Source organism: Humulus lupulus, chromosome 4 (genome assembly GCF_963169125.1).
Source record: "Humulus lupulus chromosome 4, drHumLupu1.1, whole genome shotgun sequence".
NCBI lineage: Eukaryota > Viridiplantae > Streptophyta > Magnoliopsida > Rosales > Cannabaceae > Humulus > Humulus lupulus.
The window spans coordinates 164,200,865-164,272,953 of record NC_084796.1 but is presented as its reverse complement, the minus strand read 5'-3'; the positions used below and the strand labels follow the sequence as shown (position 1 = coordinate 164,272,953).

The 72,089-nt window shown below is 42.9% G+C and overlaps 2 non-coding genes across 2 annotated transcripts; both read right to left on the bottom strand.

Annotated features, from left to right (window-relative positions):
• Window positions 1–37,149: 37,149 nt before the first annotated feature.
• LOC133833363 (small nucleolar RNA R71) lies at window positions 37,150–37,256 on the bottom strand. The gene has a single exon (XR_009892744.1). It is a non-coding gene; the product is annotated as a small nucleolar RNA R71 (small nucleolar RNA).
• Window positions 37,257–56,878: 19,622 nt separating this feature from the next.
• On the bottom strand, window positions 56,879–56,987 carry LOC133833217 (small nucleolar RNA R71). Its single transcript, XR_009892611.1, has one exon. It is a non-coding gene; the product is annotated as a small nucleolar RNA R71 (small nucleolar RNA).
• Between the last annotated feature and the right edge of the window lie 15,102 nt (window positions 56,988–72,089).

Here is a 72,089-nt window from a genome sequence, read left to right as displayed (position 1 = left end):
AAGAAAGAAAATAGAGAAAACAGGGGGGTTTCCTCAAGGAACGGTTTGTGCATTCTTGCACCATTCCTCTCCATTTTTCTTGGAGCAAAGCGAGGTGGAGATCTAGGATAGGCTGGGCATCAAGAATCTTAAGGTTATACTTGAAGATTTGGCAAGGATTAGCAAGAACACATCAACTTTTGAGGTAAGTTTTAGAGATTTCAATTTTAAGGGTTTTGATGGTTTGAGCTGTGTTTTGAGCTGAGTTGATGGGAATTTTAGGGAATTTCTGGGCAAACTTTGATGATGAACAAGCTAAGGAAGTCTAGGGTTGAATCAAGGTCAAAATTTGCATCATTGGTAAGAATTCTAAGCCTTTAACTTTGTTGTTGACTGAATTTCTGAGTTTAGGGTTGTTCATGGTAGATTTTGAGATTTGGGTTGAATGTGCTTGGGTTTTGAGTTCTTGGGATGCTTGGGATGAGTGTGAGGTGTTTATAAGCTTGATTTTGGGTTTGGAAAAGGTTTGGACAAGTTTGGGGTTGAATTGGTTGAAGGAAATCGCAAGAAGCGATTTTTTGGTTCTGCTGGGCTGCAACTAGCGCTACAGCGCTAGTCAGTGGGCGCTGTAGCGCTAGCCCCTGTTCTGGGGGGGGGGGGGGAGTGTTCTGCTTGTAGCGCTACAGCGCCCTCTTTAGAGTGCTGTAGTGCTGCACTGTTCACAGAGGTGAATTTTTGGGTTTTTATGAGGGATTTTGACCTAGGGTTCGGGGATCGTTTCCGCCACTTTGTTTTGGGGATTTAGGACTTCCCGGGGGCTCGGGAATGGTCCCGAGGATAGGTTTTCGGACTTGGAGTTCGGTGTTAACTTTGACCTATGTTTGTGCCTAGGTGTGCGCTAAGGCTCGTGTGGGATCGTGCTCAAGGAGTCAGGTGATCTAAGCTTTCAAATCGACAGGTAAGAAAACTGCAACACCCAAGATTAGGGCATGGCCCCACCGTGTGATTGCAGGGCATGGCCCCAGATTGTATTATGTGTAATGTTTAACCTTAAATGAATCATGATGTGTGTGAATGATTATTTCGAATGTACTATATGTGTGAATATGATGAACTGAACGGCAAGGGCCGAGTGCGGCGTAGGCCGGGTACGGCCGTGGGGCCGAAAGTAACACACAGCACATGGGATGCTTATATTCAGGGTGGGACCCAAGGGATACATGATTTATCCTCACGGTGAGAACCGAAATCCCAGGCTTTGGTAATGCTCTGGGGCGGTATGGCCGTGTTTGCTTAGTCTAATGGTTGACTTGTTTATCTGTTGGCTATCTCATATGATTAACTATATATATTTGCATATGTTATGTTCTGCAGGAGTTTTCTTGCTGGGCTTCGGCTCACGGGTGCTCCGTGTTGCAGGTAGGGCAAAGACTGAGTCAACCAACCATGAGTACGGAGAGCGTGAAGCGACGCGTACATGTTTGGCCTGCCCGACTGCTTTGGTTGGGGTTTTATTCGAAAATGGCTGTAATAATCTATGATTTTTAGTACTGATCGACTGTAAACTTATTTCAAGATGTAAATAGTTTTCAAACCCTGTTTTGGGATCCCAATTGTTTAATACTAGAAGTTTTATAGAGTCAACGCATTTTCAAAGATTACAGCCTTAACTTTTTTATTTGTCACGCTTTTGTTTTAAAACCTCGATTAGCGAGTTCATTGCACTGTTTTGTCTTAAAACTCACTTAGTAACGGCTCTAAGGAAGTAGGGCGTTACAAGAGATAACTTCAGTTGGGAAGAATAAGCTAAGGTCGGTTTCTTAAGTTTCCAAACTATTCCTCTATTTTGTTTTATTCAGCTTAAGTCTACATGGTTACCTCAAGGCTCAGGGTACCAAAACGTCCCCGAGGGCAAAATGGTAAATTTTCCCAATATTCCCGCCTAGACATTCTATCCTCAAATATATCTCCAAATATTTATTTTCATGTCCCGTTATTCCCATAACACCTAGTACCGAAATTGCCCGTCGACTTGCCCCGAGTCGGAATCTCAACCCTGTTGTGACTCTCTGGCTAACCGCTCCCCAGGACTGTCTCGGATCGTGCTGCACAGACATATCACATATATATAACATAAAACACATTCATGCCCCTAATATCCAGACGGGGCCCACATGCACATTTAACTCACTAAACGTGCATCACTATCATATATTCACCCATTAACACATTAAATCATTTATTGCCCTCCAGGCACACTAATCAAGGCCCTAAGCCCGATTAGCAAATTCGGGTCGTTACACAATCCTAGTCAGCGGAATAGTCACAACAGGGTCAAATACCCGACTCAGGGTGAGCCTAGGGGTATTTTTGGTATGCATTGCGTATACGAGATTTACCAGGTAATGGGTAGTCATTTGGTGATTTTTTGGGTATGCTGTGATTAATTGAGAATTTATAGGACTATTTAAGAATTAGCGAGAAATGTGGAAAATGACGAGTTTGACCTTGGGGGATTTGAAGGGAACAATTAGGATGAGGGGCATTTCAGCCATTCTCTAAGCTTTTGTAACGTCCTCCTAATCCAGGACCGTCACACTGTGTACTTTAAAAATTGTGTCAGACTTGCTAACCAAGTCATTTGGTTTAAAATGTGTAACTAAGGTTAATGTCAAGTGTTAGGGTTAAACGTTTTGGTCAAAAGAACCGTTGACTTTTATATAAAAAGTTTCGTACAAACATGGGATCCCAAAAAATTACAACCAACTTTTAAAAAAAATGAATATTCATAAAAAATTACATTCAGCCGGCCTATGTGGAAAAAATAGGGCTATAACCCTAGTTCCTCTGAGATAACCCTAGCCGTGGTGGTCGAGCAATCGCATATGTACATGCCGCCACCGAAGCTCTCCAACACATGGCTGGTCAAGCTTTCCTTTTCCCTTACCTGGACCACAAAGCACCCGTGAACTAAGGCTCAGCAAGAAAACTCAACATGTGCATAAACAGATAATGTAAACTTCCAGATACTTATCTAGCACGTCCAACCATAATAATAACCTACATAAATAGTCATTCAATTACAAACAAGTGGTCATTGGACCAATTTGGGGCCGCTGCCCTAAAAAATTGACCATAGGGTCAATCTCGGGGCCCTATGCCCAAGCTACGTGACCATAGAGTCACATGGGGCCTTTGCCCTTACCTTGAGTAACTAGCCATAGAGCTAGTCCATCGTACCTGGCACTTTAATATTTCATCGACCATAGTGTCGAACAACTTAATAATACGTTGCTGGTTCAGGCCTAAGCCTTTCTACCAGCGCGTAGCGCGCTATCGCCATCCTTGACTAATAAGTCAAGCCCTGATCCAGGAATACAAACCTCAATATAGAAACAGACATGGATAGTCATATCCAACCAGAATAAGCACGTATGCATGTTAATCACATAACACCATCGAATAACCATTCTTGCGATACTGGTCATACTTATTTAATAGGGCCTCATGCCCAAATCATGGATTTCACACAACAGTCATAAAGCACTTAAGCAGATATCATCCAACATGTGAAGCAAAAGCTTAAATATAAACGTCCGGGCTCAAGCCCAAGCCCTAGTTAGATAATTGATAACAATCGGGCCAAGCCCTAATCACGTATAACACGTATTGGGTGCAGTTTTCTTACCTCAGGTCTGAGTAAGCATAAATAAGAATGACCCTCGAGCACGATCCCGATTCCGAGCTCCTAGCGATAACCTAGTCACAACCATAAAATAGGATTCCATCAATAATGAGCGAATAAAGGATTCTGGACTGATTCCTAGCCTTTGGGGCATTGAGTTCCACTAAACTGGGTAATGGAATCGATCGCGAGCCCTAAGAAAAAGGTTCCCTTTTAAAACACACTCCCCAAGGCCAAAATGGCCAGGCAGGCCGCGACCTAGCCCTGTGGGTCGCGACGCACCCCTCCTATCACCAAGCCCCCTCCTCTCTGTTAAGAGGTGCGGGCCACGACTTGCCCTAACAGGTCGCGGCGTGCCCCCCAAGCAGAGGCTTCCCCAAGGCCCTGGGCTGAAGCTAAGTCATGACTTCACAAGAACACAGTCGCGACTTGGCCCCTCGAACCTAGGAATTCATCAATTTTCAGCAGCCAAATCCACTCCAAACTAACCCAAATTCACTCCAAAACCATAATTCAATTAGCACAATAGTTCTAACATGTTCCCAGCAACAAAATCCAATAAAAATTCAGTCCCAAAACCCATTAAATCACCAATTCAATTCATAAGCTATATGGTTCAAGAACACACTAAATCAGCCATGGAAACACAAAATTTAAAGAGAAAACCTGGTCTAGAGCTTACCTCCACTGATGATTAATTCTGCAAACTGCAACATAATTAATCCCCCAAGTTTAAGCTTCAATTCTCTGATTTCTAGCCCAAAAATTCCTTAATTCCTCAATGGTTTGCTTAGGAAAGCTTTGAGAGCACAAAAGTGAAAGAGAAGGAGAGAGAGTCGGTCCAAGCTTCTAAGTGTGTGTTTACTTGTTTTGTTTTTGTCTTTAGTTCCCTAAGTTAAGTGACTTAAGTTAATCCCGAGGCTCGGGGTACCAAAAACGTCCCCGAGGGAAAAATGGTCAAATTCCCCAATATCCCCTCCTAAACACACTAACTTCAAATATATATCCAATTATTCATTTCCATTACCCCGATAACCCCAATTAAATGCCTAATACCTAAAATACCCCTCGACTCGCCTCGAGTCGGGTATTGAGCCCAGTTGTGACTTTCCCGCTAACTTGCTCCCTAGGATTGCCTCGTGTCGAGTAACTCAAATTAACCCACATAATAATTTGGCCTCACACATATATCACATAAATATACAATTATGCCCGTAATGGGCCAAATTACCAAGATTGCCCCTCTAATAAGAAACGGGCCCACATGCATAATTAATATCTCTAAATATGCACAACTATTCATATTTTCTCACAATCCACATAATTACAATTAAATATAACACTTAAGCATACGATTCCATATATTGCCATCTTGGCCCCCTAATCAAGGCCTTAAGCCTTATTAGGTAATTTTGGGACGTTACAACTATCCCCTCCTTATCGAAATTTCATCCTCAAAATTTTACCTGAATAGCTCAGGATATTTAGTCTGCATATTCGCCTCCAGCTCCTAGGTTGCTTCCTTGACCTTGTTGTTCCTCCATAATACCTTAACTAAAGGTATAATCTTGTTCTGCAAGACCTTGTCCTCTCTGTCTAGAATCTGAACTGGTTGCTCTTCATAGGACAAATCTGCCTCCAGTTCCAGATCCTCATAACTTAGTACATGAGTTCCAACAGACACATACTTCCTTAGCATGGAAATATGGAATACATTGTGCACACTAGAAAGTGTAGGGGGTAAGCCCACCCTGGCCACCTGCCCGATCCTCTCCAGGATCTCAAACGGTCCCACAAACCTAGAGCTCAGCTTGCCCTTCTTCCCGAACCTCCTCACCTCTCTCAGAGGTGAAACCCTAAGGAAGACATAGTCTCCCACCTGGAACTCTATGTTCCTCCACCTCGGGTATGAATAACTCTTCTGTCGACTTTGAGATGCGAGCATCCGAGCTCTAATTTTCTCAATAGCCTTGGTGGTCCTCTAAACTGCATCAGGACCTAAATATTTCCTCTCACCCATCTCATCCGAGTGAATGGGCGATCTACACTCCCTATCGTACAACATCTCATAAGGTGCTGCCCCAATGGTAGACTGGTAGCTGTTGTTATAGGAAAATTCTATTAGAGGCAAATATTTACTCCAGGACCCTTCAAAGTCCAACACACATGCTCTCAGCATGTCCTCCAATATCAAGATAGTTCTCTCAGAATGACCATTGGTCTGAGGATGATAAGCTGTGCTGAACTTCAGCTATGTACCCATCGCCCTCTACAAACTCTCCCAAAACTTGGAAGTAAAGATAGGATCTCTATCTAACACGATAGACCTCTGAGTCCCATGAAGCCGAAATAACTCTTTCACATAGAGATTTGTATACTGGTCAACTGTGTAATTCATCCTCACTACTAGAAAATGAGCTGATTTCGTATACCGATCCACGATGACCAAAATAGAATCATGTTGGCCCACTGTCCTGGGCAACCCTACCACGAAGTCCATCGTGATATCCTCCTACTTCCACTCTGGGATATAAAGAGGCTGCAACAACTCTGCTGGCCTCTGATGCTCAGCCTTAACCTGCTGACAAGTTAGACACCTTGCCATATACTCAGTCACATCCCTCTTCATTCCAGGTCACCAATACGAAGCTTTCAGATCCTGGTACATCTTTGTGGTGCCCGGATGAAGAGAATAAGGGGTAGTATGAGATTCATCCAGAATCTCCCGTCTGATCCCGGTGTCCATCGGAACACAAATGTGATCCTTATACCTCAATAAGCCCATACTTGTCACCATATAGTCCTTAGCTACTCCAGATAGAACATCTCCTCTAATCTTCCCCAACTGTGGATCATTTAACTATTTCTCCTTGATTCTCTCCAAGAGAGTAGAATGTAAAGTGATATTGGCTAACCGACTCACTACTAACTCAATCCCTGCTCTAGTCATATCATCAGCTAATCTCCTCGATACCTGTTTGGCACTATATAACTATTCCAGACCCTTCTGGCTTATGGTATCTGCTACTACGTTGGCTTTCCCAGGGTCATAGAGGATCTCATAATCATAATCCTTTACTAGCTCTAACCAATGTCTCTGACTCATATTCAGATCCTTTTGGGTGAAGAAGTATTTTAAACTCTTGTGGTCGGTGTATATATCACACTTCTCACCATACAAATAGTGGCGCCACACCTTCAGTACAAAAGCTACTGCCGCAAACTCTAAGTCATGTATGGAGTATCTCTGCTCATATTCCTTCAATTGACGTGATGCGTGGGCAACAACCTTCCCTGTCTGCATAAGTACACAACCCAGACCCTGCCTCGAAGCATCACAATAAACTACAAACTTATCTTGATCTGTAGGAAGGCTAAAAACTGGAGCGATGATCAAACTCTTCTTGAGCTTCTGGAAGTTGTCTTCGAACTTGTCTGACCAAACAAACTTTTGATTCTTCTGGGTTAACTCTGTCAGTGATGACGCAACCTTGGAGAACTCTTCCACAAAGCGTCTATAATACCCCACCAATCCCAAGAAACTCATAATCTCAGAAGCATTCTTCGGTCTTGGCCAATCCCTGACCGCCTCATTCTTCGCTGGATCTACCTTAATTCCATCCTTACTGACTATGTGACCCAAGAAAGTCACCTGTGGCAACCAAAACTTGGATTTCTTGAACTTTGCATACAACCTGTGTTCTCTCAACCTCTGAAGTACCAATGTGAGATGCCGCTCATGCTTTGTCTCTATCTGAGAGTATATTAATATATCATCAATAAAGACGATCACAAACTGATCTAGGTAGTCCTTGAACACTCTGCTCATCAAATCCATAAATCCTGTTGGGGTATTAGTAAACCCAAATGATATCATCAAAAACTCATAATGCCCGTACCTGGTGCGAAAAGCTATCTTCGGTATATCCTCCTCTTTGATCCCTAGCTGGTGATAACCAGATAGAAGATCTATCTTAGAAAACACCGTTCTACCCTGCAACTGATCAAACAAATCATCAATCCTGGGCAGAGGATGTCTGTTCTTAATAGTCAACTTGTTCAATTCTCTGTAATCGATACACATCCTCAGAGAACTGTCCTTCTTCTTCACAAAGAGGATCGGTGCGCCCCATGGCGAGAAACTGGGCCTGATAAAACCGAAGTCTAGTAACTCCTGTAGTTGAACCTTCAGTTCCTTCAATTTAGCTGGAGCCATCCTGTAGGGTGCCCTAGACACTGGTTCTGTCTTTGGCACCAATTCAATTACAAACTTAATCTCCTTGTGTCGAGGTAACCCTGGAAGATCCTCTGAAAACACGTTTAGAAACTCACAGACTAATCGGGTATGTTCTGGTCCCACTGGCATGACTTGAGTGGTATCCACCACACTAGCTAAGAAACCTATGCATCCATCCTACAATAGGTCTCTTGACTATTTCGCTAATCCGCTCACTAGGATCAACTCGAGCCATATGCTGCAAATATATCCACATAATAATGTGGTCTCAACAATTTATCACAAATAATCACATTTATGCCCTCAACAAGCTAAAATTACATATATGCCCTTATAAGCTAGAAAGGTCCCACATGCATATTTAATACTCATAAACATGTATATCACATATTCATATAATCATATTAATCATGCATTTAACCATTTAATCACACATATACCAATTATACCCTCCCAGCACGCTAATAAAGGCCCTTAAGCCATATTAGTGATTTTGGATCGTTACAACTATCCCTTCTTACTGTGAATTTCGTCCTTGAAATTTACTTGAATAACTCGGGATACTGATCCTGCATCGCTGAATCAAGCTCCCGGGTGGCTTCCTTGACCCTGCTATTCCTCCACAATACTTTGACTAGAGGAATCCTCTTGTTCCATAGAACCTTATCTTTCCGGTCTAAGGCCTGAACTGGTCGCTCCTCATAAGACAAATTTGTCTACAATTCTAAATCTTCATATTTCAACACTTGAACTCCTGACAATGATGGTGGCAATGCGAATCTATAGGCCACCAGTCCGATCCTCTCTAGGATCTCAAAAGGTCCAATGAATCTAGGGCTCAGCTTGTCCTTTTTCCCAAACCGTCTCACCCCTCGCAATGGTGAGACTCGCAGAAACATGTGGTCCCCTCCCTAGAACTCTACGTCCCTACGCTTAGGATCAGCGTAGTTTTTCTATCTACTCTGCGAAGCGACCATTCGAGCTCAATTCTTCTCAATAGCCTCATTAGTATTCTAAACCATCTCCGGCCCCAAATACTTCCTTTCATCCATCTCATCCCAATGAATGGGCGATTTACACCTCCTCCCATAAAACATCTCGTATGGAGCTACTCCAATCATTGATTGGTAACTGTTATTGTATGAAAACTCAATCAATGGGAGATACTTACTCTAAGACCCCTCAAAGTCTATCACACACGCCCTGAGCATGTCCTCTAAAACTTGAATAGTCCTCTCAGACTGTCCATCGGCCTGAGGATGAAAGGCCGTACTCAACTTCAACTGAGTCCCCATAACCTTTTATAAACCACCCAAAACATGGAGGTAAATATAGGATACCGATCTGATACTATAGACATGGGAACCCCATGGAGACGTACAATCTCCCTCACGTACAGCTCCGTGTATTGATCCACAATATAGGTTGTCTTCGCTGGCAGAGATTGACCTGACTTGGTGTATCTATCTACTATCTCCACACTGAGTCATGTAGCCCCACTGTCATGGGTAAACATCCCACAAAATCCATGGTAATATCCTCCCATTTCCACTCGGGAATACCCAAAGGTTGTAGCAACCCCGCTGGTCGCTGATGCTTAGCCTTCACCTGCTGACGGGTCAAACACTTGGCCATGTACTCCACTACATCCTTCTTCATCCTAGGCCACCAATATAATGTCTGTAAATCTTGATACATCTTCGTGGTGCCTGGATGGAGTGAGTACGATGTAGTATGAGACTCATCCAATATCTCTCGTCTAATATCCACATCCGTCGGGACACAAATCCGACCCTTATACCATAGTAACTCTTTCTCTGAAATAGAATAATCCTTAACTATCCCAGCTAGGACATTCCCTCTAGCCTCCTGTAACTGTGCATCATCCATCAGACCCTCTCTTATCCTCTCCAAGAGTGTAGAATGCAAGGTAATATTGGCCAACCGACCCACAACCAATTCTATCTTTGCTCTAGTCATCTCTTCTGCCAACTCTCTCGATATTTATGTAGAGCTAAACAACTGTCCCGGGCCCCTCTGACTCAACGCATCTGCCACTACGTTGGCTTTCCCTGGGTGGAAAAGGATATCACAATCATAGTCCTTCACCAACTCCAGCCAACGTCTCTGCCTCATATTCAAATCCTTTTGGGTGAAGAAGTACTTCAAAATCTTGTGATCGGTGTATATCTCATACTTCTCCCCATACAGATAATGTCGCCACACCTTCAGTGCGAACACCACTGATGCAAATTCCAGATCATGGGTATGATACCGCTGCTCATACTCCTTCAACTGCCATGCTGCGTAAGCAATATCCTTCTCATTCTGCATCCACACGCATCCCAAGCCCAACCTCGATGCACCACAATATACTACAAACTTCCCTCTCTCTGAAGGAAGACTCAATATCGGAGCAGTAATTAGATGTTGCTTCAATTCCTGGAAGCTATTCTCACACTTGTTTGACCAGACGAACTTCAGATTCTTCCGTGTCAATTCTGTCATTGGTGCAGCAATCTTCGAGAACCCTTCCACAAACTGTTTGTAATAACCCGCTAACCCAAGGAAACTTCTAACCTCTAACCTCTAAGGCATTCCTTGGTCTCGGCCAATCTCTCACTACCTCCACCTTAGTTGAATCCACCTTAATTCGATCTTCACCAACAATATGTCCAAGGAATGTCACTTTTGGTAGCCAAAACATACACTTCTTAAACTTGGCATACAATCGATGCTCTCTCAATCTCTGAAATACCTGTTGAAGATGCTGCTCATGTTCTGCCTCTGAACTGGAGTAAACCAAGATGTCGTCGATGAAGACAATCACAAATTGGTCTAGGAAGTCCTTGAATGCCCTGTTCATCATGTCCATGAATGCTGCTGGGGCATTGGTCAAACCAAATGACATGACCAGAAACTCATAATGCCCATACCTCGTTCGAAAGGCCATCTTTGGTATATCTTCGTCCTTGATCCTCAGCTGTTGAGAACCAGATCGAAGATCATTCTTCGAGAACACCATCTTTCCCTACAGCTGATCAAACAAGTCATCGATCCTTGGTAAGGGGTACTTATTCTTGATGGTCAACTTGTTCAATTCCTTGTAGTCTATACACATCCTCAAAGTCCCGTCCTTCTTCACAAACAAAACTGGAGCACCCCATGGAGAGTAGCTAGGCCTGATAAACCCCAAATCAAGAAGCTCTTGCAACTGTATCTTCAATTCTTTCAGTTTCGCTGGAGCCATCCTATATGGTGCCCTCGACACTAGCTTTGTCCCCGGCGGTAATCCTGGTAAATCCTCAGGAAACACATCCAAGAACTCACGTACTAATCTGGTCTCTCCCGGCCCTGCTGGCATAACTCTGATAGTATCCACCACAATAGCTAGGAAACCTATACAACCTCCCTGTAATAGGTCGCTAGCTCTCAATGCTGATATCAAGGGTATGCGGGGTCCATGCACCACACCCACGAAAACAAAGGGATCCTCTTCCTCGGGCTCAAAAGTCACCATCTTCTTCCTGCAGTCTATAGTAGCCCCATACCTAACCAGCCAATCCATCCCCAAGATCATATCGAAATCATCCATACTTAACTCGATCAAGTATACTGATAGTTCCCTACTATCAACCATCACTGGCAGTGCTCTAATCCACCTCCTAGAAACTACCAGTTCCCCTGTAGGCAGTATAGTCCCAAACCCCGTAGTATAATACTCACTAGGTCTACACAATCTATCGATTACCATACTAGAAACAAATGCATGTGTAGCACCAGAGTCAATCAGCACAGTACAAGAAGAGCCAGTGCTAGAAAGCTGACTTTTCACCACTGAGGGATTAGCCTGGGCCTTTGCCTGTGTCAAGGTGAATACTCGAGCTGAAGTCAAGATGTCCACCTTCCCTGGTTCCTCTTTCTTTGTTGTTGGGCAATCTTTCTTGAGGTGTCCCACCTCCCCGCACACATAACAGGCCTTTGGCCGACATTCGCTCGGATGGCGTCTTCTGCATCTCGTGCACTCAGGATAACTTCTCCATGTCTCACCACCTCCCTGGCAGCCTCCCTGAGCACCCTAACCCAATCTATCAGGACCAGTAGTGGTCAAAGTGTCAAGGGTCTTCCTTTTTAGATCACTGGGGCCTCCGCCCCTACCAGACCCTGTATATGGAGGCACCGCCCTGCGAACCTCCTGTCTTGCAAAGTTATCCCTCCAAATCTTATTATCTACCTCCTCAATGGTAAGGGCCTTCTTAACTGCCTGGGCATAATTCGTTCCCCCTGGTACCATTGTAATTCTCACATCTCGGGCTATCATAGCATTAAGCCCTCGAATAAATCTGTCCTGTTTGGCTGCATCTGTAGGCACTAGATCTGGTGCGAACTTCGTAAGTCTATCAAATTTCAGGGCATACTCTAAGACTGTCATGTTACCCTGTATCAACCCCACAAACTCATTCACTTTCCCTACCCAGACGACAACGTTATAGTATTTATGGTTGAACAAATCTCTGAACCCATCCCAAATCAGAGTAGAAACATCCCTGGTTTGTGATGCCACCTCCCACCAAATACGGGCATCCTCTCTAAGCATGTAGGTGGCACAGATCACCCTGTCATTACCTTCCACCCTCATAAAATCATACTCTTCCACTGTTCGACCTTCAATGGATCTGGTATTCCCTCAATGGTTGGAGGATGTTGTCTCCTAAACCGCTGATACAGTGGCTCCCACCTGTTCCTAACCTCAAGTGTCTGTACAACTAGTGTTGTAACAGGTGAAAAAATAGGTGCATCACTCCCTGACGGAGCCTGCTGTCTTAGAAGACAGATCTTCTATTTCTGACTCTGTAACTGGCTTGCATGTCTGCAAGTATCTTTTGCCAATTCTCAGGAACTGGTAGAGGGTTTTGGCCCTGATCATTATCTCTAGCCTCAGATCCTGTTTTGCCTAGTCGTATAGATCGCCTTGGATGCATAGCTATCCAAGTTTATATGCAATCAACGACTCGGTGGTCGAGCAATGTTGACAGGTTAACAATCTTTCCATAATCCACCATTGGAACTCAGCTAACCAAAAGCAATCAAGATGCAAACAATCATTCAAATATTCATTCATATAAAACAACAATGCTAATAATCATGCCTCACAATAATCACACAGCAGTCAAGGGCCAAGCCCTATTAGTATCTCATGCACCCTATTAATCTTGCAGTAAAACATTTATATTTCATTCAAGCACTTAAGCATGTAATCACATATATACAATTACTGAACCCTGAGTCAAGCTTTTCTTTAGTGGCGAGTGTACATGTCCAGCCAGTACTCAGGAACCCTTAAACCTAGACCGCTCTAATACCACATTGTAACGCTTTGGATAACCAAGAGCGTTACACTATGTACTTAAAATAGTGCATGACTTGCTAATCAAGTCATTTGATTAAAAATGTGATCCTAAGGTCAACAATATGATTAGGGTTAAAAGACTTTGATCATAAACGGTTAATTTTTCATTAAAATAGATGTTTGGTACATGCGATCCCAAAAATAGGGTTTAAGAGACAAAGTTATAAAATTATCAAAAGTTATATACAATCCAGTGGCCATTCTAATGGAAAAATACAAATTTTAGGTTATGTCCCTCTACTTTACCTCGGCTATGGCAGACAAGAAACTGACAATGCAAATCTCACCCCCAGAGCTCTCCAACTCATGGTTGATCCATCTTACCCTTGCCTTTACCTGCACCACGTAGCATCCGTTAGCCAAGGCCCAGCAAGAAAACCATAATAGTGAATACATAATAAATATTATCAATCATTCAATAATGAAACAGATATTTCAAAGCTCAACACATCATAAATATCAAATTGATAACAGTCAACATGTATGTTAAACTCATATCTCAGATAATATGCAATTACTCAGGGTCGGTGACCTTAGGCCAAGCCCTCTATTTACTCCACTGACTCTGGATCGCTTAGGCTGAGTCCAGTGTTTATCTAGCTGACCCTAGCTCATAGTGGCCGAGTCGCAACCTGTGCACAAATTATCAACCTCACCTCTCTTAGTTTGTTCATTCTCATATGCCAATCCAATCATTCAGCCATACAGTACACTTGTTCAAGTATTGGGAATCTCACTCCCGTTACAACCACTCAAGGGTGTATTTTTCTTACCTTGAATTACGAGCGAAGATAATAGAACGGTCCCGAGCACGATCCTCAGTCCTGATCCTTGGCGTTACAACCACTCAAGGGTGCATTTTTCTTACCTTGAATTACGAGCGGAGATAATAGACGGTCTCGAGCATGATCCTCAGTCCTGAGTCTTGGCGGTAAACCTAGTCACAGTGGCCAATGCGTAATCTTCAACTTCTAATCCAAATAAATACATAAGAGATAAAAAGTAACCTCTGAAACCTCAATTTGTACTAAATCGAGTAGTAGAAATTATCTCGAGCGCTTAGGTTTGAACCCCCAAGCCTTACCAATTCTAGAAACCATCCCAAGATAAAAATCCCTTGGCAGGCCGGGACTTTTCCCTGAGGGTCGCGACTTGCCCTCAAGTCAGAGACAAAAAACCCAAGCCATAGGGGAGGTGGGCTGCGACTGGCCTCTTAAGGTTGCGGTGCGCCCCCAAATTAGAGAACATACCCAGGCCCTTTCGGGCACACACGCTGCAGCGCCCCAGAGCTGGGTCGTGGCGCGTCCCTTCGAACCCAGAAATTTTGGGTTTTCTTCACACTTCTCCCAGCCAATTTTCTGAAAACTCAAACTCAGTAAAGACTCTCACCTAGAACCGAACCCAGCTATGAGTTTAAGATTTTCATCACATATTTAAACCTAAAAATCTTAGCAATTGCACTAAAATCAATACCCTAATTCAGTAGAAATCATCACCCAAAACTCATCTTAGATTCCACTCTAATATTTAATTCTCAAATAAAATCAGTGACTAGAACTTACCTCAATTGCCTGTTGAATCTCCACAAGCTTCTTCACCCTACCCTTGAGCTTAATTCTCCTAAGTTCTCAGCTGAACTTCCTGAATAAGGGCTTAAATTCCTCAAGACTCTCCCTTCCTTTCATTTTTCCTTCAAAGAATTCCAGCTTAAGGCTTAAGTTTTCAGCCCTTTTCCTTCCTTAGCTTCAAAGCACAATGAGAGATGGTGAGAGAGAGTACGTGAGAGAGAGGGATGAAAGTTCCAGGTGATTTTGGTTAAGTCAGGAATCCTACTAATTATAATCTTTAACCCCTAAAAGACTATTTTTCCTGTCCCAACTTATTAATCCTTAGATTGTTCCTAGGGGTAAAATGGTCATTCCACTATTGGTTCCTGCTAATTCCTCAAGTGTTCCTAATATTTACCCATTAATCCCATCATTCCTAAAAATTACCAAATACTTATTCAATATTTAATAAATCCCAAAATACTTTCTAAATTCCCAAAAATACCTCTAGGCTCCCACTGAGCCGAGTATTAAACCCCGTTGTGAGTATTTCGCTAATCCGCTCACTAGGACCATCTCGAGCCATATGTTGCAAATATATCCACACAATAATGTGATATGAACAATTTATCACAAATAATCACATTTATGCCCTCAACGAGCCAAAATTACATATATGCCATTATAAGCTAAAAATGGCCCACATGCATATCACATATTCATAGAATCATATTATTCATGCATCCAACCATTTAATCACACATATACCAATTATGCCCTCCCAACATGCTAATCAAAGCCCATAAGCCTTATTAGTGATTTTGGGTTATTACAGTGGAAGGAAACGAGAGAGTGGCTTGTGCTAGTTATATGTTAATGGATGATGCCTGTATCTGGTGGGAAGTTGTGTCTCATAGGAGATATGTGGCCACTATGACTTGTGATGACTTCAGGGACATTTCAATGAGAAGTACTACAATGTTGCAGTTAGAGCTGCAAAGGAGAATTAATTCACTAATTTAACGGAAAACAGAATGATCGTAACAGAGTATGATTTGAAGTTCGGCAAGTTAGCTAAATTTGTGCCAGAATTGGGGCCTACTGATATGGCAAGGAAATATCGTTTTATACAGGGATTGAGTGTAATGATAGCCTGGGATGTCAAGATAACACTAGATCAAGGGATTACCACTTATGCTAAAGTAGTGAAAAAACCCCTTATTGCCGAGGGCGCTGATGATCTGAAATGGAAGGAAGGCACCGGAAGGCATGATGCTCGGAGGATGGTGTCTCCCTTCACTTATTCTAGCCAAGGTAGTGGCCCCATTGAGCAGAAGAGAAAGGCCCCATATTCTTTTGTTCCTCTTGGTCTAGATAGGAGGGGACGAGGTGCCTTTGGTGGCCGATAGGGCAAGGGAGAGAACTTGAGAAGCTTCCGAGAGTGTGCACGGTGTAGGCGACGCCATCTGGGAGAGTGTAGAGTTAGAGAATGTTTTGTTTGTGGGAGTGTTAGTCATTTGAGGAAAGACTGTCCACAAGTCAAGAAAGAGGAACCAAAGAGGAGCGACAACCTCACTCCAGTCAGAGTTTATACCTTCACCTAGACTGAAGCTGAGGCTAGTCCCTCGGCTGTGACAGGTCATATTTCTAGTGTTGGTTCTTTGTTAATTGCATTGATTGATTCAGGAGCTACTCATTCATTTGTATCTGTTAGAGTGATAGACCATCTATGTAGACCTTGTAATTTGTATGCAAGGGGATTTAGAACTTTCTTCCATCCTTGGGAACTGGTAGTCTCTAGGAGGTGGGTTATAGCATTACTGGTGGAGAAAGACAGTAGGGAGTTATCTGTGGATCTAATTGAACTGGTAATGTAACGACCCAAATTCACTAATAAGGCTTAAGGGCCTTGATTAGTATGCCGGGAGGGCATGATGGGAATTATGTGTGATTTTTATGATTAAGATGCATGATAATGATTTAGGCATGTTATATGATTATGTGAAGTATATTATGTGATAATTATGATGTGTGAATTGTACCGCGAGGGTTCTGTGATACCAACGTGATGCACGTGCCGAGACGGTCCTAGGAACTAGATAGTGGTAACTGGTGATTTGGTAACCTGCGTAACTGTTAGTAACCATAGAGAGTAACAAGTTTTATGGAAAGTGGTAGAATTGCAAAGCTGGTGAAAAGACAAGTATGGCCTTGAGGTTAAGTTAGGAAGGGGTATTAGTGGAAGGGTAGAGTAGACATTTGGTAGGATGGATGATTATCAGCTGAAGGGGGAAAGTCATATACGTATAATATTTGGGGAGATGGGTTTATGCTGAAATTAGAAACCTAGAGGAAGAGCAAACTTAAGAGGAAGAAGGAAGAGACTGAATTTAACTTTTGGAAGGAGAATCAAGAGTGATTGAAGTTGTCAAGCAGGCTTAGACCAAGAATACTCAGAGGTAAGATTTTGATTATGCTATATCCAAGTTTTAAGTCTGAATTTTAGTTAAGGAAGGTGAATTGAGGCAAGTTGGTGGCTGGTTTTATGTAATTTCAGAATTGGGAATCAAGGGGGAAGGAGGTCAAGAGCTGGAGGTTGAATCCATCACTTATGGTAAGGTCTCTGTATGTTTATTAGGCTTGTTTTTGTTAAGGTATAGGGAGTTTGAAGTGTGGGTTGTGTTTGAGTTCAAGCTGTTCATAATTTTTCTGGTTTGAGTTATTAAGGGTGAAATTCAAGAGTGACTTTTAGGATTGAAGGTGTGAGTGAGCTTGGGTATGATGTCTTTGGGTTGTTGTGAGGTTTGTTAGGGGTTTAGAGTTGGTTTTGGGACTTAGGATGTGGTTTGGGGTGATTTGGAGAGGTTGGAGCTCGGGAAAATGCGAAGGAAAAACCCAGAATTCTGGGTTGCGAAGGCGTGCCGCGGCACGGGTTTTGTGTGCCGCGGCTTGGAGGCTCTGACTGGTGGGTGCCGCGGCACAAGGTTAATTTCAGGGTATCACATTTCGCAATTTTTGGGCCTTTGCTCCGGGGGTTCGGGGGATGTCTTCGGGGTGTCGTTCTAAGGTTTTGGGGGTTCCGAGAGTGTGGGTTAGGTTCCGGGAAGGTAGTCTTGGATTGGTTAATGACAAAGAATATTATTTGTGTTGTGATTAGGACTTTGGAGAGGCTCGGGGTAGAGGACCGTGCCTGCGGCTACGTGGCATCGAAAACCAGTGAATTGAAAGGTAAGAAAGCTGCACCTGAATATATGGTTGTGAATGGGACTAAGTGCTTCCGAGAGTTGTATTGTGTCATCGTTGGTATTATGCCAAGGGACACGTATAAGCGGTCTAAGAGTATCGTTCATGATTTTAGCGCACGGGGCGCGAATTGGCCACTGGGAGCCAGAAACATTAGGATAACAGAGGGAGTAGCCTGTGGGCGCTAGCCCTGGTTATCGTCTGTGCATTATGTTTTATGAGATGAGATCCTTAGTATGTGGTATGCTTGAATGATGATATACTTGAAGTTTATGAGATGCTATATGAGTAAATGACTTGATTGCTAGTTGTTCATGCTCTGTTATTGCTGTGTTTTCTTGCTGGGCCTTGGCTCACGGGTGCTTCGTGGTGCAGGTAAGGGCAAGGGCAAGCTGGACTAGGCCTGAGGTGGAGAGCTCCGAGGTGTAATGTACATAGCCAGCCGTTCGATCACCATGGTCGAGGAGTGTGTCAGGACAGAGACTACCTAACTGCTCATTTTGCCTTAGTACGGCCGCTAATGTATTTAAACCTTGTAAATTTTGTAAATGACCTTTGAAACTGTCATTTTTGGGATCCCATGTAACGAAACAATGTTTAGTAATGAAAATGTAACTTTTGAGACCAAAACACTTTTAACCCTAGATCCTTTACTGTTTCAGTAACACGTTTTTACTTTAATGACTTGGTTAGCAAGTCTGGCACTTTATAAACACACAGTGTAACGGTCTTGGCTATCGAGGGCGTTACAGGTAATGGCTGATTTTGATATGATTTTGGGGATGGATTGGTTAGCAAACTATGGGGTGACGATAGACTGCAAGCGAAGGATGGTGATTTTTTAGCCTGAAGGAGAGGAACCCTTCATGTTTGTGGGGACGGTGAGTGGACCATGACTACCTATGATTTCTGCATTGAGAGATAGAGAATTGTTGAAAGAAGGTTGCAAAGGATTCCTAGAAAATATAATGGATACCTCTAAGGTTGTTTCAGTTGGACTAGGGGAGACTATTGACGGTGAAATCTCGTCAACGAAATTAGATCGGAAAACTCAAAGGTAAATCAGGTGGTGTTTATATAAGAACTAAGAATAAACTTTAAGGAAAAGTAAACATAGATAAATGATGGAGCAAGTCTTAGTATATTTCTCAATAGCCTCTGGTTACAATGAATTTTCCAACCCCTCATTATGAGGGGTCAAGCTCCTTTTATAGTTGGGCTCTAATGGCCCCTTATACATGGTGGTCCCTTGGGACAAAATAGTACATAAGTACACTGTCAGGATAATAGCACAGGTGGTAGTGGTATGGGAAGAGTGGTGGAGCAGAAGATCATAGTGTCAGCCTGGTACATAGTCAGAGGCATGCATATAGTGCCTCCACTCTCTGTACAAATCCGTACCTCCACTACCTGTGTGATACAGGTGTCAGGGACATGCTTCTGTCCTCCTCATGGTTGTACGTCATGCACCCGTACACGTACGGGTACTATGTACCCGATGGTTATTCTCGCCTCTCCAAGGCATGTATCTGCTCAAGGCTATTCCATGTCCTACTAAGTGTAGGGAAGCTAGTGTGTTGACATGAACGATATACTCAGTCATCTATTCCACTATTGGCTCTATACCTAATAGTTATTGGGTCTCTCCTATTGCTCTTCATCTCATGTGACTCATAGGGAGAGTGGTGCCCCGTTGGTGGCACTTACCTCAGGAAGAGAGGTAAGGCCTCTTCAACGGGGCCTGCTGCGTGTGTGATGAAGCATGATGCCTAAAAATGGGATGAGGGTCTCATCTTATGAAACCATCACTTTGTAGCCCCCACACTACGAGGTCCCTGGTATATGGCCGAAGGGTGTTTAGTGGAGGCTATGTCTCTTGAGGCCTTTGACGTGGCCGGTGCGCAAGGCGAGGCACACGAGACCACTAGGTATGCGTGGCCCTTGGGGGCGAGGCTCCTTTGACGCGTGCCCCCATTCGCATGGCCACCTGATGCTGCGGGCGTGGCTGCGCGAGGCCGAGGGCTTGCTGGGGTGCGAGGCCACATGGTGTGCAGGCGTGGCTGCACGAGGCTGAGGGGCTGCTGGGGCGCGAGGACACCTGGTGTGCAGGCGTGGCTGCATGAGGCCGAGGGCCTGCTGGGGCGTGAGGCCGCCTGGTGTGCGGGCATGGCTGCACGAGGCCGAGGGCCTGTAGGGGCGCGAGGCCGACTGGTGTGCGGGTGTGGCTGCGAGAGGCCGAGGGCCTGCTGGGGCGCAAGGCCGCCTAGTGTGCGGTCATGGCTGCACGAGGCCGCCTGGTGTGCGAGCATGACTACGCGAGGCCGTGGTGCGGGGGCACGCGAGGCCGTGTCGTGCATGGGCGCGAGATGGGTCCCTAAAACAGTTGGTGCGATATGCCCGTAGCATATCGGGCGTACCCACGAGGCGTTTATGGGAGCCTATCACGCGCTTTTGGCCTTTTTATAACTGTTGAATTTTGAGCATCCACATTTCTCATGAGACAATCTCCTTTATTCAAAAAGGGCCTACAGGCTCGAGTCCAATTGCACGATTAAGTGGCCTTTATCCCTATGTTCTAATTAGGGACTAGAGATTTCTTATTTGGTGGATTTTTGGCATCCACACTTGCCCCCCAGTCTATAGGGAGGCCTTTAGGCGTTCTTGTAGACTCTTCCGTTCCTTTTTATTATTCTCTTATTCTTCTTCTTTTTTTTTTTTTTTTTTTTTTTATATATTTATCATGTTCGAGGTCCTTTGGAACCCACGCGAAAGGGGGTTCGGTAGGTCTCTCTGTGGTGCGCCTTAGTTGCACCTATAAGGATATATTGACCCCTTGGGTTCTAGTTATCCTTTTATATATTTTCGCGCACGCTTATTATATCTTGCGAGAAGCGTCCTTCTCGTCATTAGGCATAGTACTATTTTTGCAAGCGTCTTCTTTGAGACCCTTTTTGCAAGCGTCTTCTTTGAGACCCTTTTCGGAAGCGTCTACTTTGAGACCCTTTTTGCAAGCGTCTACTTTGGAGACCCTCTTTGGTGGCGTCTACTTTGGAGACCCTTTTTGGAGGCGTCTACTTTGGAGACCCTTTTTGGAGGTGTCTACTTTGGAGACCCTTTTTGGAGGTGTCTACTTTGGAGACCCCTTTTGGTGGCGTCTACTTTGGAGACCCTTTTTGGAGGCGTCTACTTTGGTGACCCTTTTTGGAGGCATCTACTTTGGAGACCCTTTTTGGAGTCGTCTGCTTTTGAGGTGATTTCCCCTTGGGTGGGGACTTTCATGGATAGAGGGTCTTCGTTCGATCTCAAACATGGTCCGCGACTCCTCTAGCACGAGGCCCCCTTCTATATGGAATCTCCAGCGTATTGGTAGTATGGCCACTGGAGGAAGGTTCACTTTCTTCGACATGGAAGTTCTTATGGCCCTCTTCCACACGTATGTACTTCTGTGCTCTCTCTCGAAGTCATCCAAATTCGAAACTTCTCCTTTGAGCATGCTCCCCCATAACTTGCTTCCTAGACGAACTCCGGCTGTAATAGCCATCTTGAGCTCCGCTTTGGTTAAATCTCCCACCTTTGTTGCCTCCATACTGAACCTATGGATGTAGTCCTTCAGACTTTCATTCTCGCCTTGTTTTATGTTAGCAAGGTCGGTAGTTGGCATGACGTAATCACAGGCTGCATGGTGCTGCTGAAGAAATTCATCAGAGAATTGTTGCCATGACTCGATTGTTCCTGGCCCTAACCTCTTGAACCACTTGTACGCCACTCCTTTAAGTGTAACGACAAAGCAATGACACTTTGCCCTGTTGTTGACCCCTCTTAACCTCATCAAGTTATTGAAGGAGTCTATGTGATATTTTGGGTTTGTCGTACCCTCGTACGGAGTCATGCGAGGCTCTCTGAAGCCAGTGGGCACTTTCTCAGCCTGAATCTCCCTTGTGAAGGGTGAGTCACGGTCGAATTCTTCGTCATCCATGTGCCCCCCAAGCGCAGTGGTGATCTTGCCCCGAGGGCTTCGCATTTTGGTGTCTAGTCCCCTCCTTTTTTTTGCATAAGGAGTCTTGTGGGTTCTTGGGCTGATCCCTTGCCTTGGTTGTGTTCCTTGGGGGAACCGCGGGGGGTGGATGTCTTACTTCTGACCTCTTCCCATGGAGCTCTTTTCTTAGGCCAGGGGGTGCCTCTTTTGAGGGGACTTCGGCCTCGTTCTTACGACCATCATCTTCTCTCTGCCTATGCTCCTGGGGACATTTCGTCAGCCTAGGTCCCCCATGGTACTTTGCATGGGGGGTTTTACTGGTGGAAAGTTGGGTTCCCCCATCGTCTATGGGGACAGTGTTTTCCCCTTTTTTATACTCCTTCCCTTTACGCTTTGGGAGGGGTATGCTTGACTTCCCTTGCAGTAGGTCGTTTAAAATCTCCTGCATGTTCTCTATCATGGTTTCCAGCCTTCTAGTCTTTTTATGCAACTCGTGAATCTCATCCTTGTAGAAGCGCGTCCTTGAGCTGGAGCTTACCGAGTGTACCCCGGGACCCTTGCCTGGCCAGTGCGTCGAGGGACCGGGGTCCTGGTGGCCTGAGCGTGGGGTCAACCGGGGCCGGTTAAGTGGATACACTAGTGGCTCTGAATGACCTCCGTCGGGCTGGATAGCTGGGGACGATGCTTCCCTCACCTCCCCTGGGGGAAGAGGTTTTTCTGGCCCACCTCCATGCTCGGGCGGAGGGGGGTCTTTCTTGGAGGCCCTCCGCTCTACTTCGTCTCGGTCAACCTCAACCTCTTGTATTTGTCGTAGGCGTTTTGAACGTCTTAGCATCTTTCTTTGTTGGAAATGATGGAAGAACACTGGCTTGATGCTTGTCCTTCCCACAGACGGCACCAAACTGTTGACGGTGAAATCTCGTCAATGAAATTAGATCGGAAAACTCAAAGGTAAGTCAGGTGATGTTTATATAAGAACTGAGAATAAACTTTAAGGAAAAGTAAACACAGATAAATGATGGAGCAAGTCTTGGTATATTTCTCAATAGCCTCTGCTTACAATGAATTTTCCAACCCCTCATTCTTAGGGGTCAAGCTCCTTTTATAGTTGGGCTCTAATGGCCCTTTATACATGGTGGTCCCTTGGGACAAAATAGTACATAAGTACACTGTCAGGGTAATAGCACAGGTGGTAGTGGTATGGGAAGAGTGGTGGAGCAGAAGATCATAGTGTCAGCCTGGTACATAGTCAGAGGCATGCATATAGTGCCTCCACTCTCTGTACAAATCCGTACCTCCACTACCTGTGTGATACAGGTGTCAGGGTCATGCTTCTGTCGTCCTCATGGTTGTACGTCATGCACCCGTACACGTACGGGTACTATGTACCCGATGGTTATTCTCGCCTCTCCAAGGCATGTATCTGCTCAAGGCTATTCCACGTCCTACTAAGTGTAGGGAAGCTAGTGTGTTGACATGAACGATATACTCAGTCATCTATTCCACTATTGGCTCTATAATTAATAGTTATTGGGTCTCTCCTATTGCTCATCATCTCATGTGACTCATAGGGAGACTGGTGCCCTGTTGGTGGCACTTACCTCAGGAAGAGAGGTAAGGCCTCTTCAATGGGGCTTGCTGCGTGTGTGATGAAGCATGATGCCTAAAAATGGGATGAGGGTCTCATCTTGTGAAACCATCACTTTGCAGCCCCCACACTACGAGGCCCCTGGTATATGGCCGAAGGGTGTTTAGTGGAGGCTATGTCTCTTGAGGCCTTTGACGTGGCCGGTGCGCAAGGCGAGGCACACGAGGCCACAAGGTATGCGTGGCCCTTGGGGGCGAGGCCCTTGGGGGAAAGGCTCCTTTGATGCGTGCCCCCATTCGCATGGCCACCTGATGTTGCGAGCGTGGCTGCGCGAGGCCGAGGGCCTGCTGGGGCGCGAGGCCACCTGGTGTGCAGGCGTGGCTGCGCGAGGCCGAGGGCCTACTGGGGCGCAAGGCCGCCTGGTGTGCGGTCGTGGCTGCGCGAGGCCGAGGGCCTGCTGGGGCGCGAGGCTGCCTGGTGTGCGAGCATGGCTACGCGAGGGCGTGGTGCGGGGCCACACGAGGCCGTGTCGTGTATGGGCGCGAGATGGGTCCCTAAAACAGTTGGTGCGATATGCCCGTAGCATATCGGGCGTACCCACGAGGCGTTTATGGGAGCCTATCACGCGCTTTTGGCCTTTTTATAACTGTTGAATTTCGAGCATCCACATTTCTCATGAGACAATCTCCTGTATTCAAAAAGGGCCTATAGGCTCAAGTCCAATTGCATGATTAAGTGGCCTTTATCCGTCTGTTCTAATTAGGGACTGGAGATTTCTTATTGGTGGATTTTTGGCATCCACAGAGACGAAGTTGGTGTGTGAGTTTCCTGATGTGTTTCTAGATGACCTGCCAGGATTGCCACCACATTGAGAGATCAAATTTATCATAGAATTGGCACCAGAAGAAGAACAAGTATCAAGGGAACCTTATAGAATGGCTCTTGAAGAGTTAAAAGAAATGAAGATTCAATTGCAGAAATTACTAGATCTAGGATTTATTAGACCCAGCTTTGCACCGTGGGCTGCTCCAGTGTTATTTGTGAAGAAGGATGGGTCATTGAGAATGTACATCAATTACTAAGAGCTAAATAAGTTGACTATTAGGAATAATTACCCACTACCCAGGATTGATGATTCATTTGATCAGTTACAAAGAAAGACAACATTTTCTAAGATTGCCCTTCAGTCTGGCTATCATCAGTTGATCATTGAGGAAGAGGATATACCAAAGACCGCGTTCTGTAGGAGGTATGGACATTATGAATTCTTGGTCATGTCTTTTGGGTTAATCAATTCCCCAACAACCTTCATGGGTTTGATATATAGGGTATTCATGGATTATTTGGATAAGTTTGTAAATGTATTCAGTGATAATATACTGATGTACTCCCAATTAGAAGCATAATACAAGAAACATCTTTGTTTGGTATTACAGAGGCTGAGGGAGCATAAGCTGCACACTAAGTTTAACAATTATAAATTTTGATTACCCCAAGTAACACTTATGGGCCATATTGTGAGTAAGGAGGGGATTCTGGTGGACCTAACTAAGATAGGGGCACTGAGAGAGTGGCCGAGACCAAGCAATGTACCAGAGGTTAGAAGCTTCCTGGGATTAACTAGGTACTATCGACGATTCATTGAGGGATTCTCTAGAATAGCAACACCATTGATTGAGTTGACGCGTAAGAAGACAAAGTTTAATTGGACAGATAGATGTGAGGGCAGTTTCAAGGAGTTGAAGCAGTGACTGATTACTGCATTGGTATTGAGTCTTCCATCAGATAAGGAAAAGTTTGTGGTCTACTGCAATGATTTGAAGTAGGGTTTTGGTTATGTATTGATGCAAGCTGGGAAGGTGATAGCCTATGCTTCTAGACAATTGAAGGAGTATGAACAGAGGTATCCCACTCATGATCTAGAGTTAGCAGCGGTGGTATTCACACTAAAGGTATGGAGGCACTACTTGTATGGACAAAAGTATGAAATATACACTCACCATAAAAGTTTGAAGCATTTCTTCACTCAAAAATATTTGACTATGCGCCAAAGGTGTTAGCTAGAATTGGTAAAGGACTACGATTGTGAGGTTTTATACCATCTAGGGAAGGCCAATGTGGTGGCCGGCGCATAGAGTCGGAGGGGTCCAAGGAAGTTGTTCAGTTCAAGACAGATATTAGAAAAGTTAGTTGAAGAAATGATGAGAGCGGGAATTGAACTGGTAGTTGGCTAGCTAGCCAACATTACCCTTCAGTCCACACTTCTTGAGAGAATTAGAGAAGCATAGAAGGAGGATCCTCAGATGAAGAAGCATAGGGAGAATGTATTAGTTGGATTGGATAGAGACTTTTCTATTTCAGAGGAAGATCTGTTGAGGTATAAAAATTGGATTTGCGTTCCAATGGATTCCGGTATTAGGCGAGAGATTATGTATGACTCTCATACCACTCCTTATTCCCTACATCAGGGTATGATGAAGATGTACTAATATCTAAAGACTTTGTATTGGTTTCTAGGAATGAAGAAAGATGTGGTTGGTTATGTGGCCAAGTGTTTAACTTGTCAGCAGATGAAGGCTGAGCACCAAAGGCCAGCAGGGTTGCTACAACCTTTAAGGATTCTAGAGTGGAAGTGGGAAGATATTAAAATGGACTTCGTGGTTCAATTTCCGTGAACAGTGGGCAACATGATTCTATGTGGGTGACTGTGGATAGGTATACAAAATCAGCCCACTTTTTGCCCATTAGAATAAAATTATATGGTGGAGCAGTATGCTAAGTTGTACACGAAGAAGATTGTGCATCTCCATGGGGCTCTGAAATCAATATCGTCAGACAAGGACCCCACATTCACCTCTAAGTTTTGGGAAAGCCTGCAGAAGGCTATCGGCACGCAGTTGAGATTCAGTACAACCTATCATCCTCAGACGGATGGACAGTCTGAGAGGACGATTCAAATACTAGAGTACATGTTGCGGGCATGTGTGTTATATTTTGGGGAATCTTGGAGCAAGTATCTCCCTTTGATTGAGTTTTCTTATAATAACAATTATCAGGCAACTATGAGAGTGACTCCGTATCAATGTTGTATGGGAGGAAATGTAGGATGCCCATTCATTAAGATGAGATGGGTGAGAGAAAGTATTTAGGTCCTGAGGCAGTTCAAAGGACTAATGAGGCAATCGAGAAGATTAGAGCTTGAATGCTTGCTTGCCAGAGTAGACAGAAGAGTTACTTAGACTTGAAACGTAGAGGTGTAGAGTTTCAAGTAGGTGATTATGCGTTTCTTAGAGTTTCTCCTTTGAGAGGAGTGATACGATTTGGAGTGAAAGAAAAATTAAGTCTTAGGTTTGTTGGCCCCTTTTAGATTCTAGAACGAGTTGGAGAGGGGGCTTACATATTAGTTATGCCTCCAACTTTATTAGGGATTCACAATGTGTTTCACGTGTCTATGCTCCAGAGGTACGTATCAGAACCTGCACATGTGTTTATGAAAACCTTGAATCAGATCAGGATTTATCTTATGAGGAGAACCTAGACCAGATTCTAGACAAAAAGTATAAAGTCTTACGGAACAAGACCATTGCTTTAGTGAAAGTACTGTGGAGAAACAACAAAGTAGAAGAGGCAACCTGGGAGCTTGAATCAAACATGCGGGATCGGTATCCCGAGTTATTCAGGTAAAATTTTGAGGATGAAATTTTTGTCAGGAAGGGATAATTGTAACGTCCCAAATTTGCTAATAAGGCTTAGTGCCTTGATTAGTGTTCTGGGAGGGCAATAAATGATTTAATTACATTATTAGGAGAATTAATTATGATATATGTGTATCATTATTTGATTATTTGAGTTATATTATAATATGAATATATGTGCATGTTTATGTGTATTAAATATGCATGTAGGCCCGTTCTTGTTAATAAGGGCATAAACATAATTATGTGTGTATCACCACTGAGACCACATTATTATGTGGGTATATTTGTAATATTGGGCTCGAGGCGCTCCTAGTGAGCGAATTAGCGGAATAGTCACAACGGGGTAAAATACCTAGCTCGGGGTGAGCCTAGGGGTATTTTGGGAACGTAGTGCATATTCGAGATTTACTAGGTAACGGGTAGTCATTTGGAGATTATTTGGGTATGCAAAGATTAATTGAGAATTTATAGGACTATTTAAGGATTAGTGAGAAATCTGGCAAATGACGAGTTTGCCCTTGAGGGCTTTGAAGGGAACCTTTATGATGAGGAGCATTTCAGTCATTCTCTAAGCTTTGGATAAACTTAGTTGCTAGCGGACCCTAGAAACTAAGGAGAAACAGAAGGAAAAAAAGAATACTCTCTCCCACACTTTCTCTCTCTCTCTCTCTTGAGGCTTGGGAGGCTTTGGGATTTTTGAGAAGGAAGCTTCGAAATTTGAGGCTATGAATTGGGGAATCAAAGCTAGGAGCAGGATTAGAGATAGCTGAGGGTCAAAATCATTATTGAGTTAAGGTTTAAAACATGTTTTCTTTGTGAAATTATGTGGTTAACTTAGGTTTTGAGCTGAGTTTAGTTTCAACTTGTGTTGTAGAGTTAGGATAGGATCTATATTTGGTTTTTTGGGGAATTGAGATGCCCATGCTGTGTTAATGTGAGTTCTAGACTCAATTCTAGTGTTAGTACATGTTTAGGATGAATTTTGGTGAATTTGGCTCGGAAAAACGCAAGGGAAAATGCTAAGAAATTCTGGGTTTCAAGCTCGAGCTACAGTGCTGTTCTTCAAGCGCCGCGGTCTGTGTGGGTGAAGGGGCCTTGGTGGTCATCTAAAATTCCCTAACCGCCATAGCGCGGGTTGGGGTGCGCCGCGACACGTGTCTCCCAGGAGAGAGCCCCGAGCTCTCTGACTGGTAGCTCCCCGAGGCCCTATGAGCTGAGTCGCGACTCTAATTAAGAAAATAGCCAAAACAAGTTTTTAAGCTTAGGAACTCAAAGTTAAGGGCACGGAAGGGATTCTACTACCCGGTTTAGTAGAATTCAAGGTCCCGGAGGCTAGTATATTTTTCCAAAACTCTTAATTGGTTTAGGTTTTGATGGTTATTTATTATTATGTTGTGACTAGGTTATACCGCTAAGGCTCGAGATTAGGGATCGTGCTCGGGATCACCTTATATTGTCAGCTCGGGACTCAAGTTGAGAAAACTGCATGTGCACGTAGAGTAGGGCATGGCCCGATTATCTGTGCTTGCATTGTGCTTAGTGTTGTGTGAATGTTTATAAATATTATGTCATATATGTGTTTATGACAGATCGGCAAGGGTCAGGATCGGCAAGGGTTGAAATCAGCAATAAGCATGCTGAATGCAGGCCACCGTGGCATGGCCATCTAAGGGTGTTGTACTCACCAGCTCGGTTAGGACTGTGAACTTGGTGCTTGGTAACGCACCTTGACCAACTTAGGCTGCTGTTGTGAATTGTGATGGATGCATGTGAATTGTTTGTTAAGTTTGTTTAGTTATGCACTTATTGAATTGAATTGTTATATGCTATGTTGGTGAAGTTTTCTTGCTGGGCCTTGCCTCATGGGTGGTCTATGGTGCTGGTAAGGGCAAGGGAAAGGCTGACCAAGCATGAGTTGGAGGGCACAGAGTGGTGCATACATGTTTTGCCTACCTGGCCACCACGACTGGGATTGTTTTGAGGAACGCAGTGTAAATTTATGATTTTGTTGCCTAGGTCGATCGTACAATAGCTTTTGAGTTGTACATATGTCTTAAACAACATTTTGGGATCCCAATGTAACTTTTCTATGATCTTAATGAATGTTTAACCCTTTTATACGAAAATTTTAAATGAGTCTTTACTTTAGTTTAATCACACTTTTGAGTCTAACATCTCGATTAGCGAGTCAAATACACATTTTAAAACCACATCGTAACGACTCTAGGGTAGTATGGATTTATAGTGATGGTAAGAAGGGGTTCAACCTCGACCCACTTTGTGAAGTAGTCAACTACCACAATTGCATATTTCACTCCTCCCTTCCCCGTGAGCAATGATTCAATAAGGTTGATGCCCAAGATTGTGAAGGGCCATGGACTAGTCATCTGAGTGATCTCAGTTGGAAGAGCTCGTGGTATGTTGGCAAAGCATTGGCACTTGTCACACTTCTTGACATAATCCATCGCATCACCATTCATAGTCGGTCAGAAGTACCCTTGTCTCAACACTTTCTTGGCAAGGTTTTACCCCCCGAGCGTGGTCCCCGCAAAAGTCCTCATGTACTTCATGGAGCATAAGACTGGCCTCTTGTTTGGACACACATCAGAGCAAGGGCAATGAATATCCTCACCTGTACAACTTACTGTCCATGATGATGTATCGAGGTGCCTGGTAAAGCAGCTTCCGAGCTATTTTCTTATCTTGCGACAACTCTCCGGACACAAGATACCTCACAATAGGCTCCATCCAACCATCCTGGGGCTGGACCGCTACTACCTCCTCAAGGGCTGAGATGCTCGGAGCAGCCAAGCAGTCAATAGGGACTACATTTATTAACTTGGTATCCTTGGTGGTAGCAAGCTTAGCCAGGGCATCAACAATAGAATTATGTTCCCGTGATACTTGTCGTATATTAAATTTCTTGAAGTTGTGTAGCATTTCTTGAACTTTCGCCAGTAAGCAGCTCTCTTCGTTCCCTGGGCCTACTATTCTCTGAGCACTTGATTGACTACCAACTTTGAGTTGCTGAAGATCTCGAGACTCTTTGCCTTAAGTTCCAAGGCCACTCGGAGTCCAGTGATGGGTGCTTCATATTCCACCTCTTCGTTTGAAGCATAGAACCCAAACATCAGGGCACTGTGGACACTGTGTCCTTCGAGAGAGACCAAGTTCAGACCCACTCTGGCTCCATTCTCATTGGATGATCCTTCCATGTATAGCTTCCACGTAGGCCTGACCACTGGGGCATCCCATGTCTTTCGTGACTTCCCGTTCACTCGGTGATGAAATCTGCCAGTGCTTCCTTGATGGTTGTCCTCAAGTGATAGGCGATGTCGATCTGACTCAATTCAACCGACCATTTAAGGAGTCTCCAAGATAATTCTGGCTTCTGAAGGTCCTGTCGCAAGGGATGGTTGGTGAGGAACTTGATGGGATGCACTTGGAAATAGGTCCGTAATTTTCGAGAGGCCACCATAAGACAAAAATTTAACTTCTCCATATATAAGTGGGTATCTGGACTTCTCCCCTAGGAGTCTCTTACGTGTATAGTACACGGGGTGATAGACCCAGCCTTCTTCGCGCACCAATGCAACATTGACGGCACTATCCAACACAACCACCCCCCTCAAAGCCGCTATAATCTGGGTGAGGCTCTGCACATATTTATGCTTACAGAGGGATGATAAATTGACCAAAGCTCTATCTTCTCGGGGTTTTCCGCTATTCCTCGGGCGCTGACATTGAAATCCAAGAACTGCTCGGATACAGCTCTAAAAGTGCACTTTAGAGGATTCAACTTCATCCTGAACCTGCAGATTACCGATAACACTTTTGCTAGGTCTTTTACGTGATCAGGGGCTGTTCTGAATTTAACCAGCACGTCATTCACGTAATCCTCCATGTTTCGCCCTAGCCGCTTTTTTAACATACAATTTACTAGCCTTTGACAAGTGGAACCAGCATTCTTGAGCCAAAGGACATCACTTTGTAGCAATACAGTCCTTTGTAAGTTCGGAAGCTGGTGTGCTCTTGGTGCATGGAAATCTGGTTGTTCCCTGAGTACGCATCCACGAAGGAAAAAATCTCGTATCCAGAGGTGTCGTCGACCATCTGATCTATCTTTGGTAAAGGAAAATAATCATTTGGTCAGACCTTGTTGAGGTCAGAGAAATCTATACATGTCATCCAAGTGTCATTTAGCATAGGCACTAGGATCAGATTAGACACCCATTTTGGATAGTGAGCTTCTCGGATGAACCCATTCGCAAGAAGCTTTTCCACCTCAGCCTTTAAAGCTAGTGCCAGGGTTGGGTCGATATTCCTACACTTTTGCTGGATTGGAGCTTCATTGTGAATGATGTTCAGGATGTGGTATATGATATTCAGGTCAATGCCTGTCAGGTTAAAGTGAGACCAAGCAAAACCATCTTTGTTTTCCCGAAGGAAGCTCACCAACCCTTCTCGGACCTCTACTTTGAAGGTCTTCCCAACCTTGGTTCTTTGGTTGGGTAAGGATGCATCCAGAGTTACCTCGTCGACCTCCTCGATGGACTTGAAAACCCTCTCTTCTTGAACCTGAGGGTCCAATTCGTTAGACTCCCTGAATTGAATGGCCTGTACCTCCATCTCCTCAGGAGGATGTTTCTTCGGGTTTGCTGCCTCGGTCACCAATATTGGTTGCTTAAGGGATACATTCTAGCATTGCCTCACATCCTTCTGGTCTCCACGGACTGTGCTGATTCCTGCCTCTGTGGAGAACTTCATGGACATGTGACGAATTGAAGTGACTGCTCCAAATTCTACCAAGGATGGATGCCTCAACATGGTGTATGCTGAGGAGCAATCCACTATAACGAAGGTGCAGTACTTGAAGGCCTAATGCGGCACTTATCTGATTGTCCCGGGCAGCTTGATTTGCCCTATCAGAATGAGCCCTTCCCAAGAGAAACTGTATAGACCCGAGGTGCACGGGAACATGTCGCTCATTGTCAGCCCAATATTCTCATAGGCTGACTTAAATAGGATGTTCACTGAACTCCCATTGTCCACTAGGATCTAAGCCACCATCATATTTGAAATCTGGCACTCGACTACCGAAGGATCGTGGTGAGGAAAATGGAAACTCCGAGCATCGTCCTCGGAGAATGTGATGACTTGGTCAGTCATCCTGGGCATCTGAGATAACGCCAGCACTTCGTCATCATGATTCAAGGCTCGCGCATATCTATTATTTGAATGCTAGAAGGTGCCCCTTAAGTGAGGTCCTCCAAAGATAGTTCCCACTCTTCCAATGACTGGGGGAGGCTCATGGACTATTTGCTGCTATGGGACTACGGGTACTATTCCCGGAGCCTTGGGAGTTGCCTGCCGAGGAGGTACTCCTGCTGCCGGGGTTGAACTGGCCGTACTTTGCCCCGAGCATACTGATGCAGATGCCCTAACTTGATGAGCTTCTGAATCTCATCCTTGAGTTGTCGACACTCGGTGGTGTTGTGTCCCAGATCATTATGGAACCGACAAAATTTGTTGGGATCTCTCATCTCCCTGTCCTTCCGGATGGGTTGTGGCTTCCGAAAGTGGACGTGTTGCTTCGTGGCCAAGAATATGTTCTCCTAAGACTCCACCAAGTCTATGTACTTGGAATGTTACAAGACATACTTGTCTTTGGGGGCCGCTCCTTGTCCTGCTGATGCTACCCCAGTTCCCTTAGGCTTTCTACCCTTGCCTTTGCCCCCACGCTTACTTCCGCTGGGGGTCCTGCTTGGTTCAAATGACTGGGCTGGAGCCACAGTTCCAGCACTGAACACAAATTGTAAAGCACTGTATCCAGTGGTCGCGACTCCATATCTCATCGGAGCGACACTGAAGCCAGCAGGAGGTATGGCACTAAAGCCAACTGACTGGACAATTGGGTTGAACTGTGGGGTACCCACCAATCGACGGGCCCGGAGCCACTAGACTTGAAGCTAATGAGTTGGGAAAGCGACGGGCCCACCAAATGTCCCAATTTGGGCATCCTCTCATTTTATGTACTGTAGTACTTGACAAATAAAGTCTTCAAGCCTACGGCACCCTCTCCGCTGAAGGTCATCCCAGTAAGGAGATCCTATCCGGTCATTTGCTGGTCGTCATCGACCCTTTTGGTCATAGCGACTTCCTCCTTGAAGTGCTTTATGTAGGCCTTGAGGATCTCGAGGGGTCCTTTCTTTATGTTGGCCAAGGCATTGACCTCAAAGGTCACCTTTCTAGCTGCTATGAAATGTCTTCAGAATGAAGATGAGAGCTAATGCCAAGAGTGAATGGACCCTGGTTCGAGTTTTTTGAACCATTCATTTGCTGGGCCCGTCAAGGTCAATGGGAACTAGTGGCGTTTTGCATCCTCGGAGACACGATGCATCAACATCAATCCGTTGAACTTTGACAGATGGTCGGTGGGACCCGCGCTACCATCATAAGATGTGATGGCAGGCATCTTGAAGCCTCGTGGAAATGGGGCTTCCACTATGTGGGGAGCACATGTCTACCCATCCTCGTCTTCTGAGTTGTAGTCCCACTACAATAATTTTGACATTCAATGACTCCCTACAATGTCTTACATCAATGGTGTAAGACATTAAAAATCATGAGGGATTTTAATTGTCTTATGTTGGGAGACATTGAAAATTTATATTAATTACTAAAATTGTAAGACATTAAAAGTGCAGGGAGACGTTGAAAATTGGGGGTCTAAACACGTGTCTGTGGGGACATCCAACGTCTCCCACTGGAAGACGTGCCACGTGTCCCACGTCTTCCAGTGGGAGATGTTAAACGTCCCCACTAGTATAAACCCCATCTTTCCTTCCCTCTCAGACTCACACGCATAAACCAGAGGATCAAGACGATTTCTCCGATTTCTAGGGCACAAAAGGTAAGATTTTCTCTCTATTTTCATGGTCTTACTTAGTTTTTTTTAAAAAAAAAAAAAAAATCTTAGGTTATGCATAAAAATGAATAGTAAATGTGATTTTGTGTTTGTTTTACATTATTATGAACTTTTCCCATAGATTGTAGGATTTTCTTAGATTTTCCTTAGTTTTTAAGAAAATTTATAATTTGTTGACAATGTAGAAATTATTTTAAATTTGCATATCACATTGAGTAGATTTCATTAAATATATATGTTTATGATTATTTTTAATTATTATTATTTATTTCAAAATTTAGCTATATTTGTTTATATATCTAATTTTTCTTTATTTAAATTCTAGCTATTTTGATTATATATAGTTATGTTAAAATAAATTTATTAAATAATTTTAAAAATATAAATATATGAAAAGTTTTATGTGTTTGTTGATTATTGAGTTTTTAGGTTATGAAAAGTTTTATTGATTTTTTGTTTAAGTTAATTAGTGGCTCATTGGAGTTTTTTTATTTGTTTAGCAATCATTTACTTATTAGATATTTAGTGATATTTGTTTAGTAATCTTTTACATATTAATTAATTTAATTTCGTAGGTTGTTGATAACTCTAGGAATTAGAGTTATTTTTATGCTTTTAAACTTATAATTTTATCAAGAAAGAGTGGTTTAGGGTGTTTTGTAGTGTTTTTATTTTTTTTGTCATATATTAAATATATTAAGATAATATTAAATATGAGTATATTTCTGGAAAAATATACCCTAAACTGTGAAATTTTTCCTTGGCAGGTGGTTGGTAGAATTTTGATCATTTGGAAAGAAATTGAAGCTTGAAATGGTTTCAGCAGGAGGGAATGCTGCAGCATTGCAGCAGCATTGCGTTCTGCTAGCCAATCTACTTGGATGACCCACATGGAAGCTACCATTTAATTCTCCAGCTCACTTTGGGGATTATTTAAATATGGCTGCATGATAAATAGATAAATGATTATTGGACTTCATTTTGCCTTGGACCCATTTATGGAAAAGAGGACAAAAAAAAAAGGAAAGTAAAAAAAGAAAAAAAGAGGCCCACGTGACCCATAGAGGAGGAAGTGACCTAGAGAAAAGAGTGGTCTTCTTTTCCAATTTGGATATACGGCTGGATAGATAGAAACAAGGGGCAGCCGCCTGTGCAAGAGAAGAATACCCATTTTGGCAGTCATTAAAAGAGGAAAGAAGGAAAGAGAGAGAGGATTCTAAGGAAGAAGACAAAAAGAGAAGGGTTATTTGGGGGACACTCCATAATATTCTTGGCATGTTTTTCTTTCCCTTCTCTCTTGGAACTTAATTCTTTCTTGCATTTATTTTGATTATGGATGATTATAAGTTGGGTTATTTGTGTTTAAAGTTATGAACTGATTCTCTTAAAGTTAGGATAATTAAGAAACTTTGTTATGCAATTGTGGAACTTTGCTATTGATACTTAATGCTAATTGAGGTTTATTCATTCAAGTAATTTTCATGCTTAATATTTACTATTGCTTGATTACCTTTAGTAAATGATTGAAATAATTAAGATTGCTAAAAAGGATTATAATTATTGGACAAAAGACTTGAATGGTGCAAGATTAATTTCTTTGATTTTAATTTTGTGAGGGTATAGACATATATCTTTGCCTTGCATAATCTAATAGAATTGGTGCTTGATATGAACTTCTTGAAATTAAATTAGCTTAGACATAAGTAATTTAATTAGAGAGTTAAACCCATTTGATTTCGACAGAAACTTATGGACTTGATTAGAATTCTTGATTAGTAAACTGTCAGTGTGCGACAACATTTTCATAGCATTGTTTTGAGTAATTGCAAAACAGGGGGAATTAATTATCCTAGCTTACCATTTCATTATGAACTGATTTTCATATTGCATCCCATTAATTTAGATTTTAAATTCAGCTGTTAGTTATTTTCATTGCACATAAAAATCAACTTCCAATTTAATTTGAGTTTGGTTCTTTTATTTTTAATCATTTTGCTAAACTTTAATTTCACAATTTTAAGCTTAAAAACAATCCTTGTGGATACGATATTGGGTTCTTATCACCTTATTACTTGTTGACAGTGTACACTTGCACTCACATTAATTTTTGCACAACAAGTTTTGGGCACTGTAGATGGGGATTGTTTAAAGTCATTTATTGTGAAATTAAGTATATCGCAATCTGGTTTAAATTGTTTTTGTTCTAACTTGGGTGATTCTCGTGCAATTTCAGGTTTACACAGTGTATGAGCGATAATCAAGACCCTGAACTACTTCCCATTGATCTAGAAATTTAGCGTACCTTTAGAAGAAGGCGAAGAATACAAAAGTCAAAAAGGGAAGTAGTAGTGATGGATGCTGAGCAAGGGGCTCAACAGGGAGCCGCTCAAAGGGCGACAAATCTAGTAGGAGTCGCTCAAGATCGAGTAGCTCAAGGGGGAGTAGCTGCCAACAATGGGAAACATGCAGTTAGTATGGCTGATGACAGAGATCGTGCTATCAGGCAATATGCTTTCCCCCTCTTCAATGAGCTCAACCCGGGTATCGTTAGACCAGAAATTCAGGCAACACAGTTTGAATTGAAGTCAGTCATGTTCCAGATGCTTCAAACTGTGGGCCAGTTTAGTGGGATACCAACAGAGGATCCTCACCTTCATCTTCAATTGTTCATTGAAGTGAGTGATTCATTCAAGCTGACCGGAGTGACAGAGGATGCACTGAGATTAAAGTTGTTCCCATACTCCTTGAGAGACAGAGCTAGAACTTGGTTGAACTCTTTGCCATATGATTCTGTGACTACTTGGCAAGAGTTAGCTGAGTAGTTTTTGATGAAGTATTTTCTTCCCACTAAGAATGCCAAGCTCTACAATGAGATTACTTCATTTCAGCAACTTGATGAAGAATCTTTATACGAGGCATGGGAGCGGTTTAAGGAATTGTTGCGCAAATGACCTCATCATGGCATTCCTCATTGCATCCACATGAGGACATTTTATAATGGTCTAAATGCCCACACTAGAATGGTGGTTGATGCTTCAGCGAACAGGGCACTTCTTGCTAAGTCCTATAATGAGGCATATGAAATACTTGAGAGGATATCCAACAACAACTATCAGTGGCCCACTTCTAGATTGTCTACAGGTAGAAAGGTGGCTGGTATTCATGATGTAGATGCCATCACTTCTTTGGCAGCCAAAGTCTCCCCTATTTCTAATATGCTCAAGACAATGAATATGGGAATGAATCAGTCAATGGGGCAGCCCATGGGGACACAAATGGGGCCTTTGGAGAACATTTCTTGTGTGTATTGTGGTGAGGGCCATACTTTTGACAACTGTCCTTCCAATCCAGCAGCTCTGTGTTACATGGGGAACCAAAATAGGAATAGCCCTTATTCTAATTCCTACAACTCATCATGGAAGCAACATCCCAACTTCTCTTGGAGTAATCAAGGGGCTGGCCCTAGCAATTCTTCTATGCCTCCAAGACCAAATTTCCCACCGGGTTATCCCCCACAAGCACCACACACAAAGGCCACAACAACAAGCAATGCAATCTAGATTTCTTGAGAACATGTTGAAGGAGTATATAGTGAAGAATGAAGCCATGATCCAAAGCCAAGCTGCTTTATTGAGAAACTTAGAAAACCAAGTTGGGCAACTAGCTAATGAGCTTAGAAATAGACCCCATGGTACGTTACCAAGTGACATCGAGAATCCAAGAAATGGAAGCAAAGAACATTGTAAAGACGTCACTCTGAGAAGTGGGAAGGAGTTGGAGAATTCCAAGGTCAACTCTGGGCATGAGGGTGAGCCCTCTTCAATCCAAATAATGAGAAAATTCAAATAGACGCTGAAATTCCTAGTGTAGAAAAATCTGCCTCTGCCCAGAATCCTGCAGGAATGCCACAACATTAGATCCCAGACAACTCAAGTATAAGGCAGCCACCTCCATTTCCCCAACGTTTTCAAAAGCAAAAGTTGGACTCTCAATTTAAGAAGTTCCTAGACATTTTGAGGCAGTTACATATTAACATTACCCTTGTCGAGGCCCTAGAGCAAATGCCCAACTATGTGAAGTTCATGAAAGACATCCTTACAAAGAAGAGAAGATTGGGGGAATTTGACACAGTGGCTCTTACCAAGGAGTGTAGCTCATTCTTGCAAAACAAGCTGCCACCGAAGATGAAAGATCCTGGGAGTTTCACCATTCCATGCACCATTGGTAATTCTTATTGTGGAATGGCTTTATGCGATTTGGGTGCAAGCATTAACTTGATGCCAATGTCTATTTACAAGCAATTGGGGATTGGAGAAGTTAGGCCTACTACAACTACTCTTCAATTAGCAGATAGATCTCTTGCTCATCTGGATGGGAAGATTGAAGATGTATTGGTAAGGGTAGACAAATTCATATTCCCTGCTGATTTTATTGTGTTAGACTATGAGGTAGACAGAGAGGTGCCCATTATCTTAGGGAGGCCGTTTCTTGCGACAGGAAGAACTTTAATAGATGTGCAGAAGGGGGAGCTGACTATGAGGGTCCAAGATGAAAAGGTGACTTTTAATGTTTTTAAAGCTATGAGATTTCTCGATGAGGTTGAGGAATGCTCAGCGGTTTCAGTGGTAGATTCTTTGGCATCAAGGGAGTTTGAGACTAGCAATGTTGGCAATCCATTAGAGAGGTTATTGTTGTTTGGTTCACACAATGAGGAAGACGAGGCAGAGTACTTAGCTTGGCTGGAGGAAAATTCTTGTAATGACCCACCTACTCTAGACTTTTGGACCATTAACGAAACTATACATACAAATCCTTAACAAAACTTACATTTGCGAAAATACCACAACTTTATTAGAAACTGGTAGAAATAAGAGTTACTTTCATAAAATATCAAGTAGGATATGGGATCCCATTGTCTTAAAAACAAAACATAATTTAAAATAAAAGGAGTTACATAGCAAGTGCGGAAAAATACATGTGAAACCATAAAACAAAACTACATCCTCGAAAATCGAACTCTCGACTCCTTGAGTCCGTTCATCACCGATACACAAACCCCAAGCATCCACGAACCTTACCGCCACTATAGCTATTTTCCTGCACATATAAACAAAAAGGAATGAGCCTAATGCCCAGCAAGGAAAATCTACCACATAGTTCATATACATAAATTTCACAAGAAACATAAAAACTTAACATAACACTTATATCATACACATACTATAATGGCCACTATTACTTGGGGTCCCATAGACTAATCAAGTCATATGCCCATTAGATTAGTGGGGTCCTACTAGCTAAGTAGGTCATATGCCCATAATCTATTTGGGGCTTGTTAGTCAAATGGGTCATATGCCCAAGCCTACAAACATACATATTTCATAATATATTTTATAACATATTTCATAGCATAAAACATAAGATAACATAAGCATATAACATATAGATTCTATCCTATTTTCCTTACCAAAGTTACCGGGATATGAGGACAGAGTTGGGACTTTTGGAACACTCCTAAAACCATATATAACAGGGTGAGTAGATTTGAAGAAAAAGAAATGAAAGGAATGGAAGGACTAAACCTTTGAGAAACATACTTACCAAAACCTTTTTGCTTAAGAACATAGATTTCCTAACCAAAATAAAAATTAAGGTTAGAAGCTGAGTAGAAGACTTGAAAGAAAAGTACAGAATTGAACTAGAGTTTTGGGTTACCTTGAAGACTTGTAAGACCAATCTACACCTCAAACCGAAATACTATAAAACCTTACTTCCCCAAGTGTTTGATAAGCTTATGATTTCCCCACCCAAGTGTTTAACTCTCACACTCACCTAGCAACTTGCAGCCTCTGAACTTAGAGTAAAAGGTGAATAATGGCTGGGTACTAGGTCCTATTTATAGAGTTTAGGAATGATAGGATCTTAATTTCACTTGAATAAAAATAATGGCTTTTTAGGTGAAAATAATTTGAATAATCGTTCAGCAGAGGCTGAAGACTCGTTCAAAAAGGTGCTGGACTTATCAAGAGGTTGAATTGCTGAATGGAAAAAGAATTCAAAAACTTTCAAAATAATCTGAGAGGGGCGATATATCGCCCCCTGTAGGCGATATATCTCCTAGGCCAGTATGCCCAAGGCTGTCGTGCATCGTTTCGTGTTTTCCGTATCTACGTGCTGCGATATATCACCCCCTATAGCTGCGATATATCGGCACACGCTGATTATTTAAACACGAAGTTACACATTTTTAGCTAAGTTTGAATGGAGTAAACAGCCTTGACTAAGCCCTTAAACGTATTCAAAGCTGCTGACTGACCTTAGAGCATTCAAACTTTACCTTTATTAAAATTAATCCTCAAAATACTTAATCCTTAATCACCCATTCATAACATGTGCTTAAAATCCTATTGGTTGTTGTCTAAACCTTATAGTATAATAAATATTATCCTTAATATCAGTCATATTAATCAAACCTTAGGTTAAAATTAATATTCTTAAACTATAGGTTAAACTTAGAAAATCTACAAGTACTACTATGAGTGTCCAAATAATTCCCGGTCTGAACCAAAAATCCACAGTCATAAAGATAATACTATAAATACTATAATACTACTATCTAACTAGCTAAGTAAAGTTCTTGGACTCTACAATTCTCAAGGGTTAAGAACAAGAAACCGATTTGATTCATTGGAGTTGTTGTCTAGGGAGTTCAAAGCTCCTAAACCATCCATTGAATAGCCACCTGAGTTGGAGCTGAAAGTTTTGCCATTGCATTTGCGATATGCCTACTTGGGTCCATCATCTACTTTACCTGTAATTATTTCAGCGGAGTTGAGCCATGATCAAGAAGAAAAGTTGCTCGAAGTATTGAGAAAGTTCAAAAAGTCCATTGGGTGGACTATTGCAGATATTCGAGGTATTAGTCCTTCTTTATGTATGCATAAGATCTTGCTTGAAGACAGTGAAAATAGTTCTATTGAGGGGCAAGGAAGACTAAATCCTATCATGAAGGAAGTAGTGAAGAAAGAAATCATCAAGTGGTTGGATGCTGGCATTATTTATCCTATCTCTGACAGCTCACGGGTGAAACCTGTACAGTGTGTACCTAAGAAGGGTGGGATCACAGTGGTGAAGAATGAAGACAATGATTTGATTCCTACTAGAACTGTGACTGGATGGAGGATTTGCATGGACTACAGGAAGTTAAACAAGGCCACTAGGAAGGATCATTTCCCTCTTCTTTTCATTGATCAGATGCTAGATAGACTTGCTGGGAGAGAGTACTATTGCTTCCTTGATGGATACTCTGGTTACAATCAGATAGCAGTGGCCCCAGAAGATCAGCACAAGACTACATTCACTTGCCCCTATGGTACCTTCGCATTTAGAAGAAGTCCCTTCGGTTTATGCAATGCTCCTACTATGTTTCAGCGTTGTATGATGGCTATCTTTACTGATATGGTTAAGCAGTTTCTAGAGGTGTTCATGGATGGTTTTTCAGTCTTTAGGGATTCTTATGATGATTGCCTGAATAACTTGTCTAAGGTGTTGAAGAGATGTGAAGAGACAAACCTAGTCCTTAATTGGGAAAAGTGTCACTTTATGGTTAAGGAAGGTATTGTTTTGGGGCATAAGGTATCTAAGCAAGGGATTGAAGTTGATAAGGCAAAAATTGATGTTATTGAGAAGCTACGACCTCCTAATTCAGTGAAGAATATTAGGAGCTTTCTTGGGCATGCCGGTTTCTACAGAAGGTTCATCAAAGATTTCTCTAAGATCTCCAAACCACTTTGCAATCTTTTAGAGAAGGATACACCTTTCGACATCGATGGAGCATGTTTGAAGGCTTTTCAAGAGTTGAAAGAGAGATTAATTTCAGCCCCTATCGTTATTGCACCGGATTAGAGTTCGCCCTTTGAATTGATGTGTGATGCTAGAGATTATGCTATTGGGGTTGTGATGGGGCAGCGAAGGAATAAGGTGTTTCACTCCATTTATTATGCCAGCCGCACCTTGACAGGAGCTCAATTGAATTACACTGTAACTGAGAAGGACCTACTATCCATTGTCTTTGCTTTCGACAAGTTTTGCTCCTATCTTGGGGGATCTAAAGTGATTGTCTACACCGATCACTCAGCCATAAAGTATTTGATTTCCAAGAAGGATGCAAAGCCAAGATTGATTCGGTGGGTGCTTTTGCTTCAAGAGTTTGATGTTGAGATTCAAGATAGAAAAGGGGTAGAAAACCAAGTGGCTGACCATTTATCAAGAATGGAGCGTGAAGAGGATTCTAACTCTTTAGTCCCCATCAAAGAAACATTCCCAGGTGAACAAGTGTTTGGGGTCAACCATTCTCATGAGCTCCCTTGGTTTGCTGATTTTGCTAACTATTTGGCTAGTGGGTTGATGCCACCAGAGATGACTAGCCAACAAAGGAATAAATTCTTGCATGATGTGAAGTCTTATTTTTGGGACGAGCCCTTTCTATATAAGCAATGTGCGGATCAGATGATTAGAAGATGTGTAGCAGAACATGAAATTGAGGGTATTCTTTTCCATTGTCATTCATCTCCATGTGGTGGTCATTTTGGGGGAGCAGGCACTGCTGCCAAGGTTCTCCAATCAGGTTTCTTTTGGCCTTCTTTGCTTAAAGACTCTTATGCTTATGTGGTAAGATGTAATCGCTGTCAAAGGGTAGGAAACATCTCAAGGAGAAACGAGATGCCTCTTACTAGTATCCTTGAGGTTGAATTGTTTGACGTGTGGGGCATTGATTTCATGGGCCCCTTCCCACATTCATATGGAAACTTGTATATCTTGGTGGCTATTGATTATGTCTCTAAGCGGGTTGAAGCCACTGCCTATCCGACTAATGATTCTAAGGTGGTCATGAGGTTTTTACACAAGCATATTTTCACTAGATTTGGCACCCCAAGGGCTATCATAAGTGATGACGAAACCCATTTTGTGAACAAGTTGTTGGCTAGTTTATTGGCTAAGTATAGTGTGAAGCATAAGGTGGCTACGGTATACCATCCTCAAACCAATGGCCAAGCGGAATTGTCTAATAGAGAAATAAAGGGTGTGCTTGAATAGGTGGTGAATCTGAATCGCAAGGATTGGTCTAAGAGGTTTGATGATGGTTTGTGGGCCTATCGAACGACATTTAAAACTCCATTGGGGATGTCTCCTTATCATCTAGTGTTTGGAAAAGCATGTCACTTGCCAGTAGAACTTGAACATAGAGCTTATTGGGCACTCCAACAACTCAATCTAGACTTGCAACTGTTGGATTAGCTTATACAGGATCTTTATTTATTTTCATGTATATCTAATATTAAATAAATTAATACGAGATAGCCTAAAATATGTTTCTAAAATTGAATTCAAAGAGAAACAAAGAATAGAATACTTACAGTATACGCAGCGGAATTAAAGGGTCCTTCCTTCACTTTCTCTAACTCTTGTATCCTCTCTGTCGCAGAGTATTATCAAGAAACTAAACCGATCTTCTATTTTCTTCACAATCTTGCAATGTATCCTTAGAACCACCTAGACTAGTGTGGGCAATTCTCAACACATGGGATAGATATAGAGAGAAGAAGAGAAAATAACAAAGAGGCTTAGAAAAGGACTTGTTTTTAGAGAGAATCTAAAACTATCAGAAAATCTGACTTGTGCCTTATCAAACTTGTGTTTTGACTTCTCTCTAAGCACTCCTTTTATAGACTCAATTAGGTCATTTAATTTAATTAAAAAATAAATAAAATAATAGCCATTTTGAAGCCCTAGGTCAAAATTATCATGGGCTATAGGCCCGTGAAATTTCCCATTTGATTATAAGCCCATTGGACTTAAAATCAAGGCCTGTATTATTTTCTATTGATTTAATTAATTAAATAATTATTTAAATCCTTGATCAAATTAATTATTTATAATTTGAACATTGATTTAAACTTATTTATTAATTTAGATACCAATTTATCTTAATTAATAAATCTGCCATAATTTCTCTTTTCTTCTCAAAATTACACAACTTTGTGAAACTATCCAAAATTGACCTGGTCAACTTTGATAATTATAATTGATGATTAAATCAATTAATTGAGATTATCTAGATGATTTTATCCAAGGTACAATGGGGACCATGGGCCTATGAAATCAAGCTCCAATAAGTTATCATAAATCTAAAAAATAAATTTACTAACTTATTAATTCCTCGTGACTCAACTATAGACTTGGAATTGCACTCTTGAATTCATAGAATGCTCTATAACAAATATAGATACGCTATTAATTATCCATTGTTACAACCATAATTGTCACTCAATCCTCTATAGACGGTCTACAATGAGATATGACTAAAATACCGTTTTACCCCTCATTGTATTTTATCCTTAAAACACTTAGTTCCTTGTAATTGATATTTTAGTAAACTAATTTAATTACTAAAATGAGATCTCTCATTTAACACCTTGAACCAAACTAAAAGGAAACCATCATTTCACGTCTTCATCAGAAGCTATAGATGTTCATATCTATGATTAACACTCCCACTCAATTATACTACCGAGTTCCCTAGATGTAAGTATGGGCTAGTCTGTAGGGTAAGCTGGTAACGAATAAGTCAAAGAACTCAAATAATACAATCAGTTAGAATACTAACCACTCAGAATTGAGATTGAATTGACCTAAAAGAATAAGATGGATAGAATGGGATTTCAAGGGAAAATAGCCTATATAAGAGAAAGAGTTCCCCAGCTTGAAGTCAAGGCAAGTAACTTCTTCCACTAGTGGGACATGCCCAGAAGGAGCTGCTAGAGTAGGTTGCTCGAGAAGGCTGTTAGGGTAATCAAACCTGCAATCGAATCCCCAGCGACTGTTCTCGCTGTTGTCGGAATAAGCGCTGTTAGGAGTAGCACTAGCATTAGCAGGAGCAGGAAGAGTATGATATGACTAGAATAGATAATAACTGTATGTTTACTTATCTTATCAACTGTCAATATCAGTCATGTCCGATGTAACAAATACATCCGGTCTTATCTACTTTGCCAATGTTCTGGAAAGAACATAACACTATAATGTGTAAGTAGATCATATCATAGATTGGCAAGTCAGTGTAAATCCGGTGCACTGACTAATCTTAGGACTAACTTATTTTGAACATATAATCATATTTATATTCCACTGTGATTACGTCACTATAAATAAGATTAGCTATATGCTCGGGATTTAATAGAAGTTTATATTAAACAAATAATCATGAAAATAAAACATGTGAGCAAAGTGATTGACCAAGTCAAAAAATGATTTCTATTCTTTTATTGATAATAAAATGAGATTACAAAGAATTTGAGTTTTAATTATGGCATAAAACCCCAACAAACTCCCACTTGCACTACTTGAAACTAAGGCCTTAATTCTACTAATCCCATTTCCTTGATATCCTTATCAAATGTAGCTTCTGGTAGTGTCTTTGTAAACGGATCCGCAAGATTGTCTTCAGTTGCAATCTTCATAACCTTCACATCTCCCCTGGCCACATATTCTCGAATAATGTGATACTTCCTTTCTATATGCTTACTCCTCTTGTGACTTCGAGGTTCTTTCGAGTTGGCTATTGCTCTTGTATTGTCACAAAACAACACAAGCGGTTTATCCATTTTTGGAATAACACCAAGATCTGAATAGAACTTCTTTAGCCAGACTATTTCCTTAGCTGCTTCTGACGCAGCTATGTACCCAGCCTCCATGGTGGAATCTGAGATTGCAGACTGCTTTACGCTTTTCCAAATCACAGCTTCACCCCCAAGAGTAAACACCATTCCAGAAGTAGACTTTCTGTCATCGACATTAGTCTGAAAATCTGAATCGGTGTAGCCTACAGGGTTCAAAACACCACCCTTGTAGACTAACATATAATCCCTTGTCCGTCTCAAATACTTCAGGATATGCTTAACTGCTATCCAATGTTCCGGTCCAGGGTTTGACTGATAGCTACTCACTACTCCCACTGCATAGCAGATGTTTGGTCTAGTACACAACATGGCATACATCAGATTTCCAACTGTAGATGCGTAAGGAAATTTTCTCATTGCATCTTCCTCTTTAGGAGTCTGGGGGGACTGCTTCTTTGAAAGATGAATTCCATGGCGAGATGGTAGACGTCCTTTCTTGGAATTTGTCATTGAGAAACGTTCAAGCACTTTATCAACGTAAGCTACTTGAGATAGAGCTAAAAGTTTGTTCTTTCTATCCCTGATGATCTGGATACCTAGAACATAACTTGCTTCACCCAAATCCTTCATCAGGGATTGAGTGCTCAGCCAATTCTTCACATCTGATAATTTCTTAACATTGTTTCCAATGAGTAAGATATCATCTACATAAAGAACCAGGAATACCACTATTTGATTTGCCTTCAGTTGGTAAACACAGAGCTCATCAATATTTTGTTCAAAGCCATAGGTTTTGATTATTTCATCAAACCTAAGATTCCAGGAACGAGAAGCTTGCTTAAGTCCATAGATGGACCTATTCAACTTGCAAACTTTTCCTTCTTGTCTAGATACTTTAAATCCTTCTGGCTGATCCATATAAATGACTTCGTCAAGCTTTCCATTAAGAAAAGTTGTCTTGACGTCCATTTTCCAGATCTCATAGTCGAGAGCGGCTGCTATGGATAGGAGGATGCAAATGGATTTGAGCATGGCTACCAGACTAAAAGTTTCCTCATAGTCCACGCCTTCTCTTTGGGTATAACCCTTTGCCACTAATCGAGCTTTATAAGTCTCGATATTTCCATCAACGCCTCGTTTCTTCTTGTAGATCCACTTGCACCCAATGGCCCTAAAGTCACTAGGTGCTTCCACAAGATCCCAAACAGAAGTTGAGTACATGGACTCCATTTCCTGTTTCATGGCTTCGAGCCATAGTTCCTTTTCAAGGCTAGCCATTGCCTGTTTGAAATACAATGGATCATCATCACTAGTGTCACGAACAACCATATTGGTTTCACCATCCAAACCATAGCGAACTGGGTTCCTAGAAACCCTCCCACTACGACGAGGCTCCGTGACTGTTTGCTCAGGAACAGTGGTACTTTCTTCATTTAAATCGACTTGTGTCGGTTGTACGTGAAGAGTGGGAATTTCATTATAGACTTGCGTTGATGACGATGGAACATTGGTTGGAGTCAATTCTTTAACCATCTCCTCTAAAACTACTTTGCTGCGAGGTTTAAAGTTCTGGACATAGTCATTTTCCAGAAAAGTAGCATTTGTAGAAGTAAACACTTTCTTTTCTGAATGACTATAGAAAAGTCCACCCTGAGTACCTTTAGGATAGCCAACAAACATGCAAACTTCAGTTCGTGGTTCTAGCTTTCCCTCCTTTTTCCTCAGGACGTGAGTGGGACACCCCCAGATTCTATAATGGCATATACTAGGTTCACGACCATTCCAGCGTTCGAAAGGTGTTTTGGGGATTGATTTTGATGGCATGACATTGATAATGTCATTCACAGTTTCAATTGCATGTCCCTAGAACGAAGTTTGTAGAGTTAAGTTACTAAGCATGCATCTAACCATTTCCAATAAAGTTCTATTTCGGCGTTCCGCTACACCATTTTGTTGCGGAGTACCTGGGGCAATAAGTTGTGATAAAATCCCAAGTTCAGTTAAATGATCTTGGAAATACATATCCAAATATTCTCCACCCCTATCAAATCGCAAGATCTTTAACGTTTTACCTAATTGGTTGTGATCCATTGCTAGGAATTCCTGAAACTTTGAAAATGTTAATGATTTTAAGCGAAATTCTGGGAAATTTTAAGCTCTGAAACTTTTTAAGAAAATCTGGGAAAATTTAGAAATTACCCCCATAATAATTTTTTTTTACATATCCCTAGTTTCACCATCACTTCAAGCCACAAGTCGAAACCCACCTCTTAGTCGCACCTCACGGCCACGCCTCCCAAGCAATCCAGCCACAGCCACGCACCTCTCTCCCACCACCCCTCGCCGACCCAAACCAGTCAACCCACACCCAGCCCCTCCTAGCCACCACGAACCCACAACTGCGCCACCCCACAACCCACTTGATCTCACGACTTGAACCCCATCTCCATCACCCCTCGCCAACCCAACCCAGTCAGCCCGCACGCAGCCCCTCCCAGCCACCACGAACTCACGACCATGCACCTAGCTCATACCAGCCACCACGAAATCAAACCCTCGACCCCGACCTCCAAGCAGTGACCTAGCCATCATGGAACCCATGCACAGCCTAGTCCAAACGGCCAGCGATGCCACACTCGAGCATCCAAGCCTATCCTTGTTCAAGTTTGTCCACCTTGAGAGACTAACGGCCTCCAACTTCCCCATATATATTTCAGGGTACTCTTCTCTATTTTGGCTCACAATAGCCTTCTTGGCCGAATTTAGTGTATAATTTTCATGGAGTTTGGTACCTTGAGCTGCTGAATTTCTCTTTGTGGGGAGGAGATTATTTGGGTTGAGTCTACTTGAGATTATAGGCTGATTTATTCCTGATTGGAACGAGGGGTTGACATTTTCTTCCATTATTGGTAAAGTTCCAGAGACGTGATATTTTCTTGGGTTTTTGTTGTGTTTCATTGTCGTCATCGCTGCTCCTGGCAGCAAGTGAAAAATTCTTCAAGAAGGAGCTCATAAGTGCAAGTATGGTGATTTGATCCCCGCTGCTTTGGTCTAGTTCTATTTCATTCGGTACAGCTTCATGCCTGCAACCCATACCACCAACTTGTCGTTCTCGCACTCTCTACTCCTTTACTATTTGTTGGCTGGAAAAACAATCAATGTGGGGCGCATACTTGAGCAACAAATCAGGGAGCGCTCTCAGAAACATGCTGGAGAGTTATTCTTGCCATGCTTGATCTCTAACTTTTGTTTTGCAGCAGGGGTGCCCTTGTCTACTTCTGTTGGTCCCAGTCGTCGTAAAGACATTAGTCCTGCTTGCATTCAGAAAATCCTTCACCTAAGTAGTCACTCTACTTCAGCGCCAGCCTCCTCTAGTTCGGCCCCTAGTGTTAGTCCATCGAACACTCAAGTGATGGACCTGCTGCATACAGTTTATGCCAATCAGCAAGCCTATTGGAAGTATGCTAAGGTGCGAGATGAATCCTTTCGGGATGCGCTAGAGAGAAAATTTCCTGACGCCTTGCACACTTGGTTTCAGTTCCCCGAGTATATTCTGGACCCTCATGAAGCATTTGGCAGTCAAGAGAGCAATGATTCTGATGAGGAAGCTGCTGCGTTCAGCGACTAGTGTGGGAGGGGGTTTCTCTTGACCTCTTTTGTTAATGCACTTTCTGTTTTTTTGCCTTGTTTATTTTGATATTTGCTTTCCGTTTCCGTCTTGTTTATTGTTATTTTTTGTTGTTAGTGTCTTGGTAGCAATGAGGACATTTCTTTCCTCTAAGTTTTTTTTTGGGGGGGGGGGGGGGGGGGGAGAGCGTGTTTGATTTGCTGTTATTTGTTTTACTTTCTGTTATTTTCTTAATTTCTATGTGTGGTTTAAGTGTAGTCTGTCTAGAGTCTAGAGTCTAGGGTTAAATGGATTTAATGAATGCAGTGTTGTGCCAAAGTTTGGGGGTTGCTCGATGATAAAAATTAAAAAAAATGATGTAATGTGGTAACTTTTGTGTGTAAATGAGCTATTAGTTCTTAAAGTTTTTGATGCTAACTGAATTTTAGTGAGACTGTGAATTCCATTTAATGCACATATTCAACCATGAAAACTTCAAATTCCTTAGAGAATAACTAAGCATGCATGAAGGTTCAAGCTTTTAGAATTGGCTTAATAATTCTCTTAAGGAGAAATCCTAGGAGGCTTAGCAAGTTAGATAGGATTTAGGCATTTTCTTGGACCGTTTGAGCTTTTTGAGCCTACCCTATTGAAAATTTTCCCTAGTTGAACCACTTTGAGCTTAATGGCCTAAACATTTTGTTGATGAACCGTGAAATTGAATAGCCCATCCCTTTGTGAATATCCTCTGTTTTTCTTCTCTTCCAAACCGTAAGCTTAGCTTGTCTTGGATATAATATTGATTAAGTTTGGGGGAGTAAAGGAGTATATTTCTCTTTTGGGGTGTTCACAGTTAATATCCATACACATTTATATGCTCAAGTCCTTGTAGTTGTGATTTTGTTCTTTTTAGTTTAGTGTATTTGTTGTTTTATTCATCGAAAAAAAAAGAGAAGAAAAAGAAAAAGAAAAAAAATATATTTATATATAAGAATTATTCAAAAAAAAAGTTGTAAATAAATAAAAGTTTTTATAGTTGCATTTGTAATTGTATTAGTTGAGCATATATCTTGTGTTCAAAGTAAAAAAAAAAAAGAGTGGGACTTGTTGGGTGATTTTAAGGGATCATTCTAATTGTGCATAGGGGTAAAAAAAAAAAAAAGCGATGTGTTTATGGGGTCCAAGGCAAGCTAGGTTGAAGGTTTTAGCTTAAAAATATTTACCTCCATCCATACCTTTAGCCTAGCCAACATTACAACCTAAGAAAGACCTATTGATCTAAATAGCTTAGCCAACTAAATTACTGGAGAGGGGTTATTAAGTCCAACATATGAGGGAATGAAGTGAACCTTAGGATTGTGGTTTAGCTTGATCTAGGGAATATGAGTTGATTGGAAAGAATTATTCACACACTCACGAAAATAGCATTCAAATCTTGATTTTGCTAGCATCTTAATACTTGTGGAATTTGGCTTCTGAGCGCATTGGAGTTATCATTTGCGTAATAAATTTGAGAGCCTTGTCCCCCTACTTTGGCATGATCTTTGAAAGAATAGGTTCCATTTGTTTGTTGTGTTTTGTTCTATTGTTGTGTTTCGTCCGTGTGAATTTTGTTTGTTTGTTGTGTTTTTTGGTTTGTGTTCTTAGGGTCATTAGTGGCATCACTCGGGACGAGCAATGAATTAATTTTGGGGGTGTGATAACTCGAGGAATTGGAGTTATTTTTATGCTTTTAAACTTATAATTTTATCAAGAAAGAATGGTTTAGGGTGTTTTGTAGTGTCTTTATTTTCGTTTTGTCATATATTAAATATAATAATATAATATTAAATATTAGTATATTGCTGGAAAAATATACCCTAAACTGTAAAAAATTTCCTTGGCAAGTGGTTGGTAGAATTTTGATCATTTGGAAAGAAATTGAAGCTTGAAATGGTTTCAGCAGGAGGGAATGCTGCAGCATTGCAGCAGCATTGCGTTCTGCCAGCCAATCTACTTGGATGACCCACATGGAAGCTACCATTCAATTCTCCAAGTCACTTTGGGGATTATTTAAATTGGGCTGTATGATAAATAGATAAATGATTATTGGACTTCATTTTTCCTTGGACCCATTTATAGAAAAGAGGACAAACAAATGATACTTAATGCTAATTGAGGTTTATTCATTCAAGTAATTTTCATGCTTAATATTTACTATTGCTTGATCACCTTTAGTAAATGATTGAAATAATTAAGATTGCTGAAAAGGATTGTAATTATTGAACAAAAGACTTGAATGGTGCAAGATTAATTTCTTTGATTTTAATTTTTTGAGGGTGTAGACATATATCTTTGCCTTGCATAATCTAATAGAATTGGTGCTTGATATGAAATTCTTGAAATTGAATTAGCTTAGACATAAGTAATTTAATTAGAGAGTTAAACCCATTTGATTTCGACAGAAACTTATGGACTTTATTAGAATTCTTGATTAGTAAATTGTCAGTGTGCCATGGTATTTTCATAGCATTGTTTCCAGTAATTGCAAAACGGGGGGAATTAATTATCCTTGCTTACCATTTCATTATCAACTGATTTTCATATGGCATCCCATTAATTTAGATTTTAAATTCAGCTGTTAGTTATTTTTAATTGCATATAAAAATCAACTTCCAATTTAATTTGAGTTTGGTTCTTTTATTTTTAATCATTTTGCTAAACTTTAATTTCACAATTTTAAGCTTAAAAACAATCCTTGTTGATACGATATTGGGTTCTTATCACCTTATTACTTGTTGACAGTGTACACTTGCACTCACATTAATTTTTGCACAACAGTTGTGATTTTGTTGGTTAGATTTTAAAGGGTATTTTTTGCATCAAAATTTCTATATCAAGCACACATTCGAGGTAATTAAGTTTCTAAAATTACAATAATAAGTTATATATTGCTAGACATTTAGGGATATTTTATTTATTATTTATTAATTGAATTCTATTGGTTTGTGGATTTAATAGCAAATTCGATTACTATGTGACGTAATTTTGCTAGCTTTTGGATTATTAATTGCAAGAGGTACATAGATCTTCTCTTACTTTTACTTTTAATATTATTAAACAAATGTTAGAGGACTTTGAATATCTTAAATATTCATTCATAGTGAAGTAGGTTCTGAGATTAAAATTGTGTGTTGTGGTGATAACGGAAGGTTGAGAACTTGTGTGTTTTAGTGAAGTAGATTCTGAGAAATTTGGTTGTGTGTGCGGAGCTATAAGGAAGAAACTTATTGTATGTTGTTTGAATTGTTTGATTTGCTATTCACATGCAGATGGTTAGGTCACTATTATAGGGGGAATGCTGCCTGATTTTATCTAGGATAATAAACAATTAACTTTATATAGACACCCAGCTTTATCACGTGCTTATTTAGTGTCGTTTCTTTTATTTTTCATAGACATAGGAGAAGAACTGAGTAACCGTGAGGAGATTGTATCAGAGATTGTCAGTGCTTTCAATCTTTTTTTCTCTATGAATCTTCCTGATGTCGAGATCCCTGATACTCTACGCATTAAGCAACCTCAGGTACGTAATTGTAACTTAAATATTTTAAATTTTATAATTATTAAGTAGAATAATATGTATGCATTTTTTAACAAGTTTCAATTTAATAATGAATTACTTATACTTTTAAATAATTAGTGTCCACACCAACCAGACAATGTGGCATGTGGATACTACATAATGAGGATGTTGAAGGATTTGATTGAACATGCAAGTCCCGGACATTACTTGAGAACGGTATGATTAATGAAAATTTACAAATTATTTTTGAAACCATATATATAAATGTAATCAAATAATTAATTAATACATTTTACTTTATATTTTTTGCAGCTAACAAGTATGTCATATACAGAGACACAAATTAATGAGTTGTGACAAGAATGGGCGGCATATATGTTACCGATAATCCAAAGTTATCGAGCTCGTTGTTAGGTTTTTTTTTACTTTTTACCTCTTTCTTCATACACAGTGCAATATTTGTTAATTTTGTATATGTCTAACAAATATTGTGTTTCTTGTATATGTCTAACAATATTGTGTTTCTATCATATTTTCATTTTATTAATTATGTTAATTTTAATTTAATTTAAATTAATATTAAATTGATTTCAATTTAATTAATTATTAAATCAATTTAAGTTTAAATGAAAATAATTTCAATTTAATTAATTATTAAATCAAATTAAAATAATATTAATTATAAATTAATTTATTTTTTAAACCTATGAGACATTGAAAGTCTCCCAGAGACATTGAACCTCTCCCACTAGGAGACGTGGGAAGTCTCTCACCTCTCCCAGTGGGTGACATTGAAAGTCTCCTAGGGACTTTCAATGTCTCCCACTGGGAGAGGTGAGAGACATCCCACATTTCCCAATGGGAGAGGTTGAAAGTCCATGCTTTTGGACACCTTTCAACCTCTCCCACTGGGAGACGTGGGATGTCTCTCACCTATCCCATTGGGAGATGTGAGATATACACTAACAATGACTCCACCTACAATGTCTCCCCCTATGGGAGACATTGTAGACTTTCAATGTCTCCTAAATAAAGTCATAAAACCCTTATTTTTTTCTAGTGTCCTGGACTTGTCTTCGGGCCATTCTGAGCATATTTTTATCAAGCTCTCCAATTTTGCACGGAGAGGGTCGTAGTCTTGATTGGTACTCTATGCCGAGTGTTCTCTCTTCTGAGCATTGAGATCACCTCGGAAGTCTGGCTGACATTTCTTTCTGGGGTTGTTCCTAGAGGCTGCTATAACCCTACGAACATTTAAGCCATCATGCAGGTCTAGTTGACCTCAGTGGCAACCACTGTCCTCATGATACCCTACTTTGATCTCCCCATCGGAATCGATGTTCTCATTGTTAATTGAGATGTTGAAGCCCTGCTCTCAGTAAATGTAAACGTTCCTCTGACTGGCCCTTGTGCCTTGGGTCTTGCAATGCTGGCGAGGTGTTGAGGGGACACCTCATCCAAGCCTGGTGTGGTCTATCTCGACGTGTCTAGTAGGAATGCCTGTAGCATCTCGAGCACTGGAGGCTTGGCTATGTCCTTGATTACCCTCCCCCTTCTTCTTGCTCGTCGGCCTCGGGGCCTTATTCTGTTCAGGGGCTCAACGAACCTTCTTCTGCCCTAGAGAAGGGTTGTCATTGACTCTGCCCTTGCCATGCCCCGGTGGCATAGGTGGGGCTCTAGCTCTAGCTGGGTGGGTTGGTGGCACACCAGCTGGTAAGTCTTACGCCATTACAGTAGGGTGCTCGATAGGCACACATGCTGCGTTAACAGGGAGCACTCCAGCTAAGTGCACAGGTGGCAACCAGCCAGTTTCCAAAACGGTACTTCGCCATGAGGGTCCCCTTGCAGCCCTTGAGCTGCTAGAGTGGCCCTCATGGCGCTGTCCATCTCCTGCAAAGCAGCGACATTCCCCTCCTTGGCATCTAGTTTTTGCTGTTGGGTAGCCACATGGTGATAAACGAGTTTTAGACTCATTTTAGTGTGTCTGTTTTGGAAGTATTTTAGTTGTTCAGGTTTTGAAGGATTCAAGATGCTTTGGAATGAAAAAGATGTCAAAATCACGAAAAGATGAAATGGTGACAAAAATGGTGTTTCAGAGCAAGTAGCACAACTGCACTACTGTAGAGTGTGACTGCGCTAGGTTGCTAAAAAGAGGAATTGAGTAGATTTTAAATAAAGGGCATGTTGGTTAATTCACATGGGAAAATGCAGGGTTATGTATTTTAATGAGATTTTTAGTATGAAACCCGGATGATTTAGATTTGGAAGGGGGAGAAGATGACTGTAGACTGTTGGAGACACATTGGATCACTTATAGTCTTTCCTTTCATCTTTAGTTTATGTTGATTTTTAGTTTCATGGATTTGAATAGTATGAATATGAACTAAATCTAGTTTTAGGGTTTTTAATTGAGTCTCTTAAAACTTTTCTATGAATTAATGCAATTTTATATTTTGTTCTTCTTATTTGAGATCTTTTAATTTTATGCTTAATGCTTGTGATTTATTGTCCATTTACTACATGATATATATGAATTTGTTTCAAAATGTGAAAAGTGAGATTCATACATGTTTTAATTTAATAGACATAGATTTTCATATTGAACGAAAGTATCAATATGCTTTATGTAGCTTATAACTTCTTATGCCTAATGCTTCCTATATGTTGAGTTTATCATAGAAATATATAAAATTCAAACATAGGTCGAGTTTTATATTTCTTAACATGAATATAGAATACTTTTGTAACTTGCTATCTCAATTAGAAGAAAATTTGTATGACAATATTTCATTAAGGAAATAGAGAGAGGAAAGATGACGAGATTAAATTCCATAATTTTCACCCATTAATTAATTATCTTCATCATTATTTGTTTAGAGTTTATAGTTTTTAATTGTTTTTATTTCGTAGTTTTTATGTTTATGTTTTAGTTTTCTCTTTCAAAAAATTTTCGTTTGCCAGATTGAGATTAGAAATTAAATATTTGTATTTAGTAATTTAGTCTTTGTGGGACGATACTTGTGCTTGTGCATTGTATTACTTGAAACGATACGTATACTTGCATTATCAATTTTTCACAACAAGTTTTTGGCGCCGATGCTGGGGATTGAAAAATATTAATATCAATTCAATTAGTTTTTACTCTTATTTGGTAGTTTATCTTGTTATCTAACTTAGTTTGTGTCTAAATTTTCTAATCTCAGGAAGTTTTGGTGTATGCGATGTGGAAAATCATCTGAGATCATACCGGTGAATCTTGAGATAGAGAGAACTTGCACACAAAACAAAAAGAGAAAGAGGTTGGAGAGTACCAAGGCTAAGAATTAAAGGAATTCAGCAAACAATCATGCTAATAATGTTCAAAGGGAAGCAACTGTTGTTGAGATTTCAAATGTAGCAGAGGTTCATGTGGAACAAGGACCAAGGACCTTTAGAGATTATGTACTTCCCAGTGTCACGGGAGTGCATTCATGATTCTACAAATGGTCTAATCTACTGTTCAGTTTAGAGGCTTGCCTATAGAGGACCCTAACTTACACATTGCTAATTTCTTAGAGCTTTGTGCGACTTTTAAGATGAATGGGGTGAGCAATGCAATATGGTTGAGGCTGTTTCCATTTTCATTAAGTGACCAAGAAAAGAGTTGGTTGATTTCCTTACAGGCTAACTCTATTACCACATGGGAGGAGCTCGCTCAAAAGTTCACTACAAAATTCTTTCCTCCATCCAAGGTTGTAGGGTTGAGAGGGGAGATTAATAATTTATATCAGATGGAGAGAGAGAGTCACTGTATGACGCATGAGAGAGATTTAAAGATACTTTAAGAAAGTGCCCTCATCACGGGATTGCAAAATGGATGATAGTCCATAATTTTTACGATGGGTTAGACAGTACTACTCGCACTATCATAGATGTCGCAGCAGGAGGGGAATTTATGAGCAAGAGTGCCAACAAAGCTTATGATCTACTAGAGGAGATGGCTATGAATAATTACCAATGGCCTACAGAGAGGGAAAATACAAAGAAGGTAGCTGGTAAGATTGAATTAGATGCCATCTCAATGATTACAACTCAACTGGTCGCTTTAACGAAACAATTAGAACAGAGCAACCTGTTAGTCCAAGCCATGCAAGTACAAAATTTATGTGGGGCCTATGGGAGTGTTCATCTATTAAATTAGTGTCCTACCATGGATATGAATAATATACCTATGGAACAAGTCCAAGCCATAGGGAACTTCCAAAGACCTTTCAATAACCCATATTCCATGACCTACAACAAAGGGTGGCAGAATCACCCTAACTTTTCTTGGAAAAATAATAATCAGAGTGTTCAACACCCTTTCCAATAGAACCAACAACAATTCCGACATCCTCCTCCTGGGTTTTATCAACCACAAAATAGACGACCACAACAGCCAATACCCATGAAGCAACCTGAAGCACAACCTGATGTACTGAACCAATTTATGACTGAGACAAGGGCATCTATTCAAAATTTGGAGACTTAAATTGGTTAGTTGGCTAACCTAATGACAAATCGTGCTCAAGGGAACTTACCAATCACTACAGAGGTAAACCCAAAAGAAAAATGCAATGCAATATCTTCGAGGAGTGGTAAGGAGTTAGAAGAGAAAAGTAAGAAGCTTATTCAGCTACCAAAAGTGGTCGATGAGAAAAATGGTAAAATTGAAGAAGAGGTTAAAGAGAACCTCGGGAAAAAGGAGCCAGAAATAAGTATAGAGCATCACATTAAGATTCCATATCCTCATAGGCTTCAAAAGAAACACAAGACAATAAATTTTCTAAGTTTTTAGATGTCTTTCGGAAGCTTCACATCAACATTCCTTTTGCCGAATCACTTGAAAAGATGCCGAGTTATGTGAAGTTTTTGAAAGAAATTTTGACGAAGAAAAAGAAACTAGAGGATTATGAGACAATAGCACTTACTGAGGAGTGCAGTGCGATACTTCAAAAGTAGATACCTCCCAAGCTTAAAGATCCTCGTAATTTCAATATTCCATGCTCTATAAGGGGTTCAATAGAAACCAAGGCTTTATGTAATTTGGGGGCTTGTATAAATTTAATGCCTCTTTCAATTTTTCAAAATTTAAAATTGGGAGAAGCTTGACCTATTACCGTGTCTTTGCAAATGGCAGATCACTCAGTAAAACATACTAAGGGTATTTGTTATCCAAAAAGCAAGCATGGGTGACGTGGAAAGTGTTTTTAACACGTGGCTGACACCTAGCAGAAGTTTTGTTCGACCATTGACCAATGAGATTCCCCTGACGTAACATTCAGATTTTATATACGACCAGCCTGGTCGTATACTCCATATATTTTGAGATAATCTTGTACGATTGTAATCATATCCGAGATTATCTCCCAAGATCCACGATGATCTGATTATTTAGGAAAGAATGTCTGTAACTAATTCGTGTAATCCTCCTTGAGCCTATAAATAGAGAGAAATAGCTCAAGGAAGGGACTTTTGGCTGATTTAAGTTTATACTTTACAAGAGAACTAGAGCTATTATCTAACGATTGTATTATTCATCTCTCTCAGGCCTGTGAAACTCAGAGAACCCTAGTTCTTTAATCACTCCTTTGAGAATTAATATCAATAATAGCTTAAGTGGACGTAGGTCATTGCCAATTCGTGCGGCCGAACCACTATAATTTGTCGTGTCGTTTACTGTTCTATCCATTAGATCTATCTCAACACCTTCATTCACATCAAGCATTTGACTCCGTGTCAGTTGACCAAATCGAGGGTCAACATTCTGGTGCTTTCATTGAGAGTTTGAGACGAGGTTGTTGAAGCACTAATGGCAAAATCAACAAAGAAGACTGGGCAGGCGGCAGGCGCTACACCATCTCAACCTCCTCCTCCGAACATGGCTGAAAATGAGCCACACTTGGATTTTGATGTGGAGGAATTGGACTCTGAAACGCTAAGAAACACCCTGGGGGTATTGCAAGATGAATTGGTTAAAAATGTGTTCTAAGTGTCATTAACAGGTTAACGTGAAAACCAACAAAAAGGAAAGGATAAGTTTTATTATATGCATAAAACTGTTCATGGGCCCACAAGAACATTTACAAGTTGTTTACAACTCAAAAAGGTCATTACTGTTTCACAATTACAAACCACGCCGACCTAAGCGGCAAAAATAGGGTAAACCCCCTAGTTCCCCTGAGAACTCCTTGGCCGTGGTGGTCAAGTGGCCGCATATGTACACATCACCACCTAAGCTCTCCACTCAAGGTTGGGTGAGCTTTTCTTTCCCTTTACCTGCACCACATAGCACCCATGAGCCAAAGCCCAGCAAGAAAAACACAGTATTGGATATAAGCATTATCAAATGATTATCATTATAATCACACAGAGCTTATAGCTCTTAAGCAAATGAGTGAATATTACTTGAGGTTCTAGAAAACCATACTGAGTGACTGACAAGCAAGTCACTAAGGTAAATAGAAGAGTGGCTGCTAGGTAAGCCACTAGCCTTAAACAAATGAGAGACTGATAGGTAAGTCTCTAACTTAACAGATACATGACTGATGGGTAAGTCACACAACCGCTTATAGTATTCATAGAACTTGAGGTCGGTCTGGCATTAATGCTCTTTGAGTCATCCCATGCAGATATCGATTAGATCTAATCTTTGTTGGCTTGCATTGAACACGCTAAATCCATCCTGACTAATGAGTCACCACCGTGTGACCAGTGCCCAGTGTTATCCAAAAAACTGGCATTGATGACGTGGCAAGTGATCCCTGGACACGTGGCTGACATCTGGAGGAACTCTGCTAGTGTATCGACCAGAAGGCACATTATAAGCAGGAGGCGGCCTAGTCTTTCCTGCGACTAGTCTGGTCGATGGTTTTGCATACAGCATCGTGTTCCAATAAAGATCTTTGTAAATCCCGAAATTAACTCACACAATCTCCTGAGTATCCGATTATTCAGGAGAGAATATCTGTAACAATCTTGTGTAAACCCCCTTGAGCCTATAAATAGAGAAAGATAGCTCAAGGAAGGGACTTTTGGCTTTTGAATTATTTGATACTAGAGTAATTCTACTTGAAATATTGTATTATTCGTCAGAGGTTAGTGAAACTGATTGAACCCTAGTTCTTTGATCACTCCTTTGATTCTCAGATCAATAACAATCTAAGTGGACGTAGGTCATTACCAGATCTTGGGGCCGAACCACTATAAAATATCGTGTTCTTATTATTTTTGTCATTCGATTCTTTTCAACGCATTCATTCACATCAAGCATATTCTGACTCCGTGTCAGTTGACCAAAATCTGGGTCAACATTCTGGTGCTTTCATTGAGAGTTTGATTTATCATTGTTGAGAAAACCAATGGCGAAAACTGCAAGGAAAGATGGACAGGCGGCCGCCGCTGCACCATCAAACCCACCTCCTCCTCCTCCTGCAAGCGTGGCTGAGGATGAGCCACATTTGGACTTTGTGGAGTAAGAAATGGATGACGCAATGCTGAAGAGTACCCTGGGGGCGTTGCAGGAAGAGCTGGCTAATCTGAGAGCCAGTCAAGAGACTGCTGCCGAAGTTATGGCGCGGCAGCAGCAGGAGATTGAACGCAGCGCGCGGAGTTAAGAGAAAGGCAGGCGGAGATGGACCGCCGCCAGAGCGAGGCCATGGCAGCCCTAGAGGCAGCCTTGCAACTGGCTGGGAATCAGGTCGCATCTGTCTCGCAGCCTGACCAGCCTGCAAATGGGCCACCTCAAAGGGGTCCTAATCCTAGCCCACCAATCTAGCCCTCGAGTCCGCAAAGGCCCGAGCAGCCTCAGGTGCCCCATGACGATGTCCCACTGGACACTGAGGCACAACCTCCATCCCAGGCTGGTCGCGGCAATCCCCCTCTGCAGAGGCAAAATAGGACCGAGCATCGGCCTCGCAGTCCTAGACGCCATAGGGGTGATGTGCCAAACCTACCGAACAGAGGTCAGAATCCTCCTGGTAACAGGAGGAACTAAGAGTTAGGCTCTGCGGTTCGGGGTCCCCCACGGCATGATAATGCACGGGGACACAACGACCAGCGCAGGCCACCCTCTCACGTTCGGGACGTTTCGGCCATAGATGGAAATCGAGGAAACAGTCAATCCCACCATAGCCAATCGAGGTTCAGAGATGGCCATGGTTATAATGAGGCCGACTCAGGCAAGGGAAATGCTGGTCGGAGGAATGAAGACAGGGGTAGAGGCGGGAGCCAGGTACCTCAAGATGACCAACCCAATAGACGGGATGCTGGGGGGCAGCCCAGGCAAAATAATGTCTTCAACCAGCTCGGGGGTAGCGAGCAGCAGAGAAGAGACGAGGATTTGCGAGACTTACTCAACGATCGCCGTGAGTGGCATGGCGAGAACGTCCCCCCAGCAATGGAGGCCACAACGATTCCTGTCGCTGTATAGGCCCAGATAGATGCCCTCAACCAGGCAGTGCAACAGCTGGTCGGGGGAAGGACATCATATATCGACCACGATAGGAGGAAAGGCACTCCTTTCGTCCAGAGGATTGCTATGGCAGAAACTCCAAGTAAATTCAAAATGCCTACACTTCCAAACTTTGACGGGTACGGAGACCCAATATCTCATGTCAATAAGTTTGAAATACAAATGGACATTCAGAAAGTGTCCGAAGACGCTCGGTGCAGGATCTTCCCTGCATCACTTTCTGTGGCCGCGCATGAGTGGTTTTTTAAGTTCCCTCCTGCAAGCATAGTTTCCTGGGAAATGTTCGTAAGGGAGTTTTACGGACAATTCTATTCAGGTCGTGTGCATCCGACCGAAGCAAACCAGCTGGTTGAAATTCGCCAGCAGGATGGAGAATCAGTAAAGGACTACATCCAGCGCTTTATGCGAGCAACAGGTAGAGCTAAACGGTGGGGGACGAAGGCAAAATGATGGCCATAACCGCAGGGGTTAGGCGTCGCTCCCCCCTCTAGAAGAGCCTCCGCAAGGAAGGAGTTAGAACTACCCAGGAATTCTTGGACCGGGCTGATCGTTACATCAAGCTCGAAGATGCCATTGCCAACGATGGAAAGCCTTCCGGTAAGGATAAAAAAGTAGCCGAGCCCGCTAAAGCCGCCAATGGGTCCAAACCTAACGGCAAAGGCAACGGGAACGGCAGCGGCAATGGCAATAATGGTGGAAAACGGCCGTACAATGAGCCTTCCACCTCCGACAATAAACGAGCCAAGGGTAACCGTTATGAACCTCGGTTCACTAACTACACTGCCCTCGTTGAGTCTCGGGGAGAGGTTCATCAGGCCACAAGTTCTAGTGTGCCTTATAAAAAACCTGGCCCCATTCGAAAGGACATTTCGAAGAGAGACACTACCAAGTTCTGTCGTTACCATAACGACTACGGACATGACACCAACGAATGCAACCAGCTGAAAGACAAAATTGAGTTCCTTATTAGACAAGGACACTTGAGAAGATATGTACGAGCCTCGGGAAATTCCCAACGAGAAGCTCCGGGTAGCAATGAGCAGACGTCCATGCGCCAACGCTCGCCACCCTTACAGCCTGCCCCGTGACTGGCACATTGTTGACCATTTGTGGAGGCCCGCACCTCGCGGGAAATAGCGGAAAGGCCAGGGAACAATATGCTCAGACCCTGCGCCACGACCAGGACATCGAAATGATGACTGTGGAGGACCGCGCGCCAAAAAAGGCTCGGTCAGAAGAGGGCGAAATAACCTTCTCCGATAGCGATGCCCAACACGTCCGGTTCCCACATTCCGACCCGCTGGTCGTGGATATCCAGATGGCTAACATGATGGTAAAAAGAGTGCTGGTCGATACAGGAAGCTCGGTGAATATCCTGTATAAGTCTTCGCTGGAACGCATGAAGCTGTCCATTAAGGACCTGGAGCCCTGCAACCAAACGATATACGGCTTCTCTGGAGAAGGACTCGCCCCCGCCGGATTGATCAGACTACCAGTGACGACAGGTACAGCACCTGCTACCAGGACATTACTCGCTACTTTTGTGGTAGTCGATTGTCATTCGGCGTACAATGCCATCATTGGGAGGCCTATACTGGTTGATCTACAGGCCGTCATCTCTATGTGGCACTTAGCCATGAAGTTCCCGACGGACGCAGGGGTAGGATGCGTGTTAGGGAACCAGAGGGAAGCCAGGGAGTGCTATAACGCCTTGATCACAAAGGCGAGAAAGGGAATGCCAAAGGACACTACCTCAGATAGGTTGCAGATGGCGGTTGATACACACGCCCAATCCGGTGATGAAGTCCCCAAATAGGGTGTTGCCCAAAGTGAGGATAGAGACTTAGATCCTCGCTTTGGGGATTTTGAAGAAAACGTTGGACCCGTCGAGGACCTGGAAGAGGTCCAACTCGACGAAAAAGACTCGACCAGAGTTGTAAAGGTCGGGAAAAACCTAGAGCCCACCACGAAGCACGCACTGGTGGCACTTTTGCGGAAGAACCAGGAGGTTTTTGCCTGGTCGCACAAAGACATGGCTGGGATAGACCCTGCATTTATCAGCCATGTCTTGAATATAGACAAGACTTTTCCACCCGTGCAGCAAAATGGAAGGCTGCTCAATAAGGATAGATCGAGAGCCTTAAAGGAAGAAGTTGAAATATTAAAGGAGAATGGGTTCATCAGGGTGGCATTTTATCCATCGTGGGTCTCCAATCTAGTGCTGGTTCCCTAGCCTAATGGCAAATGGTGAACCTGCGTGGATTTTATAGACCTCAATAAAGCCTGCCCAAAGGATTGCTTCCCACTCCCAAGAATCGATCAGCTGGTCGATGCTACTGCGGGACACGAGATCCTCTCGTTCATGGATGCATATTCGGGCTACAACCAGATTAGCATGCATCCCCCTGATGAGGATCACACCAGCTTTCGGACCGATACAGGCTTATACTGTTATAAAGTAATGCCCTTCGGACTGAAAAACGCAGGTGCGACTTACCAACGGCTAGTCAACCACATGTTTAAGGAGCTTATCGGAGTAAACATGGAGGTATACGTGGATGACATGCTGGTAAAGTCTAAAAAGGCAGAAGGACATATGAAGGATTTACAAGAGTGCTTCGATGTATTGAACAAATACCGGATGAAGTTAAATCCCCTCAAATGTTCCTTCAGAGTTGGATCAGGGAAGTTTTTGGGGTTCATTGTAAATTCAAGAGGAATCGAGGCCAACCCCGACAAGATAAAAACCCTGATCGACATGAAATCCCCGAAAAGGATCAAAGATGTACAAAGTTTAACCGGGAGAATCGCTACCCTACGTAGATTTATTTCGAAGTCAACAGACAAATGCGTCCCTTTCTTCAATCTACTTAGAGGAAATAAGAAGTTTGAATGGACAGGAGACTGCGAGCAAGCTTTTTAGGCCTTGAAGGCTCATATGGCACAACCTCCCATCTTATCAAAGCCAATCGAAGGAGAAACTTTGTTTATTTACCTGGTGATTACAGAAGTTGCTGCGAGCGCGGTGCTAGTACGAGAAGAAGAAGGCGTGCAGAAAGCGGTCTACTATGTAAGCAAAAGGCTGATCGGGGCAGAACTAAGATATCCGCCCATTGAAAGGTTAGCATATTGCTTAATCCTGGCCTCTAGGAAGTTGCGCCCTTACTTTCAAGCCCATCCTATCACAGTTTTAACTGACCAGCCCCTTCGGCAAGTCCTCCAAAAACCAAAGGCGGCTGGACGGTTGCAAAAATGGGCAGTCGAACTAGGACAGTTCGATATAACTTATTCACCATGAGCAGCAGTAAAAGGACAAGTCTTGGCCGATCTTATTTTACAGTTCACCGAACTCCCAGACAGCGAATAGAGTGAACAGCCTAGTGCGCCTGAGCCTCAAGAGAAAGCTCCTTCGTGGAAGTTATTCACGGATGGGTCGTCCAACGAATCCCACGCAGGAGCGGGAGTGATATTGATAACGCCAGAGGGGCATCGATTTCACTGCACTATTAGGTTGGAATTCACCGCGTCAAACAATGAAGCCGAATATGAAGCACTCCTCCCTAGATTGAGAATGGCGAAAGACATGAGCATAAAGACGCTTGATATTTACAGTGATTCACAGCTGGTGGTGAATCAAGTTCTAGGAGAATATCAAGCACGAGGCTTAAAAATGGTGGCCTACTTGAATAAAACAAAAGACCTGCTAGCCCAGTTCACGAAGTACACCCTTCAACAAATTCCGCGGGATCAAAATTCAAACGCAGACGCCTTAGCAAAACTCGCGAGCGCAAAGGATGCTGACAATTTGAACATTGTGCCAGTAGAAAGATTGAGTGAGCCAAGCATACAAGCGGTCGAGACCAATATGGAGATTCAAATGGAGGATACATGGATGGCACCTTACTTGGAGTATCTGACGAACGGTGTGCTACCAACCGATAGAAACAAAGCCAGAACTCTACAAAGACAGGCCACTAGGTACATACTGGTCGATGGTGTTATGTACTGAAGGGGGTATACAATGCTGCTACTCAGATGCGTTACACCAGAGAAAGCTGAGGAACTCATGAAAGAGGTGCATAAAGGCCTCTGCGGGGATCACGCTGGGGGGCAGAGTTTAGCAAAGAAAATTCTAAGGCAAGGCTACTTCTGGCCAACCATGAACGAGGATTCGATGGAGTTTGTACGAAGATGCGATAAATGTCAAAGGTTCTCCAAAATTCCACGAGCAGCTCCAAATGAATTGAAATAAATGCAAAGTCCGTGGCCTTTTGCGGTGTGGGGGATAGATATGATTGGGTCCCTACCTACAGGAAAGGGTGGAGTAAAATACGCTATTGTGGCAGTCGACTACTTTACCAAATGGGCCGAAGCTGAATCGCTCGCTACCATCAAGACCAAGAAATTTCTTGACTTTGTCATCAAGAACATTGTTTGCCGGTATGGTTTGCCCCGAATGATCATGTCAGATAACGGAACCCAATTTGACAGCGACTTATTCACCGACTTCTGCGAAAGGCATGGAATTATTAAATGCTTTTCTTCAGTTGCGCATCCCCAAGAAAACGGGCAGGTCGAAGCTGTGAATAAAACTCTTAAAGATACTCTGAAGAAGAGGCTTGAAGATGTTGAAGGAGCATGGCCGGAGCAGCTGCCTGAAGTCCTCTAGTCGTATAGAACATCTCACCGAACAGCGACAAGGCATACCCCATTTTCCCTAGCTTACGGATATGAGGCTATGTTACCTGTCGAGTTAGATCCCCCCTCACATCGACGTATAACATACGACCAGCACCAGAACAGCCAACTAATGATGGAGTCCCTAGACTTAATTGACGAGATACGGGAGAAGGCCCAACTCCGAGTTGCTGCGTACTAGCAAAAAGTCGCCCGGTACTTTAACTCCAAAGTTAAAGAAAGAAAATTCAACGTCGGTGACTTGGTGCTACGACGAGTTTTCTTAAACACCCGCGACCCCACTGCTGGAGTACTCGGACCTAATTGGGAAGGACCTTACCAGATTGAAGAAGTCCTTCATCCGGGCACCTACAAACTTGCACGCCTAAACGGAGATCTTGTTCCACGTTATTGGAATGGAGAACACCTGCGCAAGTATTATCAATGAACAGTCCTTTTTAAAGGACTGGCTTGTATTAAATTTTACTTTTTACAAGTTTTGCAAAGAGGGTTAGCCACGTTGTATGTCTAATCGCTCGTATATGTAAGATTCTATTTTAGAATCACTCGTAAAGACATGTTTAGTCCATTTTTAATATGAGATTATAAGGGACTGTGCGCAGCCAGTCATTCTTGCCAACCTTTTTAAATCTATATCTACAAGTATTTGTTCATTACGTGTGTTGTTTTGCTGTATTACAATTATTACTCTTTCACCCAAGCAGAAATGTTCGAACAGGTCATGGTCAAGGCAAGTGACCAAGGACCTAAAGCTCCTCGATCACTTGGGGGGCATATAAGGCACATCGATTGCAAAGCGTACCATGAGGTATGTAAATACATAAATAAAATGAGTGAAAGCATGCTAAGGTACTTAGAGTATTTTTCAAAATTTATATTTTGTTAAATCAAGCCAAAGTACTATGCTAAGTTTGGTCATGCGGACAGATGTTATAGTTGATGAAAATATTAAAACATTATAAAGCAATCTTTTACACCGCAAGCATCACTGCTTGGATGTAATTGTTCAAATAAAAGGAAAAGTTTGCTGCCCATGCAGCAAACTCAAAAAAGATATTGTCTTTACATCACGACCTGTGGGTTGTGTAATCAAAAGAAAGAAAAAATAATAAAAAAGCTCAAGAGGCATTGGGAGCAGGAGGGTCTTTATCAGCATTCTGATTGGCCGAGTCCTCAACGACTCTTTCTTCCTCTGCGCTAGCGATGCTTGGGGAAGCAGCGACCCTTGCTCTTGCCTCCTCTTTAGCCAGTTGAGCAGTGCAGCGGGCCAGCTCAGCATTTCTAACATCTTCTGAAAGATAACCGAAGTTGGCGCCCTGATTGTTTTTCCTGAAGTTGTAAAAACACCAGAGCGTCGCGTTCTTATATCTTTCCAGATTCTTGGAGTTGTCAAGCTTCAGCTGCTCTACTTGGATCTCAAGAGTAGTGATGGCCTCATTCTTGGACTTGAGCTCCTCGCCCAGTCTCTTGCATTCTCGAAATTGGACTCGGCTGGACTCCTGATACTCCTCCCTCTGCTTCTTTATAGCTGCCTTCGAAGCTTCAGCCTCTGATAGCTTTGTCACCGCAGCATCCCTCTGCTGAACGATTGCCTCCAACTCCTTCGTATGCCTGGCCTCTGTGGCCGAGAGTTCCTCGGCTGCTTTCACCTGGTACCTCTCGATGGTCTGTGCCTAAGCCTGGTCGATGTTAGCTTGGGCACGGGTACGAGTAGCAGTTGCAGTCAGCAAAGCCTGTGGACAAAGGATAAAGTTAGAACATGTTGCAAAGAATAAAAGACTAAGGCCAAAGAGATAAGAAGCACTTACGCTAGCCATTTCATTAAGGGCCCTGTTCAGAATTTGGTCAACCCCCATTTTCTCTGCCTCAGCCATCGCATCCTTACTACGATTGTACTTCATGATGTGTGCAAGGCGGTCCTTGGCCGCTCGCAGAGCGCAGCTCGAGAGTTTGGCCCCGAGAGTCTCGTCCCGCTGGGTCTGTTCCTTGGCAGCTGCAAGTTGAGGGGTCGTCGTCGTAAGCGGAGTTTCCTTTTCAGTAGGAGCCGAAGGCTGAGCAGAAGTTTGCCCAGTTGGCACGTCTTTGGAAGGATCTTCTGTTCGACCCTTTCTGGCAGGTCCCTGGCTTGTTTTGCCATTGTGTCTCCTTGACGACTTCCGCCGAACCAGAGGAACTTTTACTTCCTCCTCAGCCTGGTATAAGTAAAAAACGTTGGGAGTAGCCATATCTGCATACAAGTAAACACATGCAAATGATAAGATAAAGTGTGGATGCCGAAAATCCACCAAATAAGAAAAACACACAAAAGAAGTTTCTAGTCCCTTAAAGAAGTATATAGCTAAGGGGCACCAAGGGCGCCAAGTACGCAATGAAGGCAGAAGGAAATTATAGGCCATCGAAGTGTTAGACACTCGCAGAGCTCTAGGCCTCATGAGGTCATTCCAGGCCTCCAAGCTGCATCACCTTGTTAGATGTGTTTGTCATGCACACATGGCCCTTATCCGTGCCCCTCGAAGTTAAGGCCCCAGCCTCGCGAACACCACTCCAGCAGCACCCCGCGCATGCCAACACCTCATGCGCCTAGCCTTGCCCCGAGGTGTCCCACACCAAGGACCTCACGCCAAGAAGACATTTCGCACCTAGGATGTATCCCATGTCTCAGCAAGGCATGCGCCTCGCGCCCCGCGCGCACCAGGGACCTCGCGCCCGCGCGCATCAGGGGCCTCGCGCCCGCGCGCCCATGCGCCTCGCGCCTCGCGCGCACCAGGGGCCTCGCACCCGCGCGCATCAGGGGCCTCGCGCCCGCGCGCCCATGCGCCTCGCGCCCCGCGCGCACCAAGGGCCTCGCGCCCCGCGCGCACCAGGGGCCTCGCGCCCCGCGCGCACCAGGGGCCTCGCGCCCCGCGCGCCCATGCGCCTCGCGCCCCACGCGCACCAGGGGCCTCGCGCCCCGCGCGCACCAAGGGCCTCGCGCCCGCGCGCCCATGCGCCTCGCGCCCCGCGCGCACCAGGGGCCTCGCGCACCAGGGGCCTCGCGCCCCGCGCGCCCATGCGCCTCGCGCCCCGCGCGCACCAGGGGCCTCGCGCCCCGCGCGCACCAGGGGCCTCGCGCCCCGCGCGCACCAGGGGCTCGCAATGAGGTATGGCCTTTCCCATAGCCTCGCCCATGGCCTCGTCCATGGCCTCATCCATGGCCTCGCCCATGGCCTCGCCCATGGCCTCTCCCATGGCCTCGCCCATGGCCTCGCCCATGGCCTCGCCCATGGCCTCGCCCATGGCCTCGCCCATGGCCTCGCCCATGGCCTCGCCCATGGCCTCGCCCATGGCCTCGTCCATGGCCTCGTCCATGGCCTCGTCCATGGCTTCGCCCATGGCCTCGCCCATGGCCTCGCCCATGGCCTCGCCCATGGCCTCGCCCATGGCCTCGCCCATGGCCTCGCCCATGGCCTCGCCCATGGCCTCGCCCATGGTCTCTCCATGGCCTCGCCCATGGCCTCGCCCATGGCCTCTCCCATGGCCTCGCCCATGGCCTTGGAGGTGAGAATACTCACAAAGGGCAAGGTACGTGCATGAATATGGAATGTGCCTACAAACCTAAAGAAGTCAGAGTACAGATATAGTACCCTTACCAGACAAGTAGTGGGAATGCCAGGAGTGGTTATGCAAGAATAGGAGTTATGGTCCGTACGTCTACGGCCATGGGTCAGAGCCGACACCACTACCTCCTGCGCCACTACGCCTGCCACCCCGCATTAGACATGGGTACCGACAAGTAGTGGAGACATCCTCCTGACACCTGCTTCTGTACGGGGTGTACGACCACAACCTCTGAAGCCACTCCCCTGACACAGTACGTATGTACCACTTGGTCCCCTGGACCACTATGTATCTAAGGCCATTAGAGCCTACTATAAAAGGAACCCTAAGACCACCTGAAAGGGGGTTGGAAAATTCATTGTAAGGAGAGGCTATTGAGGAATATACCAGGATTTGCTCCATCATTTATCTGTGTCTACTTTTTCTTAAAGTTTATTCTTAGTTCTTACAAAAACCTCACTCGACTTACCTTTGAGTTTTCCGATCTAATTTCGTTGACGAGATTTCACCGTCAACAGTTTGGCGCCGTCTGTGGGAAGAACAAGCATCAAGCCAGTGTTCTTCCTTCATTTCCAACAAAGAAAGATGCTAAGACGTTCAAAACGCCTACGGCAAATACAAAAGGTGGAGGTTCACCGAGACGAAGTAGAGCGGAGGCCTTCCAAGAAAGACCCCCCTCTGCCCGAGCATGGAGATGGACCAGAAGAACCTCTTCCCCCGGAGGAGGAGAGGGAAGCATCATCCTCAGCTACCCAGCCCAACGGAGGTCATTCAGAGCCGCTAGTGTATCCACTTAACCGGCCCCGGTTGACCCCACGCTCAGGCCACCGGGACCCCAGTCCCTCGACGCACTGGCCAGGCAAGGGTCCCGGGGTACGCTCGGTAAGTTCCAGCTCAAGGACGCGCTTCTACAAGGATGAGATTCACGAGTTGCATAAAAAGACTAGGAGGCTGGAAACCATGATGGAGAACATGCAGAAGGTTTTAAACAACCTACGGCAAGGGAAGTCAAGCATGCCCCTCCCAAAGCATAAAGGGAAGGAGCATGAAGAAGGGGAAAACACTGTCCCCATAGACGGTGGGGGAACCCAACTTTCCGCCAGTGAAACCCCCCAGGCAAAGGACCATGGGGGACATAGGCCAACGAAGTGTCCCCAGGAGCATAGGCAGAGAGAAGATGAGGGTCATAAGAAAGATGCTGAAGTCCCCCCAAAAGGGTCACCCCCTGGCCTAAGAAAAGGGCTCCATGAGGAGAGGTCAGAAGTGAGAGACGCACCCCCCGCGGTTCCACCGAGGGACACAACCAAGGCGAGGGATCAGCCCGAGAACCCGCAAAATTCCTTATACGAAAAGAGGAGGGGACTAGACACCAAAATGCGATGCCCTCAAGGCAAGATCACCACTGTACTTGGGGGGCACATGGATGGCGGAGAATTCGACCGTGATTCACCCTTCACAAGGGAGATTCAGGCTGAACAAATGCCCACTGGCTTCAGAGAGCCTCGCATGACTCCGTATGAGGGTACTACAGACCCAAAATATCACTTAGACTCCTTCAATAACTTGATGAGGTTAAGGGGGGTCAACAACAGAGCAAAATGTCATTGCTTCGTCGTTACTCTTAAAGGAGTGGCGTACAAATGGTTCAGGAGGTTAAGGCCAGGAACAATCAAGTCATGGCAACAATTCTCTGATGAATTTCTTCAGCAACACCATGCAGCGTGTGACTACGTCATGCCAACTACCAGCCTCGCTAACATCAAACAAGGCGAGAATGAACGTTTGAAGGACTACATCCATAGATTCGGTATAGAAGCAACAAAGGTGGGATGTTTAACCAAAGCAGAGCTCAAGATGGCTATTACAGCCGGAGTTCATCCAGGAAGCAAGTTATGGAGTAACATGCTCAAAAGAGAAGTTTCGGATTTGGACGACTTCTTCGACAGAGCACAGAAGTACATACGTGTGGAAGAGGGCCATAAGAACTTCCATGTCGAAGAGAGCGAACCTTCCTCCAGTGGCCATACTACCAGTATGTCTGGGGATTCCATATAGAAGGGGGGCATCGTGCTAGAGGGGTCCCTGACCAAATTAGAGATCGAACGAAGACCATCTAGCCATGAAAGTCTCCACCTGAGGGGAGATCACCTCAAAAGTAGACG